Raw genomic sequence first — 71,822 nt, 5'->3', positions numbered from 1 at the left:
CGAGTGAGCCACCCAGGTGCCTGTTTCTGTACCTTTAAACCGTTCTGACTGGTCTTCGTCTTGGGAGCTGGGCAGCCTTGCTCCCTTGGTGGCTCTCGCTCCCTACTCTTTTGCAGGGATGGCTGGGTTTTGAGAGAGGTTTAGGGGGCACCTTCTATCCACAGCCTCGGGGCTTCCATCTCCAGACCCACTACTCCTCGCTGGATGAAATGACAGCATTGGACTTTCTTCACTTTGGTGACATGCTCTAGGGACCCAGTTCCTGGGTGACATTCTATGGACCCACCCACCTGAGAAATATTCACTGAGCACATTCTATGTACCGGATATCACTGTAGGTACTGAGGACACAATTGTGATCAAAGCAGACAAAATCCTTGACCCCAAAGAGGTCATATCACAGTAGAGAGGCAGGAGGCAGACAATAGAACATTAAGAGCGATGCTGTATGTCAAGAGGAAGATAAGGCCACATGCTGTGGTAGGATTGAGGGCCGGGAGAGAGGGCTCTAGGGGGTGGTGGTGACACTGGTCAAGGGTGTCAGCAGAGAAGGACTCTCACGAGTCAGGGGACATTTGAGTTGAAATCGGGGCGAGGAGAAGACACAATCATGGGCAGGTGGGGTAAACGCAGGGCCCTGAGGGCAGGAGCAGCAAGTCCTGAGGGGTCTGGGCATGGCCTGTCTGGAAAGTCTGCTTGACGGGAGAATGGAGAAGGAGCTTGGAAAGGCGGGATGAGCAGAGGGCGGGCAAGGGGTCCTGCCCGGGTAAGAGGGCCCCACCCAGAGCCGCTGAGGACCCGCAGAGAGGTGGGAAGGGACAAGGAAGTCAAGAGAACACCACTCTTTCCTAAGAAAGGAGAGAGAGGGAGGAAGAAGGAGCGTGAAGGAAGCAGCAGCAGGACTAGCTAAGCAATGTTCGCGGCCCTTTGTTAAAACTTACCAAGAATTTCCAGACGGCACCAGCAAGAGCAGTGAGCCTCACTGGGCCCCTCTGAGTGTGGCCCGCGCGACAGAACAGGACGCGGCCTCTGCTGCCGGCCCCCTCCCGGGAAGATAAGGCGCAGGTCCTCCCTGCACCCCAGGGGGCTCACAGACAGGCCCCGAGCACAGGGTCAAGGTGGAGGATCACGTTTCTCTCTTTTCATGAAAATGTTGCAAATTGTACCATGTTGTCAAACCAACACAATCGCCATAGCTGATTCTGTGGCCCCTCCATAATCGTGGGACACTTCTGAGAGTTGTGCTGTTTTCTTTTTCCTTGGGGGGGTGGTGGTGGGTAGAGGGGGGGCCGGTACCCTTTCTCCTCCCTCCACCCGCACATGGCAGGCTGCAGGGCTGACCTCTGAGCAGGTGAAGCATTTTCCAGACAGGCGCAGTAGGCTGGAGCCAAGAATGTTTAAACCCAGGCACTATGTCAAATACCATTTATATCAAAACACCCCTCCTTAATCTTAGGCTAATTACCTTACAATTAACACTCGTCGTCTGACCTCAGTAAACCATGTATCCCCCCCTGAACATCGGAGTTCCTCATCTGTAAAACAGAGATAATTACACTTAGATTTCACAGGGGTGCTGTGAGGATTAAATCATATGAAAAGCTTTTTAAAGAGTATTAAGGTCTAAACAAATGCCAGTTAACGTGCCCGCAGATCCGCTCAGCAGCAGCTCACGGGGCGGGTGTGGGACCTCGGTTTGCCGGGAACGTTGAGGCCACCTGACTCCTGGGCTCTAGTGTATTCTTAACCATCAACTTCTGATCTTCAGTTTCTCAAGTAGCTTCCTTTCCTGGGGGGAGTCCCCTCGCCTTTCAGTCATGCTTGAGATCAAGATCAATAAGCCCGGCTTATGCGCCAGGTTCTTGCGAGTTAGGCTGGCTTCGTAATTTTTTTTTAAAGATTTTATTTATTTATTTGACAGAGAGAGGGAGAGAGATCACAAGTTGGCAGAGGGAAGGGGGGGAAGCAGGCTCTCTGCTGAGCAGAGAGCTCCGTGCGGGGCTCGATCCCAGGACCCTGAGATCATGACCTGAGCCGAAGGCAGAGGCTTAACCCACTGAGCCACCCAGGCACCCCGAGCTTCGTAATTTTAATAGTTCCTGGATGAACCGAGAAGAATCCACCTGGACATGAGGGTCAGGAGGAGACAGGTAATCATTCTTATTCATTTCTTAGTACACAGTGCACTTGGGTAATACTCTCATCAAAATGTGTTTGAAGGCAGATCCATTTACGACGAGTGAGCAACGCAACACTCCTGATGTCATGGGGTGAGGAACGCGGGATGGGGAACGCGGGAGGCCTCTGCAGTCCTCCTGCCTGTGCGGTGGCTGGTCCTTCTGCCTACAAGGACAGACACGAGGAGGGAAGTCACCTCCTCCAGGAGACCCCATCTCCAAGGGCTCTTTCCGCTCCACTCCCCGCCTCTCCCTCTGTCTACCGGGCTCAATTCTTCCCGGCACCTGCCCTCCTGATTCGTGTATCATGGGCTTCTTTGGGATTTCCGCCACCAAATGTGAGCTCCAAGACAGCTGTGACTGCTGTGTTTGCTGTGGTGTTTCTAGGCTTAGGGTTCAGAGCCTTTGGGCAGTGATGGCATCCAGCTAGAACATAAAAGATTCTTTCATTTTCACTGTATTTATTTATTTAAAAGATGTATTCATTTTTTAGAGAGAGAGAGAGAGAGGCAGTACAGGGTGGGGAGAGACGGATGGAGACTGGGAGAGAATCCAAGCAGACTCTGCACTGAGTGCAGAGCCCAACATGGGGCTCGATCTTATGACTCTGAGGTCAAGACCTGAGCCAAAACCAAGAGTTGGATGCTTAACCCACTGTGCCATCCAAGTGTCCCTCATTATATATATATATGTGTGTGTGTGTGTGTGTGTGTGTGTGTGTGTACATACACACACATTTGTATATGTAATATATATGTATATATAATACAATAAATATAAAAATATATTTATTTTAAAAAATACCACCCTGGGAGGCTCAGGGATTTAAGCAGCCAACTTAAATTCAAGAATGTAAGTTATTTTATTTTTATTATGATTTTGTGGGCGAGGGGCAGAAGGAGAAGGAGAGCGAGAATCTTAAGCAGGCTCCACACCCAGCGTGTGAGCCCAATGGGGGGCTTGATCTCACAACCCTGAGATCACGCCCTGAGCCAGAATCAAGAGTTGGACTTTTAACCGACTGGCACCCAGGTGCCCCAGGATATTTTAAGTTTTAATGACGAAATCCAAACTCAGAGGAAGAAGGGTGGGGCATGAAGGACTGAATGCAATTTGGAGGCTCACCTTGGGGTGAAGCTGCAGAGTTCGAGCCTTCATCGAGGCTACTGGCTTCTGTGTCTCAGGTCCCCCCTGCTGGGGCCCGGGATCTGACTGTGGCTGTTTGCTCGGTGACTTGATCATACACTGGGTTGCACTGACTACAGGTGAGACAGTGTCCAATCCCGGACCTAGAAATTTATGGAAATGACATGAGCTGGCCACGGCACATCGCTGCAGTGTTTTTACCCGTGAAACTTACTGCCAGGGCTTCTTCTACTGCCTCCCCGAGGTCCCCACATCAACCTGCATGCCAGCTTCAGAAGCGTAGGAAAGAGCCGGCGACGCATCAGTGCAGCCGGGCTCTGAAAATAGCAGCCGAAGCCACAAACCAGAGAACAGACCTTTGTGAACAGAGTGAAAGAAGCAGTTTGCCCTGGGCTCATCTTTTAAGCCACAGATAAAACTCCCCACTATTACTAAAATAACATAGTAAAGGTAGGAATCAGCTGGAGAAACGTAGAATGTCTTAATACATTAGCTTTTCCTTTCCTGATTAAGTTTCCAAGGCCCTAATATGCCTGCGGGAGCCCAAGAGAGTGAACTGACCAGAAGGCAGGTCATGGAATCCACGCAAAGCAGAGGTGTGGGGGCACCTGGGTGGCTCAGTGGGTTAAAGCCTCTGCCTTCGGCTCAGGTCATGATCCCAGGGTCCTGGGATCGAGCCCCACATGGGGCTCTCTGCTCAGCAGGGAGCCTGTTTCCTCCTCTCTCTCTCTCTGCCTGTCTCTCTGCCTACTTGTGATCTCTGTCTGTCCAATAAATAACTAAAAAAAAAAAAAAAAAAAAAAAAAAAAAAGCAGAGGTGTGGCCACGTCCACCGAGGCCGGGCTCAGGATGAAGCCTGCGGATGAGCAGACGAGGCCCCAGCGGTGAATGGGTTCGCAGAGCAAGAGCTGGCACTCTCCAGGCGCCTGACCCTGGGTGCCACCTTCACCAACGTGGCTTTACTCCCGTGGTTCCAGGGCACCAGTCTCAAATTAAACTGTTATTCATTTTTCCAAACACCATCAAATTTATCTCCTCAGCCGAATTACGACTACGTAGGCAGAGCAGCGGGTTTCAGAAACTTCTCCATTCGACCCGAATCTAAACCACAGAACTTCCTGAGCAGCTTCACACGTGGAGCTGCCTTCCCAGCCAGCGCAGCATTTTTCTTGCACCAAGAATATCAAGAGATCAGACCTGAAAAAACAAAGTACCAACTGGGGGTTGCCAGACGGGGAGGACGGAAGAAGTGAAGAAGGGGGATGGAAGGTACAGGCTTCCAGGCGTGGAATGAGTCAGGCACGCGGATGAAAGGCACAGCCTCGGGAACAGAGTCAATGCGACTAGAGGAGTGTTGTGTGCTCACATCGGGAGCTCCGCACAGCATAATGGCAGAGCTGTTGAATCACTATGTTATACATGTGAAACTGATGTAACGTTGCTTGTTGACTATATTTAAGAAAAAAAAATAAATACCAAGTGATACTTTTGAGAGTCAGACCTATTGTCTGGACGGTCTATGTGTTTTTGAGTGGCACCAAAGTCATACTCTAATCTTTTTTTTTTTTTTAAGACCTTATTTATTTATTTGACAGAGAGAGGAGACACAGTGAGAGAGGGAACACAAGCAGGGGGAGCAGGAGAGGGAGAAGCAGGCTTCCCGCTGAGCAGGGAGCCCGATGTGGGCCTTGATCCTGGGATCAGGACCTGAGCCGAAGGCAGCCGCTTAACGACTGAGCCACCCAGGTGCCCCGCCATACTCTCATCTTCCCCTGACCATATTTAATTTTCCTCTGACCATTACTAGCGATTCCGAGGCTAAAAAATTATGCCGAGTCCCTCACAGAGTTTAAGGTAGCTTGACAGATTAAAAAGTCAGAGAGGAAGGGAAGAGAGCTTAGCAGATGACAGAGAAGAAAAGAGAGCAGCAGGCAGGAAGAGGCTCATTTTTTTTTATACTTTAAGCCCAAAGCCCAAGCCCGGTGGCCCGGAGATGGAGTCAAACCTCTTCCTGTTACTTTGAAGTGCCTCAGAGATGCCAAAGGAAGGTTTTAGTGGATCATTTAATATATCTGTTCTTCCTCCCAAAAGATAAATGAAATACCATCCCGGTGACTCCGTCTTCCGTAGTTTTGAGTACATTCCGTGTGTTGGAAGAGATGGGACGCTCCCTCCCTCCCACCCTATAAAAGTCACGAATGGGGACGCCTGGGTGGCTCAGTTGGTTAAGCAGCTGCCTTCGGCTCAGGTCATGATCTCAGCGTCCTGGGATCGAGTCCCACATCGGGCTCCTTGCTCAGCGGGGAGCCTGCTTCTCCCTCTGCCTCTGCCTGCCACTCTGTCTGCCTGTGCTCGCTCACTCTCTCTCTCTAACAAATAAATAAATTAAAAAAAAAAAGTCACGAATGAAGCTAAACAAGGTGGGTGTTAGTGCAAGGGTGGAAGGGTGGTGTGCTTGGGGGCGGGGGTGTTGGACCTGGGGCAGGTGAGGAGAGTGTCTCCGAGAGGCAGGGAGCTGTGGCGATAGTGACTTGGAGTGGGGTGTCAGAGCCCGAGAGCCGATGCGGCCTCCATGTGTGAGTGGTGGCAAAGGGAGAACGTGACATATGAGGGCACTGGTCCAACATATTGAGGGTCCTGGGAGTTTGGGATTGTTGGATAAAGAAACTTCAAGTACAGAAAAGAATAACAACTAGAAGAAAGCTTGTGGTGTTGGATCTGCACCGAAGGCACTGATCTGAACGGATATATGTTTAAGTACAGAAATACAGACGCAAGTATGCGTGTGTGCACGTACATGCAAATATTCCCGAGCTCCGTCCACTGAGGGGCGTTGGGAACAGGAACACCCCAAAAGCCACGAGTACTCTTAGCTTGGTTTCTAAAGACCTTTCTGCACTAAAAGAAACCAGATCTCCTTGGGCGAAATGGCAGATTGAGACTGGGGCAGAGAAATGGGAAGATGAGCCTGGAACAATTTGTGCTTGAAGTGCTCAAAGAACAACGGGGAGTCATAAGGTCACAGAAGCTTTGAAGGGGCCCCCACTGGCCCAATCTGGGGTAACATGAGCACCAAAATAATGATAGTATATATAATGATCATTAAATAAAACAGAAATCTGAGTCCAAGAATAAAGAAAGCTTTCCTAGTAGCAACTTGGAATAAAACCTGGCATGCTTGAGGTTGCTGGGGGAGAGGGCATGGGGGAGGGGATGGCTCTTTTCATTTGCCTTCCTTTGGCTGCCTACACACACTTCAGTCCCTTCTGGATAGTCTGTGCACCCTTCTCATTCTCCTGCTGACGTGTCCTCTCCCCTGGCTTAGGCCAGAGGCATGGATGTGCAGCAGGTTTCTTCAGTCATCAACTAGGACATTCCTACCAGTAGGGAAAACCACTACCCACAGAATCAGTCCTGGTAGACTATTTGGCCATAAGGGTGTGGCTATCATCATGGTGACAGAAGCCAGGAGGAGTCTTCGAGACATCGAGACCTTCTACAACACCTCTGTTGAGGAGATGCCCCTCAATATTGCTGACGTCTGGGGCACCTGGGTGGCTCAGTGGGTTAAAGCCTCTGCCTTCGGCTCAGGTCATGATCCCAGGGTCCTGGGATCGAGCCCCGCATCGGGCTCTCCGCTGAGCGGGGAGCCTGCTTTCCCCCTCTCTCTCTGCCTGCTTGTGATCTCTGCCTGTCAAATAAATAAGTAAAATCTTTAAAAAAAAAAAATTGTTGACATCATCTGAGGGGCTGTCCTGCTCTGCTACCCAGGGTTCAGTCTGGGGGGCTGAAGAGGGACTGGAGCAGGGAGGAAAGGGAGCCAAGGGATGAACATCTTGTCATTTTTTTTTTTTTTCTTTGAATAAGTGTGATTTTTTGATGCAGGGAAAAAAAAAGAAAATAAGAAGAAAAAAAGAGAAAGCTTTCCTTCTAGAATGCCAACCAATAAATCTACAAAGCATGACGAGATTAGGAGACACTCACAGGCTACCATTATAGTAGTAATTCAGCCAAGAAACTGCAACACAGATGCCAAACTAGGGGGCAAAGTTTGATGAGGAATGGGTTATCTACCCGATTTCAAAGCACACAAGAAGCTTCTAAGTAACTTTTCAGAGGAGAAACCCAGTAGATACCACCTCCATTAAGTGAACAAGGTTAACACCACCAGCAGGTTAATTCAAAATTATGTTACCCTGATAGGATGTAGTGGGAGGAGCACAGCACCACCGATATTCCTGCCAGAAATGCGTAACTGGAACCCAAACCATGAGAAAAGCATCAACAAACCCAAACTGAGGGACAGTCTGCAAAACAGCCTGTAATCTTCAAATGTCAAGGTCATTGAAACAAATGTGGATTATTCCAGACTATAGGAGACGGAGACAGGACTACTAAGTGCAACATTTTTCTGGTGATAGAAGGTATTATTGGGCTCATTGGGAAAATCTGTGGATGGTAGTGTCTTCAGGTTTATTTTTACTTTTTTTTTTTAAAGATTTTATTTATTTATTTGACAGACAGAGATCACAAGTAGGCAGAGAGGCAGGCAGAGAGAGAGGAGGAAGCAGGCTCCCCGCTGAGCAGAGAGCCCGATACGGGGCTCAATCCCAGGACCCCGAGATCATGACCTGAGCCGAAGGCAGAGGCTTCAACCCACTGAGCCACCCAGGCACCCCTATTTTTACTTCTGATGGATTTATTTGCTGATATAGAACATCTCCAGTTATGGGAATTATGCATTAAAATATGCAGGAGTGTTGGGACATCACCTTGCAACCTACTTAATCTTAAAAGATTCAGAAGAAAATGGCCTATTGTAATATTCTTGGTAATTGGTTACTTTTAAATTCGAAATTATCAGGGGTGTCTAGGTGGCTCAGTGAAGCATCCAACTCTTGATTTTGGTTCAGGTCATGACCTCATGGTTGTGAGATCGAGCCCCACCTCAGGCTCTGAGCTCAGTGGGGAGCTGGCTTGAGATTCTCTTTCTGCCCCCTCCCCAGCTCCCACACCCCCGCTTTCTCTCTCAATCCTTAAAGTTCTCTCAAAGCCTTTTGTGTCAAACATTTAAGGGCACAATAAAAAAAAAAAAGACAATTGGCTAAAAGTCAAGATTCTTTTAATTTTTTTATAAAGAGGTTATAAGGGAAACAGTGCTTAAAATTCCACAGAACTAAGGTTAAGTGGAGACCATGACCAAATACATACACAACAAGGACTCGTTTTGACGCTCTTTAAAGCAGTGTTTTTAAGTCAGGTAAATATCCAAAGAAAGATGGTTCTTGATGTGCTTCTCGTTGAATGAAACTTTTATTGACCTTTGTATGTATCAACTGCCTAGCCTACGTATTTGAACTCTGAAATAATTTAATGGGACTCACAGTCAAGTGACATGTTATTGATAATACATAATAATGTCTTGATTTATTATATTCATATATAATAAATTCTTGATGCCTTTAAGTTCATCATTTCCATGACCATTTTAGTTATGATAAATTACAAAATGGCAAGGAAGATTCTGAGGGAGCCTCTGGGTGGCTCAGTAGGTCAAACATCCGACTCTTGATCTCAACTGAGGTCTTAATCTTAGGGTCGTGAGTTCAAGCCCGGTGATGGGCTCCATGCCAAGCACGGAGCCTACTTAAAAAAATAGAACAAGAAAAAAATCCCACAAAACCTTAAGGAAAGTATATAGAAAAGGGCTTCACAAATAAGGGCAATTATTAGGATCTTGATTAAAAAAAAAAGATTTGTTTGAGGTTCAGGGTTCAAGTCTGAATCCTTGAACTTTGTAAGATCAATGAGACACCGTTTGTGAATGTTCTTTCTTAAAAAACCGCCGATGAACTCAGTATCCTGTCAGGAATGGGTGGCTCTGGGCCAGCACCAGACAGAAGAGGCTTGCGGTATTTGCACTGAATCCAAACCCGGTACATTGTCAGCTGCTTCCCTCGGTTCACTTGCAACCGGCGATCCACCAGGTTCTGAACCTTTTCCAGTCCAGCGGCAGTGAAAAGCGTGTCCAGTTCCTCTGGTTTGGAAAGAGATGTTTATGTATTTCCCGCTGAAGAAAAAACATTGTCTACCACTTCCTATGTTTAATGGGGCTCCGTGAGACCATTTTTATTTATATTTTTCAAGTGGCTTGAGCTGGGCTGTTTATTTGTAAGCGCAGTAGCAGCTTGGAAACAGCAATCTCGCATTTAAATGCGGGAACCCGAACCATCTGGGAAGGGCAGCTTGATATCCAGAGGGAGAGCTGAAGAGTCAGCTCAGGGGAGGAATGTTCCAGAAGGGCTTTATGGACACCTTAATATGACATGCAAAAATCTACACAAATGTAATAACAAAGCCACTTTTTTAGGGGAGAGGTTCCGCCACTTTCACCGAGGCTCAAAAAAGCAACACAATAAAGGGTCCCGGAATGGCAGTGGGCACGGGAGGCAGGGCCGGCCGCCGAGGAGAGCCATTCTGGGCTACAGCTGGAGCCGGGGAGCACAGGCCTGGCTCCGGGCACCTATAGGATGACCCAGTCTGCAGGGTGACACCAGTTGTACTGAAGTCTTGCAAAATGGGACAGCTCTCCTGTTTGGGACAGAGTGACAGGGAGGAAGAGGAGACAGCAGAAGAGCCCTGTGGAGGGCGGAAGGCTCCTGGAAGCAGTGAGCGGGACCCGGGCAGCTGAGTGTAGGGGGATGAAGGGCAAGAAAAGGCTGCCAAAGGCAGGAGGGGCCCCCCAGTCTCCCCTCTGAAGGTGAACGGAGCAATGTCCAAGCTGGTATCTGGGGGACACTGGCACACGTAAAGAGGAGCGTTTTTGTACCTTGTGTGAAGAAGTAAACTCTGGTGCCGTCCCCTCTCACATAGAAACTTTCGGACAGACACTGACCTGCGAAGCGAGGTGATAAAAATCAGAGAAACTTTCCAGCGCTTCTTTGAATCTCACTGCCAATCCCATGTGCAGCACTGACACCGATTTCTTGGGCAGAGAACAGAAGGCTTTCCTCGTGACGCTGGGCACCTGCGGGCTCGTGCTGTGGACAAGGGCAGCCCTGGGGGCACTCAAACCCCAGTGCTCCGTCCCGCGGGCCTCAGCCTTCTCGTCTACAGCTGGTTCATGCTGCAAATGTTTTGCCCCCCCCCCCCCCCGCATTCAATAAATACCACAGACTCTTCGTAAAACAAAATAAAAATCAGTCGATCAGTCAAAGCCACAGACTGTAGCTAGACTGACGGGGAGGAAACCTGAGCCACCACGACCGTTCCCCACGTCTCTCCACGCGCCCACACACACGCACGGGTACGGCCCGCGTGCCCTCCCCTCGGCCAGCACGGCCTCTGACCTAACGTCAGCTTACCAGCCTGCTAGATAATCCTACACCTCTGGAACGTCACTATAATCTCACTTGCTTGGCTTATTCCTCCCGAGCCATTCTTGTACACATGAGCCAGTTGGAGATAGTCACCCCGCACGCTGCTTTTCACGTCTGGGAAGGCAGGATGGAGGACCACCCCCACCCCCAGGACCACTGGTGTGGGGTCCACCTCACTCAGCAGGTGTGATGCCCCCCTTCCGCAGAGGCATTCACTTTGTTTCGAAGACTTTGCCTAAACCCACATTACGTGCTAGTTCTTGAGTAATTCCCGAAAGGACTGTTAGACTGAGCAGGTAACACCAGTGTGCTTAAAAAAACAAAACCCAAACACCATTTAACAACTTGTTATTTCTACCAGTAATGGAGAAGTGTATCTCCTTCTTTGAAATGGCCAGCAGTAGGTTTAAGAAGTGGTTATCTCACTCTTAAGTTTTGTTACCTTTGTTTCTGGCCACTTGGATCTGCCCTTCGGTGAATCAACTCTAAAATTTTCCTTCCTGTTGTTTTGGGTGGGAGGCCGATCTTCTCCTTATCAATATGCCAAGAGGCCCTTGAAGAGCAGAGGTAATAACTAAGACTTCATCTGTTCTAGACACCAAAATGTTTTGTCTTTCAATTTATGAATGGCATCTTTGGCCATGCCACGTTTAAAATTACTTATGTAATCAAATCTTTTCCCCAAGGTAGCTATTCTGAAAGTAGCTGTCTTGGTTAAGGGATCCCCCCAATACCTAGAAGGCTCCAGTCTTCAAAAACAGACCACTCTCATTGTGTATTAGGTGGCTTTATAAACAGAGCTCTAATTCTAGAGTTTCTATGCGATTTCACTGACTTACAGGTCTAGTCTGATGGCAAAACTGTTGCTTTGGTTATGGCAGTAAAATACCTTTTTTAAACCGAAGCTGCGCCATGTCGTAGCGGCCATAGTCTCGCAGAAGCATCATCCCTCCGGGCTTCAGCAGCCTGCTCAGCCGGCCGATAGCCTTCTGCATCCTGCAGGCCAACAGAGAATGAAGACCAGGTCTCCTCAAGGACAGCATTCCTCTTCCTTGCAGCATGCCTGGAAGAGCCAGCGGACTTCCTAACCCCGACACACACAAACCCCGACATTTCCGCTCCCCACTTCGGTGACAATGGCAGCACGCACCCCGCTTCTCAGGTGCCTTCTGCTGTCCGCTCACGGACATGGCTTTGACCCACTCCCTTCGATATGCAGAGGCCTAAGGATAACCTGCTTCTGCTGGAGGGCTCCAACTTCCTTACTCTGTGTCTGGTTCACTTCCTATTCCTCCTGGGACGGCCTCATGGGGAAGCCAACCCTGCCCTGTGCTCCCGGGGCTCTCAGGGCACAGCCCTAAGAACCCACGGTGAGGACTGCTGGTGAGCTGACTCATCCGTCCGCCCCCAGGGCCTGAGCGCTCCGGAGGCACAGACTGCACCTTTCCATTTGTTAAATGAAGACAAAACCTCAAGCGCTCACAGTTTACACGGTGAGTCAGTAGGCGAACGGGTGCCACAGGCAGAGCACTCTACCTTCTGACTGCACCATCCACACGCAGGCCCAGTGCCGGTTTCGGCTGTACCAACCTCCAAGTATCAATGCTACAAAGCCCACTTAAATATTGAATCAAGAGTTTTAACTTTAATGTTGTGTTTTAGTCCATGTCAGCTTTTAAGTCTGTAGCATTTAAACTTCTACCGATATTTTAGCTATCGAACTCTACCCCCAATGTGGGACTTGAACTCACGACCCTGAGATCAAGAGCTGCATGGTCTACCAACTGCGACAGCCAGGCGCCCCGAGACCTCTGCAGTTACGAACATTTAGAACCACACCTGGCCTTTTGGGCTGTCCTGCACCTGCCTATATGTACGCTCACAATATCCCTGTTAGGTCAGATGACTCAGTGCTCGCCTCAAGGAAATGTGGGACAGAGACAATCCCTCATTCCTCTGGGTCTCCGGCTGACGCTGCTTCCTGAGGACAGTATCTCATCAGGACAGCTGGCTCCCCCACGTCCAGGAAGCTCTAACAGTATCCTGCAGGGTTCAGGAACTGACTTTCGTTTCACCTGAACTTGATCTTACGGAATTCCCCTATACTGCGGTTTTCCAAAGAGCTTAAACATAAAGGAACCCCCGAGTAAGGCTTCACTCTAAGTTCTATGTTAATAAGCCTGCTTTACCGAAAGCATCTGAAAAGCCCAACAAGGGGAAGCTGGCTGATTCAGTCCGTAGTGTGTGTGGCTCTTGATCGTAGGGTTGTGGGTTTGAGTCCCACGCTGGGTGTAGAGATTACTTAAAAATAACATGTTATAGGTTTATTTACTTATTTTTTTGAAGATTTTAGTTATTTATTTGAGAGAGAGAGAGAGTGAGCGAGACATCACAGGAGCGGGAGGCAGAGGGAGCAGCAGACTCCCCACTGAGCAGGGAGCCCACTGCGGGACTTGATCCCAGGACCCCGAGATCATGACCCGAGCCTAGGGCAGACACTTAGCCACCCGAGCCACCCAGGTGCCCTTTAAAAATAACATCCTAAAGAAAAATAAAAAGGCCAACGAGGGGATGGTATCTAACAGCTGCGGCACACAGCGTTCTGAAACAGCATGCTGACGCTATCAGCAGGTGTCCCCACACCCCCACTGGCGACTGCTCTCCCATCCCCGGATGTTCAACCTCAGCACTGAAAAGAAGAACCAACCGCTGCAGCCAGCAGGCAGAGGTTCACAGGCAAACAGGTTCAGGAAAAGGGGTGAAGCACTTGCATCGCTCTGACAGAGTCGCTTTTCCAGGCCCATCGGATCATCCTGCTTACAGGGTCCAACTCTGGTATCAAGGTCCCTGACCCAAGCTTCGTTTTTGTTATACTACTGGTTAAGGGACCCAAAACTTACTTGTCTGGAACGACCGCTGAGAGAACAAATATGAGGATGATGACATCGAGGCTATCCCCGGGCACTGGGTAAGTCGCGTCTTCATCACACAGATCGTGAACAAAGGCAAAGCACCGACAAGGATCGTATGCTGAATTTGTCTGCACAGTTGGAAGACCACAGGTTAGAAAATGTTCACACACACACACACACGAAAATGTTCCCCCAGCCCAGAGGAAAGCTTATCTTGCTTTAAGTGTAACTGCGGCTACTGCCTGCTGAGGGTTATTGCCCTAATCATGAAGGCGCGCATCCTGACTCAAAGGCTAAGAATGCCCAACAATTCCAGGGAGAAGCCCGTGGAATCCAAGTGGCATTTTCATTTTATTTATTTATTTTTAAAGATTTTATTTATTTATTTGACAGACAGAAATCACAAGTAGGCAGAGAGGCAGGTGGTGGGGGGGAAGTAGGCTTCCTGCTGAGCAGAGAGCCCACTGCGGGGCTTGATCCCAGGACACTGGGATCATGACCTGAGCTGAAGACAGAGGCTTTAACCCACTGGGCCACCCAGGCGCCCCATTCATTTTATTTATTTTTTTAAGCTTTTTTTAAAAAAAAGATTTTATTTGAGGGAGAGAGCAGAGCGAGTGAGAGAGCATGGGGTGAGGCAGAGGGAGAAGCAGACTCTGAACTGGTACTTTTTTTTTTTTAAGATTTTACTCATTTATTTGGGAGAGTGCACGTGAGAGGGAGAGAGCATGAGCCGGGGAGAGGGGTAGAGGGAGAAGAACCAGACTCCCCGCTGAGCAGGGAACCTGATGTGGGGGCTCAGTCCCAGGACCCTGGGATCATGACCTGAGCTGAAGGCAGATGCTTAACCCACTGAGCCACCCAGGTGCCGCCCCCCCCAAAACTGGTACTTTTAAAATGGAATGTTTTAGGGGCACCTGGCTGGTTCAATTGATAGAACATGTGACTCTTGATCTTAGGGTTGTGAGTTCAAGTCCCATGTTGAGGGTAGAGCTTACTCAATTAAAAAAAAATAAATGAATGAATGAATGAATGGGGGGAGGTGCCTGGGTTGCTCGGTTAGTTAAGCATCTGACTCTTGATTTCAACTCAGGTCATGATCTCAGGGTTGTGAGATGGAGCCCTGTGTTGGGGTCCGTGCTGGGTGTGGAGCCTGCTGAGGATTCTTTCTCTTCTGCCTCCCCCACACCCACTCTCACACACTTGCAGTCTCTTAAAAAAAAAAAAAGTTCTTGATTATTCTGCTTTTATTTTATTTTTTTAAAAAGATTTTATTTATTTGACAGGGAGAGACATAGTGAGACAGTGGACACAAGCAGGGGGAGTGGGAGAGGGAGAAGCAGGCTCCTGCTGAGCAGGGAGCCTGATGTAGGGCTTGATCCCAGAACCCTGGGATCATGACCTGAACCGAAGGCAGATGCTTAACGACTGAGCCACCCAGGCGCCCCTATTCTACTTTTATTCTTTATTCTTACTCTGATGCACAAAAATTAGATTTGAGGACTGCAAAGTGCTCAAGGAGGTAAATGGCCACAAGGAAAAAGAAAAATCTCATCAGGAGAGAGAGAAAATACACTGACACTGAAACATTTAAAAGCATGATTTAAAACAACTTCCAACCCAACTATAGCATATTACACAGATCACAGAATTCTCTAGGAAAACCTATTACATGTGGAAAATTTAACTTTATATTTTGTCCTAAAATTAACAAAAGACAAAAATAAATAAAATTAACTAAAGAGAAGTCTCAATATTCAACTGGTCTAGATCCATAAAAGTAACTTATTCCAGAAAGACACGGAGTTACCAACTCTGGAGCTCGTGTGCTAGGAGCAGTAGACATGATTGTAACAGACTTATTTTAGGGTAATTTCTCTTTCCGTATCTCTCTTCTCCAAAAATGTGACTTCGCTTCTCACTGGCCACAGCTAATTCAAACAGGGCAAGTAGATTACCAGCTTGGCCAGGTCAACCAGACTCTTTCTGGGGACTTTGGAATCAGGACGAGCTGTTCTGGTGAGGTTCTGAGAATGCCTGAATGAGGTGGATGTGTAAGGGGCAGGTATGTCGGGATCATGTGAAAAACCTATTACGGAAAGCTGGTCTGTAAAGAGGAAAACAAAGGACAAATGGGCCGTGGACTATGTGAGATGCGAAACCATGAGCTTGAGGGAGTTACTGTGACAGGGAGAGGAGGGAGTGGTAACATGTCACCAGCTAGTCAACCTGCCTTGGTATCTGCCACCTCTTCAGGGCTTAGTGACAGCCCTGGCTACATTTTATGCCCTTGGGTTCTATGACCTTCTCTTTCATTGATTGAGTTGGTCTAGGTGTTTCTGTGACTTGTAACTCAAAGAACCCTGACTAGAAACAATCTTCTCATTTTAATACTTAAAACCTACGTTTACAGAGGTCAGGACACCTGCCTGAGGCTCCACAGCGGCCAGTGACACCTTCCAGGTTCACGCTTGGTTCTTTCCTCTACTCCCAGCTGTAAGTCTTTTACTTTCAAACCACATAAGAATAATAAAAATTTGCTAGAGACCTTGATTTTTAAGAAACCCTTTCCTCTTTAATCAGAGACAGTTACAGACAGAAACTATTGCACTTACCCGGACCAGTTCTATGGCTGTGGAAGAAAAATCACAACAGTAAACAAAGAGTCCCGGATCACTGAAATGGGCAGAAAAAACAGAACAATTAAGACTAGAAACTGAATTATTTCTGTTTTCTCTCCTATGTAGCAAAGTTAAAATATCAAAGGCATCAGATACTAGCAGTCAAACAGGTTTGGAAGCTCACCGATTTTCCTGATGACAAAGATAACTTAGAAATTGACACCTCCTGTCACCCATGGTTCCCAGTAACCACTATTACCAGCCTGCTGCAGTAAGTTTTGAGAAACAACACACCCCTTTCTCCTCTTTGCTGTCCTATAGTTAAACTTTACAACACACTTACTTGTTGGTTTGTAAAATCGGAAAGACTGTGTTTCCCACACCACAACCAACCTGCAGACAGAAATGAACTTTTAGTTACAGGACTTTCCAAAGAATTAATTCCCTAGTGCTAGATAAATAATCAACAATAGATAATCTTGCTTAATTGTATTAGTAGGAAAGGTACAGTGACCACAGTTGAACAGCACCCATGACAATCCCTGACCTTGACCTCAGGAAGTTTAAAAGAGGTAGCCATAAAAGACAAAAGCATGGGCTCTTGATAGCAGAAGGGAGCTGATGTGGAAAAAAGGGCATGGATTGCTTTTACTTTTTGAGTTTTAGCAAATGGTCCTATAGATGAAATATTTTTTTTCTTATTAATACAGTATTTATTTGTCTTCTCTGTCAAACCCTGAGCCAACCACTTGCCCCAGGCTGCCTGGGAGGTATAGGAAAAGGAACATACAGGGCAGACGAGACACAGAAAAAAGACCTATGGGAGGTAGAGACAGCTCCTCCCCATGATGGAAGAGGAGAAAGGCCACCATCAGAAGAGCTGCTGCTTCAGAGACGGGGCATTCCTGGCATGACCAGAGATGAGGTTCCCAAACAGTCCCAATTCCAGCCCCGGAGCCAGTCCCCCTGACCGTGGCAGCCCCAGCCCCAATGAACTTGGCTACTGTGTCGACGTCCCTTGAAATGGCATTGGTTTGGAACCTGCAGCTAGTAGAGAGGTCAGGGGACGTGGGGCTGCCAAGCTGCTAGGGTCTCATCTGTCAGAGTCTCTGGGGCATTCAGCACCGCTGCAGTGATCGGCTCAACAGCCGAGAGGTACACCTGACCAAGGAGGGGGTGGAGACGAACTCTGCACAGGTGTACATTTTCCAGGAGAGCCGCTCTCAGCGCAGAGAAGACGGAGAGGGCAGATAAAATATTTTCTTACCGAATGGCACTATATCATTATCGGAAACATGTTTCTCAGACTTAGCAGAAAAATTCATGAAAAGGGGATCATGGATCACAGTGTCCTAATAACAGTGACCATTTGGGATTGGATGCCTGACCCTTGGTTTCAGCTCAGGTCATGATCTTGGGGTCATGGGATCGAGCCCTGCATCAGGCTCTCTGTTCAGTGCAGAGTCTACTAGAAATTATCTCCCTTTCCCTATCCCTCTGCTTCTCCCCTGCTTTCACGCATGACCTCTTTCTAAAATAAATGAATGAAATCTTTAAAAACAAAACCCAAAAACCCCCCAAACCCAGAAAAGACAGCACCCATTTACTAAGGCCTTACTATACGCCAGGCACTATTGTTAGCCATTTTACATCAACATCTTAATATATGTAATTCTCATAACTGCTGTGAGGCAGACAGAGGGAGAAGGCCCCTTCTGCTTGGGGAGGAGAAGGGATTAGGAACAAGGTCAGAGCTAGAGTACTCAACCCCAAGGCTAATCAGCCTCTGGTGGAGTGCAGAGTCACCACTTACAAATCTGCATTACAGTACCTACCCAGACACGTTTCCAGGTCTAGCCTGGCCTCAGCACCAACATGCACACTAAGAAGACAAGAATTCTCCTCTGCCTGAGAAGCAGGCACCATCCCAACCGACCCCCTCCCCTGCCCAGGACTCCTCCAGTGGCCGGTAGAGCAAGATACGACAATGTTCGGATGCAAGAGGAGGTTCCCAGGCAGCACCTCAGGTGATCTGCCTTTGTCTGCCACAACACCCAGCTATCTGGACTGAATCCCGGGCATGTCATTAGTTCCAAAGTGGAGGTGTTTCTAGGCCAACCTAAGGGTCAGTGCTAGTCCGCTTCTTCAGGAAGAATCACTTTTGGGGTCTGCCTCTCCAGGCTAAGCACGTGTACAAGAGAACAGCCTCATTAACCCCACTACCAGGACAACAGAAGGGGGTTACCTCAAGTATTCTTTTTTTTTTTTTTTTAAAGATTTATTTATTATTTGAGAGAGAGAGGGAGAGAGAGAGAGCGCGTGCGCGTGCGTGCGTGAGAGAGAGATCACAAGCAGGTGGCGGGGGGGTGTGTGAAGCAGGCTCCCCCCCCCGTTGAGCAACGAGCCTGATGCAGGGCTTGATCCCAGGACCCTGACATCATGACCTGAGCCCAAGGCAGAGGCTTAACCCACTGAGCCACCCAGGCGCCCCTACCTCAAGTATTCTGTAGGTGGCTGAGGACCCAGGGAACTCATCAGCACGGATTTCCAGGTGACTGAGTTCCCGAGTCACATCTTCTTCCAAAGGAGGCATCTGCGTTTTATGTCCAAGGCTATCTGAAGAACACGTGTGCTGTTCTTCTGTTTTTAAACCAGGTCCCTCCTCTTTGCTCCTACCTTCAGGTACTTCACTCCTCTTGTTCTCTGAGAGCCAATCATTCAAATCATTGTGGTTTGGGTTAGGTGCCAACTCTGGGAATTCAGTGAAAAGCCAATGTCTATCCTTGAAAAACCCGTTTTCGTGGATTTTGTAGAACTCGTTCCAGTATTTGTGGGCATTGACTTCATAATCAACTGTAAATGTTAAAGAAAGAATTTAAAAACCCATCTCTTGGTATTTTATGTCCCCTTAATGTCAAATGTCATTCTGCTTCACCGAGTGTCATTTTATATTAAAAGTATCCTCAAGTGGCGCCATAAACTCAGAGCTGGAAACCTTGTAGTCCTAACCACCGACCCTACCTGAATTCCCTCTGCGTCTTGTCCTTCTAGGGAGGAACTTCTATCAGGGAACTTTCTACCAATTCTTTACCTACATCACTGGGTGACTCTTAGCTATTAGAAAATTCTAACATTAAGGAAAAAAAATTCTGACAATTAATAAAAAAAAAAAAAAACTACCTCTGGTCAGAAAGCCCTTCTATTTCTTTTGGCCACACAGAACAATCCTTTTGTATTTAAGGGCAATTATTTGCCCCCTCTAAATCCTCTCTTTTACAGGCGAAGTGTTCCAGGTTCTTCAGTCATTCCCCATGTGAACGCAAGTGTTAATGACACATACAGCTCTTCTTTACATATACTCCTCTGTCTGTGGTTTTTATGGAATGTGGAGCTAAGAAATGAATTCGATACTACTAAAAGATCCTAAAAACGGGAACAAGGCTAACAGGAAAGGAGAAATGCTGAGAAGAGGGAAAAATATCTTCAGATGATTATAGAGTTTTGATGAGAGAGGAGAGGAGAGACTTAAGAAAGGTAGACTGTTTCCACTGTAGTTTCAGGTGATCAAGGCAGTGGCAAGTCCTAGACTTCAGTTTTCTTTTTGCAATACAGGGCCTTGACGAGAGTAGTAGAAACGAAAAAAAAAAAAAAAAAACAAACAGAAATAAACCTAAGAAATCGGATTTTAGTTTCTCCACTCCTACTACTATCTAACTGCTTACCTCTGGGTAAGGCACTTAATGTCCTGTGGTCCAAGTTTCTTTAACTGTAAAAAGAGGACATTGGACTACATGATTTTCAAAATCCCTTTCAACTCTAACTTACTTTGATCTATCTAGTTTCTGTCAAACTATGTAAGGTGAATATTTTATAACTGGAATCTTCTAATTGCTGTAGTGAACTGTGGGATACTACTCTCCCAATCTCCCAATTTCAAGTCCTACTTGCAATTGTCTTTTAGGACATAGGCTCAACCAGGCCTAGTTTTAGTATCTAGAGATATTTTGCAATGAAATCACCCGCCTCTCCAGAAGGGGTCTCTTTTTTCTTTGGCCACACTTACCTACACTCCTCTTCACCCAGTTTTCCTTGGCAGAAGCCCTAAAACCTCACAGCCATCATACCCGTCATTAGCTCCCTCCCCGAATAACATTGAGAATCTGATCGCTAGAATCTAGCTTCAATCACATTTCCTCAGCCAAAGTGTAATCATATAGACGAAGCAGAGCCTCTAAGTCGATCGTGTGACCACACGGTTGCGCTCCGATAGTCATATTAATATGGGTCTAGTCGACCAGCTAAAAATTAATCGGTAGAAAATCAAGATATAGTTACTCCCTCTCAAATAAAGCCAAAACCAAAAGTCCCTCTTCGCCCTAACAAGATTTCAGGGTGAAACTCTTGCGTCCTCACCCATCCCCTCCCCTCCCGTTCTACCCCCGAGTTCGGGATCAGTCTTGGCGGTCTAGGTTCCCCAGTCTCTCGGGGAGAGCGCGTCTAGCAGTACGCTGGCTGCTGCTACCACTGAGGGCCCACCTAAGCGCACCTTGCTTCTCCTGGCACACCCGCGGGGTACTGTTCTCCTGGACTTTCCTCTCCGCTGCGGCGGCCTGCTCTTCTGACCACTCTACATTGTCCCTGGGAAAAATCAAACGGGCAGCTTAGGGGCCTCACGTTCCAGCTGCGGGCAGGATAAGTCTCTGGCCATGCAGCGCCTCTCCCGTGGAAGGACAGCGCCTCGAGCAGGGCAGCGGGACTCGTGGTCCGCGATCAGGGGATTTTCAGAGCACACGGGGATGCGGGACAGAGGGCGAGCCGCAGATCGGACGAGGGGTAGGGCGGTTACCAGGCATTATGGTGGAAAACGCGCGCCGGATCGCTCAGGAATCTGCTCCCAAACTGTTGCCGCTTTTCGCCGATCGCAGCCCGAGGGCACTCAGGGTAGGAGTCCGCCATGACACCGGAGCCGGATATGCCTGCCCCTCAGACACGCGAAAACTTCCTGCGGGGCCACGCCCCCTCCGGAAGTCGCGGGATCTGGGCGGGAAAAGAGCAAGGAGGGGCGGGGCAGCTCTGAACTCCTGGGTCTAGGTTGGAGCTGGAGCTCCGCCCTGTGGGGGGCGGGGTCTGAGTTGGGAGGTGTTCTCCCGGGAAGGGGCGCTCGCCCACAGATTTCCTCTGAGCTGGCTTTCTCCCTTCCCGGCAAAGGGGCTGGAGGCGGTGCAGGCCCGTAAGGAAGTGGGAGACAGGGATCCCTGGGTGGCTCAGTCGGCTAAGCGTCTGTCTTTGGCTCAGGTCATGATCCCAGGGTCCTGGGATTGAGTCCCACATGAGGCTCCCTGCTCAGTGGGGAGCCTGCTTCTCCCTCTGCTCCCCCCGTGCTTGTGCTGGTGCGCCGTCTCTCATAAATAAAATCTAAAAAAAAAAAAGGGGGGGAAGCATTGCACTTGAGCCTCCTGTCTATGCTGGGGTCCTCTAACAGGTTTCCCAGTTTCTCTCAAGTTTTAGGACGGGAAATATCTTGAATCACTTTGACAATTAAGGGTGCCTAAGTTCCATAGGTCCATTTAGACCCGATGGCGGAAGAATTTAAGAAAAATAGCAAGCCGGTTGAGGAAACAGGACAGTTTTCCAGCTTCTGTAGTCAGCTTTTCATACTGTGAAAAGCTATGGAAAAGAATAAAAGAATGGAATGAATTCTGAGGACATGAGGTTAATTTATATAATTACATAATTTTTTTTTTTTTAAGATTTTATTTATTAATTTGTCAGAGAGAGAAAGGGAGAGAGAGCAAGCGAGCACAGGTAGAGGCAGAGGGAGAAGCAGGCTCCCCGCCAAGCAAGGAGCCCGATGTGGGACTCGATCCCAGGACGCTGGGATCATGACCCGAGCCGAAGGCAGCTGCTTAACCAACTGAGCCACCCAGGCGTCCCTATAATTACATAATTTTAAAACTATTTTCTAAAAGGCCATTTAAGAGAAAGTGAGAGAGAAAGAGGGAGGAGCAGAGGGAGAGAGAGAAGCTGGCTCCCTGCCAAGCAGGGAGCCCAATGAGGGGCTGGATCCCATAACTCTGAGATCATGATGCTTAACGGACTGAACCACACAGGGGCCCCTATAATTATATAATTTATAACCACCTACTTTTTGGAATTATCCATACCCAAGCTTGTTCACACAATCAGGACTGTAACATAATACAGTTTGTCATACTAATAATTTTCAGCCTTACATCTGTTTCAATAATCATTATAAACTGATTCTGGAAAGAATCTATAAGAAAGTAACCTGTTGATACAAAGTTAGTTGAGAAGAGTTCCAGGGGAGTAAGGACTACCATTTGGAGTAAGTTAAGGAAAGGGTTAATTAGCAATACTAGACAGCCCACTGGTAACGAGTGATGATTTACTTAATTGCACATTCTTTCTGAAGGGAGCTATGAGAGATTGTGTATCTTTCTCAGAAAAGAAATGGGAACAAGCCCTAAACCCTCCTAATCACAAAGAAAAATATGTGAGTGAATCGAAAAGATAAGATAGTAAAGAACTTGTGCCTTATTTGAAAACATGTTTGCCATTCTCCTTGTCTTTTGAAACATTTTGAACAAAACCCTCCTTTCCAGAGAACAAGTACAAGGATTTTTATCTTTTCTCAAGGCCAGTTGTTTGATAGAGTGCTTGGTTTTATTTATTCTTGGCATCTTGTTCTCTCTTTCACATGCTTTTTTTCTCCCTACACCCAAAACTGTTAATGTTCTTAGTCAGCAGTCCTACCACATATTTTCTTGCATGGGGCTCACTGTCTGTTTTCCCTCGAAGTCATTTATTATATTAATTTCAATAATTAGTCATTTAAATTGTCAATCAACTTGGGCCCTTTTGTTGAAATGTGATAAAAGTATCCTAAACTTAATTTTTATACAATTGTTTTTGGTTGACCTGTACAAATCACTTTTCTTCATCCTTTGAAGCACCTAAAATCATTTTTCTGAAGAAATTTGGAAGACATGCGTGGGCATCTTTTGTGGTATCAGACTATATACCCACTTCAGCAATACTTTTCCGGGGACCTATGGGTCCCTCTGGTGGTGAGTCGCAAGAGCTCTTCTAGCTGGGTGGCCTGACTTCAAAGCCTGGAAAGGTTAACGGCTCTCAGTCTGGATTATTGTCTTGGGTATCAACCTGGGACAGGAGTAGTTAATTATTTCATGCCTTTCTTTCAGTTCCAATCAGTGGAAATTCTGGTCTGTTTAAGCGTGTTCTCTGGGACACGCTTGGGGGAAGGGTGTCCTAATTTGTTCTCCTTAAAGTTTCATGGAACATGCAGGAACCCTCTTAGGGAATTGAATATACTGGTTTAACAACTTTAAACAAACTTTGTGGGTTTTTTTCTTACTGCAAAATAAATATGTGTTTATTGTAGAACATTTAGACAAAAGAAAAAAAAACTATCCCATTCCATCCTTAATCCATTAAACACTTTGATTTATATTCTTCCAGTCTTTTATTCTAATTGATTTATACAAGTAACTTTTGAGTTAAAATAGTTTCAGAAATGCGTTATGCCCTTTTTTTTCACAGCTTCATTGAGGTTTAGTTTACGTACAATTAAATTCATCTATCTTAATTAAGTGTTTGGTTTGATACATTTTCATAAAAATCTGTATTTGTGCAACTACCATCATTATTAGGTTTTAGAACAACCCCATAAAGTTTTCTCATGGCTCTGAGCAGTTGTAGCCTATTTTATAACATGAAAATAGTTTGTGAATATCATTCTTCTGCTTGAATGTTCTTTTCTTTTTTTTTTTTTTTTTTTGGAGGTTCTTTTCTAACATTGTTTTAATGACCTTGGTATTGTATTATAGAGCTGTACATGATTTGCTGGACATTCAGGCTACGTTAAGTTTCTTACTATTAAAAATCCAACATGATAATGATCTTTATAAATCATTTTTAAATCATTTGTATGTTCATGATTACTTCTTTAGGAATAATTTCTAGAAGTGGAAGTACTGAGTCAGTGGTTATAATTAGCTGCATTACTCAGCTGTGAGGTCAGGGCATTTTCTTTGTTCATTCACTGTTATACACCCAAGTCCTAGAACAGGGGCCAGCTCACAGTATGCAACTCAACAAATAGTTGTTGAAGGAATGTCTGGATACCTGTTGCTATACTGTATTTCATCCACAAGATGCCAGTTTCTACTATCAACCACAGTGTGGGACAGACTGATAGACCGTATACATTGCAGATTTTCCAGGACAGATAGACTTAAAAATATTCTGTCCTGTTATCCCATTGATCCAAGAAAATATTTCAGGAATTTTAATATTTTGTCAACCAAATTATATCTCTTAGATTGCCTATTACAGTCATAGTCATACCAAAAAAAAGTGTGAAACCATAAATCTTGTTTTTTGGGTAGGAAACAGTGGTCACTTGTTTATAAGATTCTTTTAAAAATATTTTATTTATTTATTTTAAAAATATGTATTTATTTGACAGGGAGAGAGAGAGAGAGAGAGAGAATATAAGCAGGGGGAGGGCAGGCAGAGAGAGAAGCAGGCTCCCTGCTGTGCAAGGAGCTCTATGTGGGACTCAATCCCAGGACCCTGAGATCATGACTCAGCTTAAGGCAGACGCTTAACCGACTGAGTCACCCAGGCATCTCGAGATCTTATTTATTTGAGAGAGACAGAGCGAGTGAGAGAGAGCATGAGCAGGGGAAAGGGCAGAGGGAGAGAAAGAAGCGGACTCCCCGCTGATCAGGGAACCTGACATGGAGCTCAATTCCAGAACCCCGGGATCGCAACCTGAGCTGAAGGCAGACACTTAACTGACGGAGCCACCCAAATGTCCCAGGGTTCTCTTTATCAACATCATAATATTGTAAAGAATGTCAAATATATTTAGACAGTTTTGAATATTCAAGGTTAACACAAATTTACTTCAAGTGCGTTTCATGAAATAGTTTCAGGAGCCTTCACTACCTTCTTGCCCTTTTTTTTTTTTTTTTTAAAGATTTTGTTTATTTGACAGACAGAGATCACAAGTAGTCAGAGAGGCAGGCAGAGAGAGAGAGAGGGAAGCAGGCTCCCTGCTGAGCAGAGAGCCCGATTCGGGGCTCGATCCCAGGACCCTGGGATCATGACCTGAGCTGAAGGCAGAGGCTTTAACCCACTGAGCCACCCAGGCACCCCTATCTTCTTGCTTTTTTCTGGCATGGTATGATTTTATATTATAAGCCACTGTCTCCATCAATATGGAACATGTCTTTTCCTTTTTCTAACAGGAAAAAAAAGTAATGGATGATAATCCCTAAACAGGATTAAAATAGTAAATTTTAAGCATATTTTTCTACAATACAAAAGTACAAACTTGTAATAGTTATACATGTGCATCTTTACTAAATACACTAAAGAATGACAGCAACCACGGTAGTGGGTGAGATCGACTATTTTTAGCGGGATCCAAGAGATCAGCCTAATGACTTGTGACAAAGGAGCCTTAGGAACACCCAAATTTAATCAAGATTCCCTGGGAGATGGTGATACTGCTCCCTGGAACTGAAAGATCATTGTCATCTGCTGCCTGTGGCCTCTTTTACAAATAATCAAGAACCTAGTGTCACTATGGTCACATAAACTCAGATGTTTATTACTGGGAGAGCCCTTAGGGGCTCACAGGGGCAGCCCTGTGTTGAGGTAAGTGCCTGCGTTCTGCTTTCCTCCGTCTGTCCAGGCAGTTTGGAGCCAGGTGGGGGCAGCAGAGCGCAGCTGTTTGCTGGGGAGATAACCGCATGACCTCTGTTTACTTGTTAAGATAAGGAAAGGGAAACCACATTATGACTTAAATTTTTTTACTGGTCAGAATTCAAAAGATGTCAACATTTCCAGCTGCTAAGAATGTACTAGACAAAAGCAAGAAACCATAATTTTGATATCTATGAAAAAGTAGTTTGCAATGAGCTGTTTAGAAAATGTAGAAATTTCATTGTCGGAACCCTCTGGAACCTTTCCGTTTTCTTTTCCTTCCTGTCTCTATGTCACATTCACTGATATCCGAGGAAGAAGAGGACACAGAGTTGTGGAAGGTGTTCCTATTCATGTAGGCATCATATAACCTTAAATCCTTCGGCGAAAGTAATTCTTGGCAAACATTCCAGGACCATGTATAGGTAGAAAAGGTGTCATAAAAGGCCTCATTTTTAGTGTCTATTCCAATCAGATCTCCTCGGATTTTCCGCCAGAGGTTTAGCATGTCTTTCCGGTGCTCAAGGGCAATTCCCAAGTTATAGGCCTCTGTAGCCCTCTTCACCTGCAGTGAGAGAGCAGACATTTGCAGTAGTTACGTGAACATATCTTTGATTTATGAACCACAATTGTAGATATCCCAAGAGTTACATTCCCAGGCTAGTTGAAAATCACTGAATTTATACATTGGGTGGAACCTCTGAAGGACGTGGGAGTTAGGAGTTGACGGACAATCAAAATGTATGATTTGGGAATAATGAGATAAGATATTTTATGACAGTATTAAAAACACAATAAACTAAACCAAGGAAGAAAGGGGGGATGGAGATAGTCTTTATATATAAAAGGAGGGTCAAGAATGGCACTCAATTCCGCCCAGGGCAGGGAGCAAGAAGATACTGAGAAGTTCAAGGATTTGGCCAGATTGAGGGAGCAGTGGTGATGGGAAGGTGTTCCAGGGAAAGGAGACAGCATAAACAAAGGGATAGACGTCATATACCTCTGGAGTTGGTGGGAGGCACAAGCATGCTGGTTTTGCTAAAGTGTCAAGTTTTGAAAGTGAGCGGGAAGGAATGATGCAGGTAAGGCAGGCAAGACATTGTCTGCTGTAATGGCCCTTTGACTTGATCTCAGCGAGGCTGACAGAGCCCTTTTCTTGGTGGAAATCATGCTGTAGTAAGCCAGTGTTTCTGACGGAAGTGAGACAAATCTCAATGTGGAGCAGAAAATATAGTTAAGAAATCCTGCTCTTGTCGAGAGGGGAAGATTCATTTGTAAGCAGGACAGGGATGTCGCTTTATTTTCATGGTAGATCATTAGCAGCTGTGTGGAGAAGGGGTGGAGGGGAGCAGCTGCGAGGCAGGGATGGGGGTTGGAGGGTGTTGTCCAGGCAAGACCGAGTTAAGGCAGCAGTGGTAGGATGAAGGGGAGGAATTTGAAAAATCTTCGGGAGAACGCGAATAACCACGTTTGGTCGCAGGTGGATGTAAGGAGTGAGGACAATTTATAAATTAGGATGATTCCTGGCCTTCTAGTTTCACTGACAGGGTAGGTAGTGGTATCAACACCTGATGTCACCAAGAACCCCCAAGCGAAGCCGAGTCTGATGCAGATGATGAGTTTGCTTTGGACATGCAGAGTTTGGTATGCTGAGACAGTGAGGTAAAAATGCTCGTCAGGCAGTGAGAGAAGTCGAAAGTACTGGAGAGAAGTCTAGGCCAGTGACAACTTTAAGGCTTATCAGTATACAGGTGGCAGCGGAAACAAGGAGGGTCGACTGAGATCGTTCGAAAAATACCTGCCCCAGCTTTTCCTCATTTAACGCAGAGATCCCCAATGTTTGCCTGCTCCTTTGTGGCATGCAGTACTAGCCTCCTGTAGCTTCATGCCCCCATATCCCCTTACCCCTACACACGTGGCCTTCTCTCTCACCCTCGCTCCAAGCTCATGTTTTTTTTCCCCCCGTGGTATCCCCTAATCCCAAAACTTTGTGAATAACATATAAATATTTATGAAATATTTATTTTATTTTAAATATTTACTAAATATAGACTAAATAATATGTAAATATTTACTAAACAAATGAACAGATGAATGCCTATAATGGGAAGAGCAGTAGTATGGGACTAGAACACAAAGAAATATCAAGACTAAAGGGATGAACATTCAGGAAAGAGAAGTGAGAGGAAGGCACACAGAGCTATGAGATGCAGTGTTGTAAAGGCCAAGGAAGTAGAAAATGTCAAGGAGAGCTTGATAACTAGTGTCAAAGGCAAGAGGGAGGCAGCATGAAATACACATACCCCAGTCCGTCTCTGAGAAGCACAAAAGTTGCTAGGGCACAAAAGCAGACAGGCGGCATGGAGTTATGGCTAAAAGTGTGGATTCCAGAGCCAAGCTGCTCATGCTTATAATTCTGGCTCTATGACTTCCTCTGTTACTTCTGCCTTTAGACAAGTCAACCTCTCTGTGCATGTCTATAAAATGACAATGATAACAGCACCTACCCGGAAGGAGACTGCTGTGATCGGTAAATGAATCAGCGCCTGTAGAGTACTTGTAGAGTACTTCTAGAGCACTCTGCCTGGCCCCTAAGAAGTGCACTCAGACTCTCCTTCTTTTAGCTGCTATAACCAGTTTTCACGCATCATGTATCTCTTAGCACACCACACTCACTGTGGCTGCTGGTTTACTGCCTTAACTATTCCCAGCATGACACAAGGGTCCCAGAAACGATGCTGGGTGTCGTTCCCTGGGTGATTTGCAGGATGAATGGTAACAGTTAACATTTGACTCCATTGGATCATAGAGCAAGAAGCATCATTACGATGGGTAAAAACAAGAGATGGTTTTGTCTTATTTTAAAGACACAGAGTGGAAAAAATATCTTTGGTCTGGGTGGTTGTGATATTGAAGAGGGAAACATTCTAGTCGACGCGTTCTGGGAAGACAGGCAACAGTGAATACTCACATGCTGTTTAATAGCGGCTGCATCGGTCACGGTCCAGTTCTGCTTCTTCTTGAGTAGCTGGTCAATGGTGAGGATGTCATTTGGGTAGCCTGAGACTGGGTCGAAAGGCTTTATATTTGCTGCCTTTATGCACATTTAAAAAAACAAAGGTTGGTGATATATTTTGGGTTAAATTATATAACAAAGACATAAGACACAGAAATATGTCATACTAGGAAGGGGTTTCTATGTGATTTATAAGGTTATTGCTAAGTCACTTGTCTGTTGTTTGGGGGCACCTGGTACAGCACCGTGTGTAACTGAGCATTCAGCACATTCTCTTTCTTAATGATGAAGCCTACTCAGAAGTACTGACTGGAAGACGGTTTATGTGTGGAATGGATATGGAGGGTAGAGAGGAGCCAACTCCAGCCTCCCCAAATTTCCCAAGCCATCACCAAGCACTGAAAAGTGAAGAAGGTGCCCTGCACAGAGTACAACCTGTATTGCTTCCAAACTTGCCCTGGGGAACCAGCTGTCCATTTTTCCCTGTTCCTGGGCTGCTGAACAATGCTGGTGGAAATCATGTAAATATGTGGATTGCTTTCTTGGAAAATGTGTAGTTCCCAGTTTCATCTGGGCCCTTAGTACTGCTTGACCCTACTTTTCTTCACTGAATGCTGTTAATTCTGTTACAGATCTCACAGCTGTCCTCTTAGTGCCTGCTGGAAAACCGGATCTGCACACTCCCTCGGCTAATGATCATCTCTCCAGGACTAGCTAACATGAATTCTTTTCGATCTTCTCTCCACCTTAGGGTTTTTCTCCATTGTGTAGCCTGGTTTTTCCTCTTTGCCTCCTCTCTGTGAGAGTTTTTCCTGATTTCCAAGGCCAAAGTCTCACCCCTGAATCTTTATTAATTCCCTTCCTGGACCATTTCCCTTCGATTTTCCTTGTTCCATTGCTGGCTTCATGGGTGTGTGACTTGTGCAATCCCACAGGACCATGTGCTTAGAGGGGCCCTGAATTTGGTTTATTGCTTTGCTGTTGCAGTCGTTAAATTCTTAGTAATTTTTGGACAAAGGGCCCTATATTTCCATTTTGCCCTTGGCTCCACAAATTACATAGCCAGTCCTGCCTCTCCCCTATGTCTTCAGTTTCTCTCTTTTCCTTTCCTTTTACTTTCAAACTTTCTTTTTTTTAAAATTTATTTTAGGGGCACCTGGGTGGCTCAGTGGGTTAAAGCCTCTGCCTTCAGCTCAGGTCATGATCCCCGGGTCCTGGGATCGAGCCCTGTGTTGGGTTCTCTGCTCAGCGCGAAGCCTGCTTCCTCCTCTCTCTCTGCCTGCCTCTCTGCCTACTTGTGATGTCAGTCAAATAAATAAATAAAATCTTTAAAAAAATCATTTTTTTTATTATGTTATGTTAGTCACCATACAGACAACATTAGTTTTTGATGTAGTGTTCCATAATTCATTGTGTATAACACCCAGTGCTCCATGCAATACGTGCCCTCCTTAATACCCATCATCGGGCTCACCCATCTCTCCACCCCCTACGTTCAAACTTTCTGTGTCATATTTTAGGTGTATCATCTTTAAAGAACAGATATCTGAAAATTATTAAAAATCAGTCTCAGTACCCTTTTTTTAGACTTGTAAGATGATCCGTTGTCTATTTTTTCTTAATACTTTTTAATTAAACTAGTATGTTTTAATCTTTTATTGTGATTATTGATATATTTAGATTTTTCTGCTTATTTTGTTTTGCACTTTCTATTATTTGTGTTTTCTTTTTTCTTGTTCTTCCCCCTTCTATTTGAAAGTTATTCATTATAATGATTATTCATTAAATCATTCATGATTAATTTTAATGATTATCCTCACACTTTTTTTTTAAAAAATTTATTTATTTATTTGACAGACAGAGATCACAAGTAGGCAGAGAGGCAGGCAGAGAGAGAGGGAGAAGCAGGCTCCCCGCCGAGCAGAGAGCCCGACACGGGGCTCGATCCCAGGACCCCAGGACCACGACCAGAGCCGAAGGCAGAGGCCTTAACCCACTGAGCCACCCAGGTGCCCCTATCCTCACAGTTTTAACACTCATTATAAATTTAACAAAATAGAGAAAGCTTTAATTCTGAGTACCACCCTCTTCATCTCCTGTATCGCTGTGGTAAATAGTATTTTAGTTCGTGTTGACTAGTACCCCCCAAACCAGTGATTCTTCTTTTCTTTTTTTTATAAAAGATCTATTTATTTGAGAGAGAGAGAAAGAGAGAGCGAGAGAGCGTGTGTGCGCATGCGCAAGTGTGCCCACCCAGGAGTGTGGGGTGGTGTGGGGCAGATGGAGAGGGAGCAGACTCCCTGCTGGTGGGGAGCCATGTGTGTGGATCCATCTCAGGACTCTGAGATCATGACCTGAGCCCAAATCAAGAGTTGGATGCTTAACCTCCTGGGCCACCCAGGTGACCTTTAAATTTAAATTTAAATAGCCTCTGTGGCTACCATCATTGGAAGACTCAGGTTTAGATGGTGTAGAACCCTGAGTGTTACAGGAGAGATTTTGGCTTTTACTTTGAGTGATGTGAAAACCCGATGGCAAGTTTTGAGCTGATTTTAGCAGAGCCACTTTGGTTGCTGTGTTGAGAACAGACTGCAGAGGACGAAGACAGAACCGACCACTCAGGATGCTACTGACACACTCTCTGCTGGCTGATATGATTAGAGAAAATCTTGCTCTCAATAAATAAAGACTTTGTATTATAATTTCCTTTCATCCAAAGCATACTGAGTCTCCTATGGGCCAGGTTCTGTTCTAGGTGATAGGGATCCCTCAGTGAAAGAAATATACGTAACTTATAATCCTACATAACCTTATATTCTGGTTGGAGAGACTGACAGTAAACAGATACAGATCACAGGTGGAGGAGGGCTTAGTGCTGGGAAATAAATTTAAAGGGGAATAAAGTTCCCCTTATTTCCAACTTGTCAGTGATATCTGCTTGTGGGTATGACTTCATCTGGAGAGATAAATTCGAAGTCTGAAGTTAAGGTCATATGTGACTGTGATACTCCTCTAGAGTCTTTGTTTTTTTTTAAAGTTTTTATTCAAATTCTGGTTAGTTAACATACGATGTTCAGTACCTGCATACAACACCTGGTGCTCATCACAACGTGTCCTTAATCCCCATCACCTATTTAACCCATCCTCCTACCCAGCCTGCTTCTGGTTACCATCTGTTTGTTCTCTATAATTAAGAGTCTGTCTCTTGCTTCTCTTTGTTTCCTCTTCCCTTGTTTGTTTTGTTTCTTAAATTCCACATATAAGTGAAATCATAAGGTATTTGTCTTTCTCTGACTGACTTATTTCCCTTAGCATAATATTCTCTAGCTCTGTCCACATGGTTGCAAATGGCAAGATTTCATTATTTATGCACCTTGGAATATTGTTCAGTCATAAAAAAGATACACACACACACACACACACACCACCTCTTCTGTATCTATTTATGTATCAATGGACATTTGGGCCGTTCTCATAATGTGGCTATTGTAGATAATGCTGCTAAACATTGGAGTGCATGTATCCCTTTGAATTAGTATTTTTGTATTCTTTGGGTAAATACCTCATAGTGCAACAGCTGGGTCGTAGAGTAGTTCTATTTCTAACTTTTTGAGGACCCTCCATACTGTTTCTCTAGATTGGCTGTACCAGTTTGCATTCCCATCAGCAGTACAAGAGGGTTCCCCTTTCTCTACATCCTTGCCAGCACCTGTTTTCCCCTAAAATCTTTAAAAATTTTTTATTTTACTGTGGTAAGAACACTTAATGTGAGATCTATGCTTTTAACACATTTTTTTGGTATACAATACGTTTTGTTAACTACAGGCACAGTGTTGTACAGCATATCTCTAGAATTACTCATCTTGCATAACTGAGACTGTAAGCCTGTTGATATTAGCAGCTCCCTGTTACCCCCTGCTCCCAGCCTCAGGGACTATTAAACTCTATGCCTGGAGGGCCTTCTAAGAGGTTTCATAGTGATGTGAACACCACATAGATTTCTGGAACCCAGAGATGCCTCAGTGGTCTCCAGTCAGTCTCCTGTCTCCCTCTTTTATTTTATTTTATTTTTTTATGATTTTATTTATTTGACAGAGAGAGAGAGAGAGAGAGAGAGAGAGAGAATGAGCACAAGTAGGGGGAGCAGTCGAGGGAGAAGCAGACTCCCCACGGAGCAGGGAGCCCGATGCAGGGCTTGATCCCAAGATCCTGGGATCATGACCCGAGCTGAAGGCAGATGCTTAACCCACTGAGCCACCCAGGTGCCCCTCCAGTGAAATCTTGATGTTGTTTTTCAGGCTGGGAGGCCTGTCATAAACCAGGAATAAGGCCAGAGTTTCCTCAGAGAATATCCAGAAACCAAGGCATGGCTGCCTGAGACCTTAACACTCAGAGGTTGAAGGAGGTCGGAAGGTGTAGCCAGGACTGTACGTAGGCTTCTAGTCCAAGAGCAGGATGGCCACTCCATCACAGATTGCTCCACTGAGTTGTGGACCTGTTCCTCTCATCCCATGGTGTCTGGCCCAACCACAATCTACAGCCAGTTGAGGGAACCCAAAATGGAGCTTCTGGCCGATAGGTTGAAGGGAGAGCAGGTGTAGGTAGGATCTGAGGGCCTTTTTATTGTTATTCTTATACTCCCCACCTCTAACTCCAAGCCTAGGGTTGTATTTTTCAGTAAGTTTAGCTATTTGCTGAATTTAAATGATGTATTTATACCTGGCCTTAAATTTAGGAACATGGCTATTGAATCTGGTTTGAAATGTAATGACTGAAAATGTTTGTCATAAAAAAAATATTAGTTCTAGGGGCGCCTGGGTGGCTTAGTGGGCTAAAGCCTCTGCCTTCGGCTCAGGTCATAATCCCAGGGTCCTGGGATCGAGTCCTGCATTGGGCTCCTGGCTCAGTAGGGAGCCTGCTTCTCTCTCTGCCTCTGCCTCTGCCTGCCGCTCTGCATGCCACTCTGCTTGTGTGCTCTCTCTCTCTCTCTCCCCCACTGCCACTGACAAATAAATAAATAAAATCTTTAAAAAAAAATATTAGTTCTGGGGGTGCCCAGGTGGCTTAGATGGTTAAACATCTGCTTTCAGCTCAGGTCATGATTGAGCCCCACAATGGGCTCCCAGCTCAGCAGGGAGCCTGCTTCTCTCTCTCCCTCTGCCTCTCTCCCTGCTTGTGTTTTCTCTCTTTCAAATGAATAAATAAAATCTTTAAAACAAATTAGTTCCGTTAAGCTAGAACTTGAAAACCTAAGTATTTAAATTAACTAATGTGACATAACCAAAATCTTACCTGTGCCTTCCAGTCTCTTTTATGGAAAAAATAGTTCTCAAAGAAATCCAGAGGCTCCCTTCTCCTTAGCATTTCTAATTTCTGTATGTCTTTGAATGGCTTTCCCATCACCACCCCATCCACATTAGGAAACAATGGAAAGATGGGTATTTTGGAATACGGGCTATCTGAAGGAGGACTGTACCCTTAAAAGATAAAAACAAAAATGGTATTATGAACAATGTAAGAAGAAATTCACGTAAAGACATACATGTGGTGCCTCTTTTGCTCTTTGTCTAGTCTTCTCAGTGGCCGTGACCCCTCTTTTCACTCTCCTCACCCCCTCCCCATCCATAGATCCTAGGCTTCATCCAATCTCTAGGCTTCACCTGTATCAGGAGGATACAGGTGAAGATGTAGATTTGCTTTCAAATGATGCCTTTGTGACAGAGGCCAGTCACTCAGAATAGGCTGTGGTCCGGCTTCTTTAGCGCGTTGCCTCTAGTATTTATTTCTGACTAGTGATATACAAACAAGTCCTTTACAATAATGGGGAGGGGATAAATGGTTCTTACTCTTGATCTCGTCAAGAAATTTAAGTAAATCCTTTTCTTTCATTATTGTGATCCGGGCAGCATTAGCAAAGGCAGCTGTGCTTGAGGCTGGAGGTGTGTAGATGTCTGGCTTCAATCTCCTTTTCTCATAACCCACAGTGTAGGGACTCCACGGCATTCCCAATGTGGTATCCTGGAATTTTCTTCGGAAATAGCTAAAAAAAGAAAAAAAAAGTAATCCAATAATGAATAGAAAGTGCTATATAATCCTACTGAAAAAGTGCCTAAGTATTGGACAAAAAGAAAAAATTCCAGTTGCAAGTTATATGCTGAACATACTAATTCTTTTAAAAAAGATCTTATTTATTTATTTATTTGAGAGTGAGAGAGAGAGAGTGAGCAAGCGAGCATGAGCAGGGGGGAGGATCAGAAGGAGAAGCTGACTACTGGCTGAGCAGGGAGCCCAATGTGGGGCTTGATCCCTGGGACTCTAGGATTATGACCTGAGATGCAAGCAGACACTTAACCAACTGAACCAATCAGGCATGCCTCCCCCCCCTTATGATTTCTTAACTACCATCTTAACTACTGTAAGGACCTATTTTATGTTTATATTTTGTCAAGAGGCTTTCATTGAGGTTAAACAAAACCTTGTTGTTTAGCCCTTGAACTGTCCTTGCTTCCTTCCCCCAGGGGATTCACTTAAAGGCGGGTCCCGGAAACCAGCTCCAGGTAACAATGCCCAGATACAAAGGTGGGTCAGGCCAGGTGGAGACATCCGATCAGTGGGGGGTTGCATACTGTCTCTCTAGCTACCAAGGAGTATGGGTCCCGCCCTTTGGGAACACTTTTTGGCGCCAATCCTAGTCAAGGTATAATAGGCTGGTTCAAATGTCTAATAGAATAAATTGTAATTCAATTGGTCACCTAGCATCACTGTGGAGTTTCCTGTGTGTGTTACAATCTCATTGGTCATCTGTGCATGGCCAGGCCCAACCGCATGGCCTTTACCCTTAAAAGCTAGACTGTGAAACAGAGAAGGGTCGCCCTCTCTTGCAAGAGGTGTGGCCCTGAACGTTCGGTTAGATTCTTGATGCTTGGCGCGAAATAAAGCTTTGCTTGACCTTCACTTTGTATCAGTCTCGCTCCTTTAATCACGGACCCATTATTGGGGCATAAGACTACCAAATCTAACTCTACCTTTTCAGTCCTGAATTCCCTTGGCCTCACTTTAGCATTTAATCCTGGCGGAAGTCTGTCCTGGTTTGGATTTCTCTGTGGCCCTGGCTTCTCTGACTTCACACTATCCTGGTTCCCTTCTTGATGACTAATGTTTCCTTTGTTGACCCCTCTTTTTCTTTCCATTCCGCAAGGGAATTCCTTATGGTTCTGTCCTCAGTCCTCTGCTTCTTTGTGCCCCCTCCCCAGCCTGGGGGTAGAGAGAAGTGCACCTTCACAAGGCAGGTTTAGGAGGTCAAATAGGTGGGATTTCATGATTAGTTAGATGTGGGGAGTGACCGAGCAGTGGCAGCAGAGGACGCTGGGTCTTCGGCAGTTGGATAAACACAGTGAGATGGTGGACCATTCACTGCGATTTGGAGCCCAAGTGGAAGAACTAGTGGATGAAGGAGGACAATTAGGTTTTGACATTTTGAGTTTGAGGTACCTATGGGACTACCCAGTAGGCAGATGGAAACTCTAGAGGGGGATCTGGGCTAGGTATACAGCCTGATTTTCCCCATGCCTTGTTCTCCTTGCCTGTCAGTGGGATGTTGGAAACTATCTCACAGTGTTGAAGTAGTGATTAAATAAGATCATTCAACAGAGAGTTACTGAGTTTAAGTTTTTTTTTTTCTTCCTAGACACTAGGGATATAATAGTGAATAAAACAGACAAAAATAATCCCTGCTCTCTTGGATCTTTCATTCTAGCGTGAGAAAACACATTACAAGCAAAATAAGTAAGTAAATTACACACTATATTAGAAGGTGATAGTATGGAAAAATAGAGAAGGGGAGACGGGGAATGGTAGGAGGGCTGAATTTTAGATAGGGTGGCCAGAGAAGGCCAGAGAAGGCCCTACTGAGATGACAACATTTGACAAAGACCCGGGGGTGGTTTTAAAAGGATCATCTGGTGCTGTAGGCGTCAAGGCTTCAGCTAGGCAGAGGGAGTGTTGAGAATAGACTGTGGAGTGGGTAAGTCATGGGGGTGGGAGTCAAAAGGTGCAAGCAGGGAGACCAGTTAGGAGACAGTAATCCAGGAAAAAGCTAATGCATGTAAAGTGCACATTCACAACTCTGCACGTAACGCTCAAAAAATGCTGTAGTCAACCACGGGAATACCTATCAAATTCTACCATATCAAGCTCGAGACTGGCTTTCTTGGGAACTAAATGAATGACCTTTGACACTCATTGGACAGTTAATTATGTGATATACTTGGTGTCCTTTCACTTTTGTATATTTAGTATTTTATATTTACTTATAGCTTTTTCTCTCAATTTATATTTTAATTTCCTTAAATGCAAATGCTACATATTAAACACTTGGTCTCCTTAGAAACCAGGTATATGAAAAGTAATAACATAATCGTCATCGTAATAAAAACACCAACATCGGCTAAGATTTCCCGAGAGGCAATCTAGGGGGTGGATAAGAGATGGGTTTTGGAATAAGACTGTTGTGCTAAAATCTAGGCACCATTGCCTCTTGGGCAAGTTACTTAAGTACTTGTACTGCAGGTTTTTCATCTGTAAAATGAGGATAATAGTGCCCATTAAGGAGGTGAGGATTAGAGCAGATAATATGTTTGTTCTATGACTATGCTAGCTACTTCTGCATAATAATAATATTTACTGAGCTCCAGGAATATTTATTGGACCCCTTCACCTGTATTATCACATATCCCCACAACTGCCCTATAAAGTAGGTATTATTATTATCTTAAGGTAGGTATTAATATTGTTGTTCCCATTTTTTGGTCCCATTTTATAGGTGAGGAAACCAAGGCTGAGAAGTTAAGCAGTGTGTCAAATTTGTGTACCAACAGCAGGCATTTAATAAATGCCTTTGAAATGGAATGAAGAATAGAATTTTGTGTACCCACGGTTCCACATCTGACAAATATAGGATAGCACAGAGAGATTATCCACTGAGGATTCTGAAAACATTCTGTATTTTTAAGTCTAAAAGGGGAAGCAGAATGCTTTGAAAGAAGATGAGCCAAGGATATTCACATTATCCTTGAATAATAGCAATTATATTGAATAATAGCAATACTCAATATCTATAATACAATGATATAAATAGTTTGAGGAAATTTATCTTCCGTGGTATTTGCTGGAATAAAGCACGCTTGGGTGTGAGAATGTTTCTTCATCCTCCAGTCTCGAGTCCAGTTCGGGCTCAGCTCCAGTCCACGGCTGCTTTGGGAGGTCTAAAATTGCTCTACGTCATCACAGAGTCAAAAGATCTCTTGGAAGCCCCTGGCAGTTGAATGGGAGTGTCTTCCAAACTAGATTTCCAAGCCCACCCAAAGTCATCCCTGGAAAAGTCTTACTCTTCTGGGATTCTCTAGCCTAGGGTAAGAGTCTGAACTTCCTTGGCTATCTTAGGCCCTCAGTGGGCCCTGAGGCGGTCTGAGGTCAGTCTCGCAATTTCAGAGTTAGCACATTGGTATGAAGGAATAAGGTCCCTTGTGGCATGTGAGCTTTGCCACAGACCCTTCAGAGGTGACTGCCTTTAAATATCCTCATAAGTGCTTCTGAGAAGGCTGATTTTACCCTTCTTTGCCACTTACCTTACTATTTCCATTATAGCCCTTCTGGGTAAAGCTGAAGTCTCTACAAGCTTTGATAGGATTTCAAACAACAGGATCCCTGGGTTGCCGGCTAAATCTAAACATTTCTCCTTTTCTGGAACTATAAGGGGAAAAAAATTTCAAAGTGGCTTCTGAAAAAAAATCTGTCAAAAAAAGTAATAAGCTGACAGTCTTTTTAGTCTATTTACAATATTAATACCGAGCCAGGTACTAGAGAATTATAGAAAAACATTCAAAATTTGTTCTATTTGGTAGAAAGGTCATTTTGTTTACTGAACAGACACAATAATCACTAAAAAATGCTTTTAGTTCTATGACTTCTAAGTAAATATTGACTTGTAAGTTAATACATTTAACATAAACATGATTTATGTATTAAGGACTATTGTCCCGTTCTTCTGGGTAAAGGAATTGCTGATAAATGAGCCTCAGGCTTGCAGGCAAACCCTTATTACTACAATAGTACTACTTGAAGCAGTAGCTTCTGTCTCTTCTAAGGGCAGTTCACAACCTATGAATGAATGTATTTTCGAAAGCATACACAGTGTTTGGAATCTGGAATGTATTTACCCCAGAAAACATGATACAAATTGCGGTTAGTTTTTCCAAGGTAGACTGTTCAACTCCTAAACAAACCATCAGAGGACTAATAACAGTATGTCAAGGACACATCCTTCTGTGAGATCATGCTCTCTAGCCTCCAGCCGACTCTCCTGTTGTCACACTGAGGGCAGACTTCCTCAGGGTGAGGAAGATATTTTTTAGGAATAGTGAATTATCGATGCCCCAAATTTTCAAGAGAGAGAACATCTTTCTTTTTCTAAAAAAATTTTTTTTTTCATATGTAAAGGGAGTACCTCCCAGAGTAGCACATGCACTAGGTAAGGAATATTATAAGAGGGGACCGAATTTTTCTACACTATTCCAAGTGTTCCGCATTGGAGACCAAAAAGCAGTGTCTCCTGCAGAAGGGCTTGATGTATTTAAGTTTAAATTCTAAAATTGTATCAATTTGCTTAGAAAATATTGTTTTGGAGCTCCTGCCAGTGTACACCTCCCTCACTTGTCCCTGCTCGGAGGCCTAGAGGAATAGTGGTTACTATACGGCGAATCTCAGCCACACAAGGGCCACGTTCAGCAAAATCTCTACTCACCCACAGCTTTCAGGAAGCGGTTCTTATCTGTTAGGACTTTTATGAAGTCTGAGAAATTCACCTTCCCGTCTTCTGCAACAGAAACCAAAGGCTCAGAACAAGGATATCAGATGCGTTTTAGTCATTACATTATATACTAAATAGAAAATGAAAACACACGGGACTGTCCAATACTTAAAAGTCAGACCGCACGTTAAGGCTGCAGATGCGCTCAGGGAAGCACTGGTCTTCTTGAAGTGGTTTTGGCACCGTTAGGCAAGTCACCCACAGCTGCCAAAAGCAATCATGGGGTACAAACACCAAACTAGGGGCCCCCAGCCCCTGCAGTCCTATCCACTCACACCTTTTTGAGAGACTTGCCATTTTTGCAAGGAATCCACTCCTGCTTTCCCACTCCCTTCTTACCTCTGATATTTCTATTATTCGAAAACCCCCAAATTGTACCTAGTCTCCTCTAACTAGGATAGTACTATTAGAGGCAGGTGTGCATGTTTTGAGGCAAGAACAGGAAAATTGGGCAGAGTTAGTGGCAACAAGTGACACCTTAATTAACCGGAGACACTGATTCACACATGGAACTTATGCTAATTGAATGGGGCACTGGTAGTTGGGTGGGGAGAGGTGAAGAGGAGATAATTTGCTGACTATATATTCCATATCAGCTCGGGTTATAATCATACGTATCAGCTCAGGTTATAATCACTAGGTCCATATATTCAAAGGAAATATCATCTAAAATTTTAAAAAATATCAACACAAATGCTGTGGCATTTAAAATTTAATATAGGTGGGCTCCATGGATCAAAGGAAGATTTGTACTAACGAACGTGATTCAAATGGAAACAATGGGCTTGGATTTTCTTGGTAACGTGTCATTTTTTGAAATTGTCAGTGCCTTTGTATCTGTTATTTCAAGGCACCCTCCAAAGTGTACATCACGATAGGTAATCTGAATTTAATGTTGAAAATGTGATAATCATTTTTAGTTTCCACATAAGATTTTTCAAAGAATAGTCTACTTGGTAGCATTAGATTTTTTTTTGCATAAATTTGATTTTGTAACTTGTACACATACCTTACTGATATCCTTAAAGAGGAACACATATATGTACTTTTGATAATGAAGTTTATTTCTGTTTTTATAATCATTGAACGAAAAATATGTATTTGTAAAAAGCTTTTATGAGAAAAATAATTACAAGTTAAAGTACTCACGATCAATATCAGCACATCTTAATTCATTATAGACATCATGCTTGGTTAGATTCATTCCCAGCTTAGCTAAAGTGCACATCATTCCATGTAAATCAATACAGCCAGTTTTATCCTTGTTAAAGAAGTTGTAGGCATCTTGGAAGGCTGAGGAAATGTAATTAAGTCAGTTGGGCAGTTATTCAAGAATAAGTACATATTCTAATGGAACTAGGACTGACTATATAGTTGACTGGACATCATGTTCTGAAAAGGTATTGAGAGAAAAATGAGTACTTAATAGACATTTCATATAAAGGACAGTGTCCTTCCATGAGATTTGATTTGGAATAAACTACTTGGTGGAAAACAAAATACGTTGGTAAAATGGTCTTTGAAAGCTGTCCACACCTTAATTCCTGGAATCTGTGAATGTATTACTTCCATGACAAAAGGGACTTTGCTGATATAATAAGATAAATTACCCTGGATTACTGAGTGGGCCCAATCTAATCACAGGGTCCCCTGGGCGGCTAGAAGCAAGAGAGATGCGGCAGAAGGAGAGATCAGAGAGATTCAAAGCATGACAAGGACTCTGTTGTTGGTTTGAAGATGGAAGGGACAATGTGACATGGGACACAGATAGCCATCAGGGGCTGAGAGAGGCTCCTGGCTGGCAGCTAGTAAGGAAGTGGGACTTCAGCCCTAGAACCACAAGGAATTAGGTTCCATCAAGAACCTGAATAAGCTTGGAAGCAGATTTTCCTTCAGAGTCTCTCTTTTTTTTAAAGACTTTATTTATTTGTCAGAGAAGAGAGAGAGAGAGAGAGAAAGAGAGAGAGAGAGAGAGAGAGAGAAAGGGCACAAGCAGAGGGAGGGGCAGGCAGAGGGAGAAGCAGGCTCCCTGCTGAGCAAGAAGCCCAATGTAGGACTCAATCCCAGGACTCTGGGAACATGATCTAAGCTGAAGACAGATGCTTAACCAACTGAGCCACCCAAGCATCCACCTTCAGAGCCTCTTGATAAGAAGCCAGGCTGGCCAGTTCCTTCATTTTGATCTTGGAAGACTGGGAGAACTAGAAACTAGTCAAGCCCACCTGGATTTCTGGTCCACAGAACTGTGAGATAATAAATTTGTGTTGTTTTAAGCTGCTAAGTTGGTGGCAATTTGTTATGGCAGCAACAGAAAACTGATGCACTACAATGAACCCAAATTATATGCAGGTGAATGTTTTGAATAGACTCAATGTTTTTTTCTAAGACATAGGCAGGGTATTAACTGGAGCCCAAATTAGACCTGTATTTTCTTTTTTTTTTTTTAAGATTTTATTTATTTTTATTTGACAGAGATCACAAGTAGGTAGAGAGGTAGGCAGGAGAGAGTTGGGGTGGGGGTGGGGGGAAGCAGGCTCCTGCTGAGCAGAGAGCCCAATATGGGGCTCCATCCCAGGACCCCAAGATCATGACCTGAGCTGAAGGCAGAGGCTTTAACCCCCTGAGCCACCCAGGCACCCCTAGACATGTATTTCCTAAAATTTGGGAATGAAGAAATACACCCAGAACAAAGTATATCTCAAAGGGCACCAGAAGAAAACCCATTTCGTGTCAACATTCGAATGTTAGCATCTGGATGTGTGAGAGTGATTCGCTCTATAGAGATTTAATGATAGCCTTATGAGTGTGTGAATGGGTAATAACTTTCTCCCTTGGTTGAAGACAGGCTTCTCTAGGGCTGGAGTCATCTCTGACTTGTTTCTAATTTCCCCCCAGTATTTCTAGCATGTTAGGGTATGCCTTCTATGTGCCAGGTGCTGCTCCAAGTGCTAGGATACATTAGTGCAGACAGAGATCTCTGCCCTTGTATGGATGTAATGAATAGGGAAATTGGATAGCATGTTAGAAGGTTAGAAGATGTAAGTGTTCTGCAAAAAAGACGAAGTAATGGAGTTGAGGGCGTGGTTGGGAGTTCTAGGGTTTGAGGGATAGGCTGCTGTATTACATAACTGAGATTGGAGCAAAAACTTGATGGGGGTGAGGGAGTGGATTTCTTGGAGAGGAGAGGACCAGACAGAGGGAAGAGCTAGAGCAAAGGCACTAAGGGGAATGGGCCTGGCATGTTCCAGGAACAGCAAAGAGGGTAATGTGGCTGGAGCAGAGTGAGCAGCAGAAGAAGAGTAAGAGAGGTCAGAAAGGTAATGTGTGTGTGTATGTGCATGCGCGTGCATGGTAATGTTTAACAATTTAAATTCTATTTTACTTTTGCAAAATTTATTATTTGTTTTTAAAAGGTTTTAAAAGAGAATGAGCACAGAGCACAAGTGGGGGAGGGGAGCAGAGTGAGAAGCAGACTCCACACTGAGCAGCCCGATGCGGGGCTCGATCCCAGGACCCCAAGATCAAGACCTGAGCCAAAGGTAGCCACTTAACTGACTGAGCCACCCAGGGGCCCCTTAAATTTTATTTTAGATTGGTTTTGGATATAGTTGCAAAGATAGCCCAGAGAATTCGCAGGTCCCTCATCCAGTTTCCCCTAATAGTAGCACCTTACATTACTGTGGTACGTTTACTGCATTTAAGAAGCCAACATTGGTGTAGTGCGATTAACTCAACTGTAGACATTGATCAGGCTTCATCAGTTTTTCCCTAAGGCCCTTTTTCTTTTCCAGGATCCCATCTAGGATGCCATATTATATTTATTTATTTAAGATTTTATTTATTTATTTGAGAGAGAATGAGTGAGTGAGAACATGAGAGAGGAGAAGGTCAGAGGGAGAAGCAGACTCCCCAAGGAGCTAGGACCCCGATGCGGGACTCGATCCTGGAAGTCCAGGATCATGACCTGAGCCGAAAGCAGTCAGTCGCTCAACCAACTGAGCCACCCAGGCACCCGCCATATTACATTTAGTTGTCACATCTTTTTAGCCTCTTTTCTGTAACAGTTTCTCAGACTTTTCTTGTTTTGGGTGACCTTGACAGTTTTGAGGAATATTATTCAGGTATTTTGTGGAAGTCCTTCAATCTGGGGTTTTCTCATGTTTTTTCTCATGGTTAGCCTGAGATGATGGATTTTTGGAAAGAAGGTGACCAAAGTGAAGTATCACTCTCATCATCATATCAAGGCTACGTATTGCCAAAGTGTCTTATCACACCGATGATGTTTATCTTGATTACCTGGCTGAGGGAGTCTTTGTCAGGGTTTTCCACTGTAAAGTAACTACCCTCCTTTCCATATTTTACTCTTTGGAAACAAGTCACTAAGGAAGTCCAGACTTAAGGGACAGAGGACTGGGTACAGGGGGATTTACATTCCACCTCCTGGAGGAGGTAATATCTCCATGCATTATTTGGAATTCTCTTGTAAGAGAGATTTGTCTCTTCTTCATTAAAAAATTCAGTCATTTATTTCTGTCACTACGGATTTGCAGGTATTTATTTTGTACTTCGAGTTATAACCCAATACTATCTTATTTATTGTATTTTTGTTGCCCAAATTGCTCCAGCTTTCACCATTGTGAAGGCTTTGAGGTTGGCTTCTGCATCCCTTTGAAAGGCTCCTGCTGTGTCCTATTGTTTTTTGAGCACTCCCTTCCTTTCTGTCACTGTAAGATGTCCCAGGTTTATCTTGTTATCCCTGCCTGGGTCCTCAAATTGGCCATTTATCCAAGCAACTCTGCTTCTTTCACAGGAGGCTGGCATTAGAAGTCCAGATCTGGGGGCTGGGTCTGCGTGTTGTTGTGGGGGTGTCACACCTTCTAAGTCCTCTCAGCAGACAGAGCTAGGAAGTACGTGCGTGAATACTAATGCACGTATACACACACACATTTACTTCTTGATGCATCCATCTGTATCCATATGAAGCTAGACCTGAGTTCACATGAGTTCACAGTAATGTCTCAAATGCAAGCCAGTACCAGTGGTTCACTTTGGCCTTCTCCCCTTGTTTATCTGTTAACTGCCCACTCCAGCAGTGGGAAACTTGGCTCCCAGCATCCACCATCCATCTACTGAGTTATTCATCCTAGTAGACATGTGCAACAGTTTTAGAATTGTTATGCTGTCCTCCTAATGAGAAACAACTGTACTGGCTAGAGTACGTGGTTTATGTATAGACCCTTTTGTGTTCAGTCTTAAGAGTTTCTAGTCAAAACACCATTTTTGAAGTTCCTGAGGTCAGCCCCTTCCCTTACTCGCACACGACTTATGATTTAACAAGATCACTCTGGCTTTTGTTAGAAAAACAGACTTTTGTAAGGGTTTGGGTAGAAGAATGGAGATTAGTGTCGGGGGCTGTTGTGGGTGAGCAGCAATGTGCCTCAGACCACGGTTGTAGCACAGGTGGTAGGAATTGGCTGCTTCTAGATATATTTTAAAGGTAGAGCCAATGAGATTTCCTGATGGACTGACAGGTAGGTTGAGTCAGAAGAGTCAAGGATGTCTCCAAGATTTCTTCTAGAGTAGCGAAAGGAGATGCCGAAGGCTGTGGGTAGAGCATGTTCTAAGAGTAAGAGGCTGTGGGAAGAGCCACTGTTTAGTGGGTGTGGTGGTTCAGTTTGGGAAGATGAAAATGTCTGGTGGTGGATGTGGTGATGGCTGTAGAACTTGTGAATATATTTAATGCACTGACCTGTACATATATACTTGAAAATGGTTAAAATTGTATTTTTTTAAAAAAATATTTTATTTCTTTATTTGAGAGAGACAGAGAGAGAGCATGAGCATGGAGAGAGGCAGGCAAAGGGAGAAGCAGATTCCCTGATGAGCAGAGAGCCCAATGTGGGACTTGATCCCAGGACCCTGGGATGATGACCTGAGCCGAAGGCAGATACTTAACTGACTGAGCCACTCAGGTGTCCCTAAAATTGTAATTTTAATGTTACATGTATTTTATCACAATAAAATGAGTATGAGGAGCCCATCAGGAGTTCTGTTTTGGACACGTTGATTTTGGGTGTCTATTAGACATACAATTGGAGGTGTCGAGGAGGCAATCAAATATGAGCTTGGAGCTGGGGAGAAAGGTGTGGGCTAGACATATACATTTGAGATTTGTTAGCATATAGTGTTTAAAACCTGTTCCTTCCTCAGAAACCACAGGAAAGGCTCTTGCCCACTTCCCCCTACTTGCCTCCTGACTGACTATGGTGCTGTGTGGCCCTTCCTGCTGTCCTTTGCCTCTTATTTCTAGAGATCTATGAACATAAAATACTACTTCTTCTTTGACAGTCATTTCTATGTCTGTATGTCTGATAATACCTGATTAAAATAGATCCTGGGTCGGGGGGTGCCGGGGTAGCTTGGTGGGTTGAGCGTCTGACTCTTGGTTTTGGTTCAAGTCTCAGGGTGGTGGGATTAAGCCCTGTGTCAGTCTCTGTGCTCAGCATGGAGTCTGCTTGAGATTCTCTCCCTCTGCGTACCCCCTTCCCTCTTAAATAAAATAAATACAATCTTAAAAAAAATAGATCCTGGGAACCCTTAATACAAGCACCAATGGGGGCACCTGGGTGGCTCAGTGGGTTAAGCCTCTGCCTTCCGCTCAGGTCATGATTTCAGGGTCCTGGGATCCAGCCCCGCGTTGGGCTCTCTGCTCAGCAGGGAGCCTGCTTCCTTCTCTCTCTCTGTCTACTTGTGATCTCTCTCTCTGTCAAATAAATAAATAAAATAAAAGTCTTAAAAAAATACAAGCACCAATGTATATGAATGTACGTTAGGAACCTTACACTTTTAGAAGGCTGTAAACTTATTATTAAGGCATTTAACTCAGTTTAACAATGAAAAATGTAATTCTGATTTTGATAATCTTTTGTGTTTTTCAAGCCAGCTTTCTCAGCAATATAGGTGATCCTTAAATTTCTGTTTTGTTTTCAGGTGGTTCCAAACTTGGAGGGATGATGCACTAGACTTCCAGAACCCAAACACAGCCATGCTTGACTTTCTCTCTTTCTTTTCTTTCCTTTTCTTTTTTCTTTTCTTTTCTTTTTTCTTTTTTTTTCTTTCCTTCCTTCCTTCCTTCTTCCTTCCTTCTTCTTTCTTTCTTTCCTTTTTTTCTGTTTCTTTTTTCCAGGGAGTCATGTTTTCCCTTTCCTTTGGGCCTTTGCAGATTCCACTCCTTCTGCCCAGAACACTTCTTTTGCACTATTTGCCTCCTGCTTATTATCCACCTTCTCTGGGACTCCCCTCTTACCCTCCTAAGATCAAGTCAGGTCTTTCTTTTATGCTCCTGAAATACTTTATACTTCCCCATCATAACTTGTGTTACACTGTGGTTTAAATGTTTCAGTCAAAAATTCATGGTTTAATGGCCTGACTTCCCTGAAGGATTCCTTATCAGGGCAGTGACCATGTCTGACTTGTTACTTGTTATGTTTCCCATGCTTGGTATACTGTGGGCTTTAAATAAATATTTGCTGTTTGGACTAATAAACTACAGCCAGTATAGCTATTTATACTGCCCCATTATTTCATTTCTATTTGACTTTGCATTTGTTCTTTTGTATGCTCGCGAGTTCTTATTTGAATAAAAATATTTGACCAGGATTATCCAAATTCTAGGAAGATGTCTGTTTGAAAGTAGTCTCTCTTCCTTCTCACAAATTAGACAGTGAATTAGAACTTTTGCTCTCAAAAAGCAGATAACTCTTGAAACTGCAGATCTCTCTTAGAAAAGAAAATGGTCAGATTTATCAAGGGGCATTAGTCGATGCTTTCATCTGAGGGCTTATTGTCATTACCTTGCATTTGTGAAGCATTCAGCTTCTTTTCTTTGCTTTGGCAGGGGAGAGACCCTGGTAAATCTTTATCCCTGAAAAAAAGACATGGAAAGATTCAATACATACATGAAACCTGCAAATATTAGTTCTATTCATCAGTTTTTGGCTGAATGGAATGACTGTAAGCATCACAATATATCCAGAGTCTCACTTCCTAAGGGACCTGTTACTGTCACCTGTCAATAGTTATAGGAGGGACAGTGAGGAAATGCTGGCCACTGAGGTCCACATCTGCCCTATACCTGCCCATTGCTTTTAAAATATCTGATTTTCTCCATTATACAAAAGAGGAAACTGAATCTCAGAGGGATTAAATAACTTGTCCCAAATTGCACAGATAACAGGTGAAAGTCATGGGATTCAAACTCAGGTTTATCTGACTCCAAAGCTCAAGGATATAAGCCCTACACTGTTCCTATTGCTAGAGATAGAAGTTGTTTCAAATTTTTAAGTGGTATAAATACTCTTACAGTGAACATCCTTATACTGAAAGCTTTGCAACGATAGTTATCTTATGACTTTAACTGCTAAACTATATTTTTACCGGCATATTAGATAGAGGTAGATATATCTACAACTACATCTATAACTTATATAGCATCTATATATGTATCAACTATCTATCATCTGCCTGTCTATCTATCTAGCTATCATCTGAGACAGAGAGCACTTCTGGAAAGTCTGGAACCCTGGGTGACTTTTCATTTTCTCAGAAAAAATCTGGAAAAAGAGAAAATGTATTAATACTTTGGGTATATTTTGTATAGATCTGCAGGAGGTTATTAGTTTAGGAACATAAAAATATATTATGCAAAACTGAGTTTGCTTATAATATGGTCATTTAAAAGTAGACTTAAGTAATCATGATTTTAGAAATTAATTAAAAAATATTTAGCTTTGATACTAAACGGAAAATTTTAACATGGAATCTCTGAGTTTTTGTTTTTACAAGAAGCAGTTAAAAAAGTGAAGCAGGAAGAAATACTAAACATGGTGCATTTAAAAAGTTATGGTTTATGAATTTAGTATCCTCTAGAGTATCGAGTAGGTTCAACTCATTTTCAAAGATGGACCTAGTAAAATTGAGGTGATAAGGTCTCAAAATGCACCATTCCTTTTTGACATGGAATTTTACCTAATTAGTCTTATTTTCTCTGCTTTTACTAACACTGATTTCTTCTTCTGATGTTTCTGTTCTAATCACCTATCCGAACTTCTGAAAACTCAAGTTGGCCCTTACTCAGATATGTTATTTTATATTTGCTGTATATCTAAATATAAACAAATTTCTTTTGCATGATATAAAAGTTGCAGTAGATGGAGAAATATGGAGTTCTCAAGAAGCAAGAGGAAAGTAGCACGCCAGGCAGTATGAAGTCTTTATTAGCTACATTAAAAAAAAGGATACTCTTGGCAGAATTTCAAATCGTATCTTGGCTCATACAATCTTTTTATTTTATAATGTTTCAAAGGTTTGAAGTACCTTAGATTTGGAATGAGCTCAGTCTAACCTCTCATCTCATGTAGGAATTCCCTCTATGTGTAGTATTGTCAAGTCTTTGCTTGACTACTTTCAATGACAAGGATGTCCCTAGAGAGACAGCTTGTAATGCAGGGTAAGGGAACAATGAGATCAAGGGATTTGGCAGCTGTAAGGTTTTCTTACCCACATCCCTCGAAAAAGGTCAGTAATCTATTCTTGTAGCAGTGGCATAGTCAAGGGCTCTAGGGGAAATACTCTCAAAGTCGCCCAGAAAATGGATGTTTTGAGAGAGGAGAGAGGCTTTTCTTCTTATGTTCTGATAAAATATAGATCAGGATCTTATTTTCAGTCATTAGTGGCTTTGGTTTATTGGAATTTGTAGTTATCAGGCTGAGCAAAAAGCTAGTATTAGTGTCACAGGCAAATCTCCATTCTCAATTTTAGCTCAAGGTTAGTCATGACTAACCCAGATTTTGTTTTACTGTCCGTATTTGAGCTATAGACCCTTTCTCTATACTGACTTGCTTAGGAGATTAGGTCTTCTTCCTGATCCTCTAACTTCATTCTCCTTTAAATTGGCACTCAAAATATCTTAATGTATTACTGACAACTTCTTAAACCCTCCAGGATATTCTGATCCCCTACACAAAAATTCCCTCTCATTTGGGGGAATAGGAAAGATAACTTTTTGTTTCTCCAATCTAAAAGGATACATATCCTTTTCTTTTCATAAAAAAACCCTTTATCTTCAATTCATATATTTGGTTTTATAACTCAATTTATTATAGGGTACGTGAAGAGCGTTCTAACTTGTTTACTCATAGCCTTTATGGGTATTTAAAATATTTATCACCTTAATAATTCTTCACCTGAATCTATTCGAGGCACCTATGGCTCAGTCAGTTGGGTGTCTGACTCCTGATTTTGGCTCAGGTCATGATCTCAGGGTGATGAGATCAAGCTCCGAGTCGGGCTCTATGCTCAGAGCAGAATTGGCTTGAAATTCTCTTTCCTCTCCCTCTGCGCGCCTCCCCTTGCCCCCGCTCATGCATGCGTGTTCTCTCTCTCTCTAAACTGGTAAAAGATTTTATTTATTTGTCAGAAAGAGAGACACAGACTGAGAGAGAGAGAGAGAGATTGAGATGGAGATCACAAGCAGGGCGAGTGGCAGGCAGAGGGAGCAGTAGGCTCCCTGGTGAACAAGGAGCTCAACTCAAGACCTTAGGATCATGACCTGAGCTGAAGGTGGACGCTTAACTGACTTGAGCCACCAGGTGTCCCTAAATAAGTAAAATCTGAAGCAAAAAAAAAAAAAAATTCTTTACCTTAATCTATCACCTGAATACATTCATTACTTACCTCTTGCCACGGGAGCTGGGTACTTTTGTTAGAGGATTCAGCTTAAGTTTTGCTTTAATGTTAGAAACTGCCATGGGGCCAATAACTCTGTCTGGAATTCAGATACAAATAGGATCAAATCACAGATTAATTCTTCTATTTTCTTCTGCAACTTTCCTAGCTCAAGATCTAGAGTTTGAAGTCCAGAGCCTTGAGGAATGGTTATATGTGCAAATTCAAGTTAGAGGTGTGTGCAAAGTTGGAAGGCTGTGCAGAAGGACGGCTTCACTGCCCCAAGATCTCTAAGCAAAATGTCTTATCATTGTCTCCCCCCTTCAAATAATGTCATTCTGATCATATATAAAAATTAGTGATACCACGTGACATAGATAAAGCATCCTGGAAATATGTGCAAAAACTTATTTAAATAACTTTAAATAAAGACAAAATTTATTTTTGAAATCAGTAGGCCATTTCATGTTATAATCGACAGAGAGTAAAATGTTACAGCATCTTTAAAATATTTACCTGATTGTTTATGTCTTGGATACCTGCCTGGTAATAAATAGATTTTTCAGAATTTCCTTCTGGGAGGTCCGGCCCTGCCCTGTCAGTTCTTATGAACTCACTGTATGGGAACTCATTTGGTAGGAGCAGAGGTGGGATACAATGCCGTTTTGCCAGCCTAGACCTTCCTGGATGGACTTTTAACCACTAGAGCCTCCCTAGTCCTCCCTTTCCACTTCAGCAGCCTTATGGACTAGAAGATGGGTTGGTAAGGCTTCCCCCTTTTATTGTTGGTTTTACCTCTCCAACTGCAATTTTCAAAGTGTAGACTGTACTAGGTGGTTCACTGACAAGAATACTGGGTTGCCGATTTAGGAATGATAGACAAATACTATGAAACCACAAAGAAAAAGTCTTTGAAAGTGTGATTACAGTTTGGTCCATTTTCCTATGTCTTCACCTCAGAGCCTGGAAAGCCAGTTGTTTCTAAACAACTCAGTTACATGTGTTCAAAATCTGGAAACCTACCACAGAGCAGGGGACTCCGGAGAGGCTCAATAACTTAGGCACTTGAAAGGTGCTGTGAAATCATCCTCAGGGCGCAAAATAATCATTACTTTAAAAAGAAAACAACTACCTTCAATCTCTCATAGATCGGTTAAAAAAAAAGGACTCAGCATTGATTCCTACAAAATCCAGATATTTGCCCACTTTTAAGCCGCGCTACCTACCACTTCTGGGCTTCAGTCAGATCAAGAATCCAATAAAGGGTTTGTTCCATCATACAACTGTGACCTCATTCACTTCTCAGGCTCAGGCCTGGGTGAGAATGACCTATAAGCTCCTTCCAGCTCTAGAGCAACCATGTTTTCAATGTGGTCTGTCTAGCACCCTTGGGGGATGTGTGGGTGTGAGAACATTTTGACACTGGGGGGATTTCAGGAATGGGGAAGTTTTTTTTTTTTTTTTTTTGTTTTTTTTGTTTTTTTTTTTTTAAAGATTTTATTTATTTATTTGTCAGAGAGAGTGAGCACAGGCAGACAGAGAGGCAGGCAGAGGCAGAGGGAGAAGCAGGCTCCCTGCTGAGCAAGGAGCCCGATGTGGGACTCGATCCCAGGACGCTGGGATCATGACCTGAGCCGAAGGCAGCCGCTTAACCAACTGAGCCACCCAGGCGTCCCATCTTTTTAAATCTTTTTTTTTTTTTTTTTTTTTTAAAGATTAGTTTTTTTGTTTTTGTTTTAATTCTGTATTAACATATTTCTGTGTTAAACATTAGTGAGTTGGAAGTTGTTAAAATGAAAAATTTTACCAAATGCCTTAATTTCATTAATTGCTTAAGCCTAGGGAGAAGGACAAAAATACCCCAAACTCTCATAGGTTTGCAGACTATAGTAGTATTGGAAAGAGTGATTTAAAAAGAGCAATTAAAGAAAGATTAAGATTGCTTTAATTAGAAACTTTAATATTCAAGATCTCACAGGTTTCATGGCATTGTAAATCATCTAGGATAGGAGTTAGGCATGTCCTTAGTCTTCATCATGGCCAAGCATAGATGCCTTTGGCACCCAAGGTTTAGCTTGAGCTCCCCAAATTGCTTCAGGCCTCACTTAGTAGCTGCAGTTCTAGAGGCTTTCTATTCCTGCTCTCAGAGTTTGTTTACTGTGAGCATAGTTTGACATTTCCCTAGTCTTTCTGAACTTGGTGCATTGCCTCCTCTTCTGCTTTGGGATACAAAGGGAAAGAAAGTGATGGTTTGATTTACAGATTGATTAAACAAGTATTGAATAAGGGCCAACTATGTTAGGGTGTACCAAGATTAAAATGGGAATAATGGCAGCTCCTATTGGATGGGATGGTTGAGAAATAAGTTAATATTATTATTTTAATTATTAATACTTTAAATTGTGGTAAAAAACACTTAAAATTTATGATCTTAACCATTTTAAGCATGCAGTTTAGTACTGTTAAGTATATTCACATTGCATGCAACCAATCTCCAGAACTTTTTTATCCTGCAAAAGCAAGTCTCTAACCTTCATTAAACAACAGCTCACCATGTACCCCCTCCCTTAATCACTGGCAGCCATCATTCTATTTTGTATGAATCTGACTTTAGAGATCTCATAAAAGTGGAATCACAGAATATTTCTCTTTTTGTGACTGGCTTATTTCACTTAGCTAATGTCCTCAATGTTCATCCATGTTATAGCCTGTGTCAGAATTTCCTTCTTTTTTAAGCATGAATAATATTTGATTTTTTATCTATCCATTTGTCTGCCAATGGACACTTGAGTTGCTTTCACCTTTTGGCTACTGTGAATAATGTTGCTATGACACACTGGTATACAAATACCTCTTTGAGACCTTGCTTTCAATCTTTTGGATGTATACCCACAAGTGGAATTGCTGGATCACACAATAATTCTATTTTTAATTTTTTGAAGAAATGTTGTTTTCCATAGTGGCCACCATTTTACATTCCCACCAACAGTGCACAAGGGTTCTAATTTCTCCATATTCTCTTCTGGTTTTTTGATAGTAAAACAAATAAAAAAAAGTAGCCACCTTATTGGGTGTGAGGTGATATATCTCACTGTGATTTCAATTTATATTTCCCTAACGATTAGTAATGTTGAGTATCTCTCTCTTTTTTTTTTTTTTTAAAAAAAGATTTTATTTATTCATTTGACAGACAGAGATCACAAGTAGGCAGAGAGGCGGGCAGAGAGAGAGGGGGAAGCAGGCTCCCCTCTGAGCAGAGAGCCCGATGTGGGGCTCGATCCCAGGACCCCAGGACCACGACCTAGGCGGAAGGCAGAGGCTTTAACACACTGAGCCACCCAGGCGCCCCAGTGTCTCTCTTTTTTTAAAAAAGATTTATTTATTTATTTTAGAGAGAGAGCATTTGAGGAGGGGGAAGGGCAGAGGGATGAGGAGATAGAGATAGACAGACCCTGAGATCATGGGGAGATAGACCCTGAGATAGGGAGATAGACCCTGAGATCATGAACTGAGAAATCAAGAGCCAGTCACTCAACTGACTGAGCCACCCAGGCACCCCGAGTATCTTTTTATATGCTCACTGGCTCTTTGCATATTTTTTGTGGAAAACTGTCTATTCAGTTCTTTTGCCCACTTTTTTTCTATGTTCTTACTGTTGGGTTGTAGAAGTTCTTTATATATTCCAGATATTAAGCCCTTGTTATTTAAAATATTTGTAAATATTGTCTTCCATTCTGTAGGTTGCCTTTTCAGTCTGTTGATTGTGTTCTTTGATGCACAGTAGTTTTAGATTTTTATGTAGTCGAGTTTATTTATTTTTACTTTGTTGCCTGTGCTTTTGGTGTCATATCCAAGGGATCATTTCCAAACCCAAAGTCATGAAGCTTTTCTCTTATGTTTTCTTCTAAGAGTTTACTGTTTTAGGTCTTATATGTAGGGAGAAGTAGAACTGTAATGTGTAGCACTGAGGGAAGAGCAGTTTAGAGTGAAGGAAGACCAAAAGCATGTAGAATAATCAAAGATTAGGACATGAGGAACAGTGCAGACACAGTAGAGGACAGGATTACACAAAGTGAGATAGTGAAAACTAAAAAGATTAGGTATGATGGGTTGAGCTTGGTAAATAGAACAGAGAGTGCGAATTTGATCCTTATACAAGTTTCTTTTGGCTTACAGAGCATTTAAAAACTTGAATTTAATAAGTGAAAACATGGATAAATTAAAACTTACCAGTTTAGAACTTTGCATGAAAAACCCAAAGATCAGAACACAGGGCTCCCTTTGTGGTGTAGCAGTAACTGGTTGGAGCAGAACAACTGTCACTCTTTTAGCTGAAACCCTAAGATTCCTGATTGCCATAGTTCCCATCATTTTTTCTAGTTTTTTATATCAGCCATGTCACTCATTTAATCTGGTTTTTAAATTAAATTTTATTTTTTTAAGACACATGCACATCTTCATTGTTAAGCTAAGGCAATCTGGTCTTTATTAGCACTGGCTAGAATCCTGAAGATATTTGAGGAGGAATGTTGAATGAATATGGCTGTTTTCGATCGGAATTAATTCAACCATATTACTCTAATAGTTGTCTAGGCTCATATTCTCTTCTGACCTTATGAAGAATACAAAGGAAATGAATATCTGGTATAAGGCTTCCTCCTATGTAGTACTGTTTTGCTAAAGGAAAAAAGCTTCATGACAAAAGATTGTGTCTCAGCGTCATTTATAATTTTAAGTCCTGAAAACCCAATATCTAATGTCTAATTCATCTTGTGCAGTTAAAGATATATGAGCCTCAAGGAGAAAATAATCTCACAAATTCTGTTATTTACCAGATTGATGGAACTGAACTTTTCAGAATTTAAAAAAAAATGTAGCTACCTCCCTGTTAGAGATACTGTCCCAGTAGGCCAATTTCTTTACAGGAAGGTTCCTTCCTTTCTCTCCCTGGCTGTTTTGCTTTCACTGAGTGTAAGTACCTTGAGGTCGAAAGCTCAAGGTTGTATGACAGAATCATAGGAGGTGTTTGGTGAATGACTGGAGAAAGGCAAGATGTTCCTTCCTTTTTAGGCAGAGATATTGTGCTTCATCATTACTCCTACCTCCTTGGATTTTCTCAGCCTTTTATCATCTAGAAATCAACAGGGTATGTTAGCATGAAGGAACTATTTCCAACTTCAATTCTGGTAACCTGGGTAGGCAAAATTCTCTGGGATGGCCTAATCCTGATGAGCCCCAATACCTGTCTTGCTGCCTCCTGACTAATCTAGATTAATGAAAATGGAAATATTTGCAGAAATAGAAAAGCTTACTCTCCTTTATAAAATATCACTTTAATTATTACTCATTCTGACCAAGAGTTATAATTTAAAAATTTATGTACACCAACATGGTTTGTTTGTTTGTTGAGCAGCAACAGTGAAAATACATAGCAATAAACACCCCCACGCCATTCAAACAAGGCATGGAGTGTAAGGGTGTGAGGGGGATTATAAGAATCAACATATGTAGGCAATAGGAGGAAAATATAAAATAGGAGGAAAATATAAAATATATTCCTCCTTATTGGTTTATTCTCAAGAATCTATCCAAAGTACCAGAAAATTTCACCAGCGCCAACTTTATAGCAAGTTTTAATATTACTGAAAGCCATTAAATACTCTGATTATCTATTTATCTATCTATCAACTATCTATCTATCTATCTATCTATCTATCATCTATCTATCAGAATGACAGACAGAGTGAGCACAAGCAGAGGGAGAAGCAGGCTACAGGCAGAAGGAGAAGCAGGCTCCCTCTTGAGCAAGGAGCCAACTTGGGACTCATTACCAGGACCTTAGGATCATGACCTGAGGTGAAGGTAGCTGCCCAACCAGCTGAGCCACCCAGGCATCCCAATACACTGCTTTTTAAAAAAGATTTTATTTATTTGAGATAGAGAGCGAGGGGGCAAGATAGTATGAAAGGGGAGGCAGAGGGAGAGGGAGAAGTAGGCTCCCCGCTGAGCAGGGAGCCTGATGTGGGGTGATCTCAGGACCCTGGGAATCTGACCTGAGCCAAATGCAGAAGCTTAATGACTGAGCCACCCAGGTGCCCCTAAATACTCTGATTTTTTTCGTATCTCCTCTTCTTATAGTATTTGCATCCATATGGATTTGAATTCATTTCTTCACTAACTGAGCAACTATAACACCATGTATCTGGTTACCTATTCATTCATCTCTTTGTCTTAGGAAGTGGCAGTTCCATCCTTCCAGGCCTGTGCTCCATCCTCTTTTCCGGCTAAAACCCCTGGAATATGCTCCAATCCTCTTCTCTTATATCTGACATCTAATCCAGTCCATTCATTCTGTAAATATTTTTTTTTTTTTGTGCTTCTAGGCCCTGGGATATATCAAGGAATATACCTAGCAGGAAATGCTGTTGATTCCATCTTCAATATATATATGTAATCAGGTTACTTTCCACCATCTCCACCTCTACCGGCTGTTCTGGTCTAACTGGTCTCCCTGCTTCTGCTCTTGCCTTTTCCACTACCTGCCAAGTCTATCCTACACACAGAAGCCAGGATAATCTCAAAACTTAAGTCAGAGCATGTTGTCTCTGCTCAAATCCTCCAGTAGTTTTCTATGTCACTCAGGGTAAAAATCCAACCTTTACAATAGCCTTCAGGCTTTCGTGATCTGTTACTCGCTGCACCTGCCCCACCCTCTTACTGGAACACCTTATTGTACAACCCCGGAACTGCGTATTGCATAGACTATGTGACTGAATGTGATGGTCCTGTCCCCAGTTCTATGACCTTATCTCTTCCTACATTGCTTTTGCTCACTTTGTTCTAGCCAGAATGGCCAATTACCTTTTTCTCAAATACTGCAAGCACGCTCTTGTATAAAGACATTTACACTTGCTTTGCCCTCTGCACAGAGTGCGCTTGCCTCAAATTACGCATGGCTCACTCCCTTACCTCTTTAACCTTTTTGCTTAAATGTCCTTTATCAGTAAGGCTTTTCTTGTTTACCTTCCCTCACTTCCAGAATTCCTTATACCCCTTTTCTTTGCTTTATTTATTCATTAATTCATTTTTAAAAAATTCACATTTTAGGTAGTTAACTGTGCAATATTGGTTTCTGGCAAAGAATTTAGTGATTCATCACTTACATACAACACCCATTGCTCATCATAACAATGCCCTTCTCAATACCCATCACCCATCTAGCTCATCCCCCACCCACATCCCTTCAACAACCCTCAGGTTGTTCTCTACCATCACGAGTCTCAGGGCACCTGGGTGGCTTGGTCTATTGAGCATTTGACTCTTGGTTTCAGCTTGGATAATGGTCTTGGGGTGGTGAACCCCAAGTTGGGCTCTGCTTCAGCACAGAGTCTGCTTGAGATTTTTCCCCTCCCTCTTCCATCCCCTTTGTTCCTCCCCCTGCTTGTACTCTCTCTCTCTAAAAATAAATAAGATCTTTTATAAAAGTCCTTTCTGGCTTGTTTTCCTCTCTCTCTTTTTTTTTCTTTTCCCCCTTCCCAGATGTTCACCTGTTTTCTTTCTTCAATTTCACATATGAGGGCTGCCTGGGTGGCTCAGTCAGTTACAGTCTGCTTTTGGCTCAGGTCATGATCTCAGGGTCCTGGGATTGAGCCCCATGTCAGGCTCCCTGCTCAGTGGGAAGTCTGCTTCTCCTTCTGTCCTTTCCCCCGTGCTTGTGTTCTCTCTCTCTCAAATAAATAAATACAATATTAAAAAAATTTCACATATGAGTGAGATCATACAGTGTTTGTCTTTCTCTGACTGACTTATTTCACTTAGCATAATACACTCTTGGTCCATCCATGTCATTGCAAATGACAAGATTTCAGTGTTTTGATGGCTGAGTAATATTCCATTGTATATATTACCACATCTTCTTTGTCCATTCATAAGTTGATAGACATTTGGGCTCTCTTCAGAGTTAGGCTATTATTGATAATGCTGCTGTAAACATCGGGGTACACATACCCCTTCAAGTCACTATGTTTGTATCCTTTGGATAAATACCTAGTAGTGCAATTGCTGGATTGTAAAGTAGTTCTAATTTTAACTTTTTTGAGGAACCTCCATATGGTTCTTGAGTATTGACACATGTGAGGTGGTATCTCATCATGGTTTTGATTTGTATTTTCCTGATGATGAATGATGTTGAGCTTCTTTTCATGTGTCTGTTAGCCATCTGGATGTCTTCTTTGGAAATATATCTTTGCTTTATTTTAATCTCTGTAATCTCTGTCATACTATTATCTTATTTTTTGTTGTTGCATATATCTCTTCACTAGAGTGTAAGTTCCCTGAGAGTAGGGATTTTTGTCCTAAGCATGTAGAATAAAGCTTGACACATGGTAGACACTGATTGTGCATCCATTCATCCCTTCAGCGGATACTACTAACTGCTAGGAAAAGAAAACAAAAAATTGGAAGGGGAGGTGAACCATGAGAGACTATGGACTCTGAAAAACAACCTGAGGGTTTTGAAGGGGTGGGGGGTGGGAGGTTGGGGGAACTAGGTGGTGGGTATTAGGGAGGGCACAGATTGCGTGGAGCACTGGGTGTGGTGAAAAAACAATGAATACTGTTACGCTGAAAATAAATAAAAAAAAAAAGAAAAGAAAAGAAAAGAAAGACTTAAAAGATGGCACACCTACCCAAAAGTAGCTGACAGGGAAGTGTCAAATTTAGGTTCCCATAATTTATGAGTGAATAGTGGTGACATTCAAATTTAGGTTCCCATGATTTATGAGTGAGTAGTGGTGACAGAAGTCATCAAAATTAATAGGGTGGTATATATAAGAAATTAAAATATCCCAGGGTGGAGGCATGTATTATAATTTAGCTACACCAATAGTCATCTAGCCAGAACCAAATGGGATGAAGGGCTGATTTCACTTAATTTACTTATGGGCATATCCTAGGTAGCTTAGAACTGGTGGACTGGTGTGGTATTTATCTGTGGGGCTGATACTACTAGGACATAAGCTGAGTTCCACAGATAGGTACACTGGATATATGGAAGATGCTTTGGGGCTAGGACTTACATTGGGTTCAGCCTATTGTTTATTTTTTCTACCTACAGAGCTTGACAAATAAACAGGTGCAGATCTGGCATTCTTGTTTTTAAAAATATATATATAAAATATTATTTATTTATCAACTATTTATTAATAATTAATTAAATAGTATTTATATATTATATGTAAATATATAAATAAATGAATAAATAAATAAATAATAATATATTATATACATATAAACCAACAAGAATGCCAAATCTGCACCTATTTGTCAAGCTCTGTATATATATAATATATATATTATACATTTTGTATATATATATATATATCTGCTGAAAAAAAAGCAAGAATGCCAAATCTGCACCTGTTTGTCAAGCTCTGTAGGTATATAATATATATATTATATATATATACACATATATATATATGAAACAAGAATGCCAAAACTGCATCTATTTGTCAAGCTCTGTATATATATATTATATATATAATATAATATATATACATATATAATATATATAATATAATATATATACATATATTATATATATAATTTTTGTCAGTCCTATACTTAAAAAAATTAAAATATAATAAATATATGTTATATTTAAAATTAATATAATAATATAATAAAAAATTAAAATATAATTTGTATACCAGAAAACATGCTCTTTTAAAAGTGTGAGTTCAGTGGTTTTTAGTATATTTATAAACTTGTACAGGCATCACTACCATCTACTTCCAGAATAGTTTCATCACGTAGAAAGTAGCCCTGTACCACTAGCAGCTACTTCCCACACTCCCCTCTCACAGTAGTTGCCTGAAGGCAACCACTAATCTATCTTCTATCTCTATTGATTTGCCTTTATTGACATTTAATATAAACAGAATAATATTATATGTGGCCTTTTTGTCTGGCTTCTTTCACTTAGTGTAATGTTTGCAAGGTTCATCAGTGTTTTGGCATGTGTCCATACTTCATTCCTTTTTATGGCTGAACAATATTCCATTGTATGGATAGGTCACATTTTGTGTATCCATCCAGTTGATGGACATTTGGATTGTCTTCACTTTTGGACTATTATGGGTCATGTTTCTATAAACAATCTTGTACAAGTTCTTATGTGGACATATGTTTTCATTTCTCTTGGTTATATCCCATGGTGTAGAACTGCTGGGTCTTATGGTGACTATGTTTCACATTTTAGGGACTGCCAAATTATTCTCCATAGCAGCCGCACCATTTTACATTCCCACCAGCAATATATGAGGTTTCCCAATTTTTCCATGCCCTCATCAACGTTTGTTATTGTCTTTTTTTATTATAGTCATCCAAGTGGGTGTGAAGTGGTAGCTTGCAGTTTTGATTTGCTTTTCTTTAATGACTAATGATGTTGAACATCTTTTCATGTGCTTATTAGTCATTTTTATATCTTCTTTTGAGAAATATCTATTTAGATCTTTTGCCCATTTTAAAAGTTGGGTTATTTGTTTTTTTATTGTTGAGTTACAAGGGTTTTTTATATGTTTGGATAGTAGACCCTTATCAGATACATAATTTACAAATATTTTTCCTGTTCTGTGGGTTATCTTTTCATTTTCTTGATAGTGTCTTTTTAACTGCAAAAGTTAGAATTTTACAGCTGAGAAAGAACTAACAGATCATTAATCTAATTCACCTTTTTCATTTTATTGATAAGGACACTAAAGCACAATGAGTTGAATTAATCTCTTTAGTGGCAGAGTTAGGAACAGCTGCTTTGTGTTTCAAATAAGTTGCACCAAGTAAGTTACAAAGTAACTAGAGATAAAAACAATTCCATCACAAATAAATCCGTTAGAAGACAACATAAAATATTTGATAATCACCTGTGATGCAGTGTGGTATGGACTATAAAAGCAAAGGAACTCAGAAAAACAACCAGAGAGATAAGTGTACAGTTGCCTAGCAACAAGTAGATAGAGGGTAGTGACTGAGAAAACTATGAGGGAATATAACTATGAGATTGTAATACAGAAGTCAAAGTATTAAATACCTTCACGTCAGGTCTCACACTCACCTGTAGTATCATGTCCAGTTTTCATCAACTTATGCAGTGGCACCATCCCTTTTGCTTAAAGATAAAATTAAGAGTCAAAGTTATATACATTTCTGAAGTTTTGAAAAGTAGAATAGGAGCAAATTACAGTTTTCTTTTAATTTTTCCTCCTGTGAGTGGGAAAGTGAAAATATCAGTTATATGTGACATATCTCTTGTTTTTTCTTAGAGTTTTTATTTAAATTTCAGTTAATTAATATTCAGAGTAATATTAGTTTCAGGTGTACAATATAGTGATTCAACACTTCCATACAACACTGGCACTCATCACGATAAGTGCACTCTTTCATCCTCAGTTAGTGATATACCTCTTAATTCATATTGCCTCTTTTGGTGCCTTAAGGTATCAAACTCCAAAAAAATTGTCTTTGAAACAACAAATAGAGTCAACACTGAAGGAAAGAGTATTCGCTTATCATCTTTTAGGATGAAAAGAAGTGAAGCAACTTTGAAAAATTGTTGACTCAAGGAGGACAACTTGCTACCCATTTCATTTTCATTAGTGCTTTGGTTATAACCTGTTGACTAATTATGTGCCTTTTTGTGGTATAGTTATTTCTTTCTAGTGAATTCTCCTGTGAAGTGTGTACATATAATATTTGTTATAATATTGACTACGAAATCTATCTGTCTTGCCCTACTGTATCTTATGGCCAGAACAACAATGAAACAAGTACTTTAATAGTACAGATTCAATTCTTTTCTTTTCTTCCTCTCAAAATGTTGGGTAGTTTGGTTTTCTAGGCACAAGGCAATTAACTCAGGAGAAAAGTGCTGGGTATAATAGTTCAATGCTCTAAGTTTGGTTTAGTTTGGCCAGATAAGGCCAATAATGTTATTTTGATATCAAGAAAGGTCAGTTGCAGGTTATGGAAACATGGAAAGGTTTTGGTAGTACCTTTAGGCTGTGAAGCCTATACAGGGTAACATATCATGCAGAAAGCAGGACACACAAAATGGCTACATTTTCTTTATGCAAAGGGAGAGATCAATCCTAACATAAAACACATGATTTATAGGATTAAGAAGAACCTATCAAACACCTTTACTCCTCCCTTCTCTCTCATTATTCTCTTTTCTATTGCTTGGTTCTTCTCCCTGCCTAGACATTAGTTTGCTAGAGGGATCCTGTGCCATCCTGGGATGCTGCATGTGGCACCACTCTGGTTGGGAATGGGACTTGGAAGATTTCTGTTTCTGACAAGAGGCAGCCTTTATTTTTACACAGTAGATTTTTTCTAAATGTTTTTAGAGTTTCTCTATAGTCCTAATAAGTATGGTTTTAGAAATTCTCATATAAGTCAATCAGAGAAAGACAATTATCGTATGATCTCCCTGATATGAGGAAGTTGAGAGGCAACGTGGGGGGTTTGGGGGGATAGGAGAAGAATAAATGAAACAAGATGGGATGGGGAAGGAGACAAACCATGAGACTCTTAATCTCACAAAACAAACTGAGGATTTCTGGGGGGAGGGCAGTAGGGAGAGGGTGGTGGGGTTATGCACATTGGGGAAGGTATGTGCTATGAAGTGTGTAAACCTGGCGATTCACACACCTGTACCCCTGGGGCTAATAATACATTATATGTTAAAAAAATAAAAAATTATATATAAAAGAGAAATTTTCATACAGAATCCTACAACATACACCATTACAAGCCAGAGTGGAATTTTGAATGTTCACCATCAAATGACATGAAATGTTAGCAGGTCTTGAAGTTGTTCATATAGAAGTGTCATTTTTCATGTTATTATGTTTAGCTAACTGAAATTTATTCCTTAGAAAAATAGAAATGGTGAAATGGTGATTGGAGAAAAAAGATAACTTAAATATAAAAAATGCCATTGATGCCATTGTCTCAAAAACGAGTATGTCTAGTCATCAGAAATTTGAAAATGGGGACGCCTGGGTGGCTCAGTTGGTTAAGCAGCTGCCTTCGGCTCAGGTCATGATCCCAGCATCCTGGGATCGAGTCCCACATCGGGCTCCTTGCTCGGCAGGGAGCCTGCTTCTCCCTCTGCCTGCCACTCTGTCTGCTTGTGCTCACTCTCGCTCCTCTCTCTCTCTCTCTCTGACAAATAAATAAATAAATAAATCTTTAAAAAAAAAAAAGAAATTTGAAAATGAAAACTTAAATCATAGGTAGCACATGTTTGAATGTGCAAAAAATGTCAATACAGTATACAGTATTCAGAAATAAAATCTGTTCTCTTAGTACCTGTATCTATAAAGAAAACACAGTAAGTGGACATTGAGTAATATTTGGTGAATTTGTGGAATACACACGGATGTTGAAAGTTTCTAAAATTATGAAACACACTTTTCAATGTCTACATTTTCTTTAATGCGCTGTGGACTTCCCAGAATAACATACATTTTGGTGGCAGCAAGTGGAATGGCTTACATAGTGAAGAAAGCAAGTGGGAGAGCAGGGTGGGCATGTGAACTGTGTATGTTTGACAGAGACTAGAAAGAAAAGAGAAAAAGGCAATATTAGTAGGAAAACAAGTAGAAGCAGGAATGAGAGAAAAATAATCTATTAATAGAGATAGGAAGAAGAGAAGAAGAACAGAGAAGAAGAAATGGAAGGGGACAAAGAAGAAGGATGGAAAAGTAAGCAGACAGGACTGGGAAGCCATGCTTTTTTGGCTTTGTAGAAGGGTTTTTAACAATTGATTCTGATTTGGGTGACTCACTTACATGCCCTGGGGTTTTACATGGTGTTATGTAACTCTTTCAAATGGCTCAGATTGGGAGGGTTATTATGAGAATGACCTTGATATAGCTGCTTGGGTTAGTGAATCTTCCATTATCTGAAAGCAGGAGACTAGAACCTCTATTAGTCAACCCATAAGCATTTATTGAGCACGTACTATCTACTCAAAAACAGCCTTGCTGAGAGCAGAAACTTTGTCCTGTTTTCATCGCTGAACTTTACTTTTTATAGCGGGTGGGTACTCAATAAATCAAAAACATTGATCTTATACATGATCACAGGGGATTGCTTCAGTATCCATAAATTCAGCATCATGATTTTCAATGCTGGGGTTAAAAGCTACTAAGCAGACGTTTTCGAAAGTTTTCTGGCACCAGCGACAGAAGCAGCAATATATGGGATAGAATGGGACCTATTCAAAGAGATCTTTTTTCTTTTGCAAATAATAAAATACAACAGGACTCATTTGGAAATGTTAAGTGTGGGTGCCCAGAATTTAAATTTATCTTCTCTTATTAACATTCATTTTGTAGATACTTACATAAAGCACCTTAAATTATTCTTAAGTTCTTCTTTTTGAAACACGATCAGGCTTTCAGAGACACATCAATTAAAAAAAAATCATTCTTGTTGAAAAAATGCAGAGAGCAAATCAAAATTACTGGAGAATGAAGTACAGATTGAGGTTGTGTGTAGGGGTAAGAGGGCAGAAGACAAGTCTTAACTTGCCTCTCCTGATGGGTTTCACAGCATCATTTTCAAACCTCCCATTCATTCTTTTCTAAGTAAGTACAGACGGTGGCATTTGGCATTGGGAAACTTATTTTAGAAATAAATATGCTAAGAGGCCTGCAAACAGAAAGTTCTGAGGTTATGTGTTAAATTTCACAGGCATCCAAAAAGGAATTTTAGGTATTCAAACATACCTATCAATAGGTAAGATTTTAGCATTAATAGGAAAATGGAAAAGTAGTTTGAAAGTGGGGCTTTAATGCTGAATACACAAAAGTTGTGTGTGTACAAGGAAAAAAATTCGGGGTGAGAAAAACTATAGAATATCACCGGGTGATAGAATTAAGAATTACTAAAATTTCCCTTTTGCATTCTTTTGTTTTTTGGATATAGAAATTTTTTATAATGAACATGTATTACTTTAACAACCAAGAAAACACATGTAAAAGTAAACTCATAGCACCAGATTATCCATTTTTATAAGATGAATCATGAATTTCCACTCACGTTTAAACTTCTTTAGGCCCTCCATTATTGAATCCACTGTAACCTTCCCATTTCCTGTAAAACATTTGAATCAGACACAGAGGAAGTCACATAAAAACTCATAAAAACTGAGTAACATTCCATTGTATATATACCACATCTTTTTTTTTTTTAAAGATTTTATTTATTTATTTGACAGACAGAGATCACAAGTAGGCAGAGAGGCAGGCAGAGAAAGAGGGAGAAGCAGGCTCCCTGCTGAGCAGAGAGCCTGATGCGGGGCTTGATCCCAGGACCCAGGACCCTGGGCCGAAGGCAGAGGCTTTAACCCACTGAGCCACCCTGGCGCCCCAATATATACCACATCTTCTTTATCCATTCATCTGTAAACGGACATCTGGGCTTTTATTTTGGCTATTTGGGTATTGCTGCTTTAAACAGTGGGGTGCAGGTGCCCCTTTGGATCACTGTGTTTGCATCCTTTGGGTAAATACCCAGTAGTGCAATTGCTGGGTTGGAGGGTAGTTCTATTTTTAAACTTTTTCAGGAACCTCCATACTGTTTTCCAGGGCAGCTGTACCAGCTTGTATTCCCAACAGCAGTGTAAGAGGGTTCCCCACTTTGTCCACATCTGACATGGATAGAACTAGATAGAGGGTATTATGCTAATTGAAATAAGTCAGTCAGAGAAAGACAACTATCATATGATTTCACCATATGTGGAATTTAAGAAACAAGACAAAGAATCACAGGGGAAAGGAGGGAAAAGTGAAATAAGATGAATTCAGAGAGGAAGACAAACCATTTAAGAGACAACTCTAGGAAACAAACAGGGTTACTGGAGGGGTGGTGGGTGGTGGGATGGGGTAACTGGGTGATGGGCATTAACAAGGACATGTGATGTAATGAGCACTGGGTGTTGCATGGGCTGATGAATCACTAAACTCTACCTCTGAAACTAATAACATACTATATGTTAATTAACTAAATTTAAATAAAAAACTCATAAAACTGATAAAATTTGTGAAATTATTAAAATGACGTGGCAGACTGGAAATTCTCCTATGAGTTAGAACTACTAGAGAAACTGGTTTGCTGGAAATTGCATTCGTTTTTCCCTCAGGTGAGTATGATGGAAGAAAGGATAAATCTTTAGTGAGACAAATCTCTCTACTTCTTCAATACAGTTCCTCTTTTCTATGTTTCAAAGTATGAAACTCCAAAGATTACACGTAGAGAAGGGATATTACAAGAAGAACCAAGGCTGAAATCTGACATCATCTTTTCCAAACTCAGACAGATGACATTAAAAAAAATAGATATGAAGTGACTGTATTGGCTAATTGTTCAGAGTTGGAATAGGTAGAGAAGGACCTGCTCTGTGTTTTCTTCTAACAAGGATTTCTTGAGAACCAACATATTTGGGGTGGTAGACTTGTCACTCTTGAGGGTACAGAGTATGTTTCTCTGGCTGGAATGATCTTCCCATACTTGTAGGGTCTTCTCCAGAAAACCCCAGTCTTGGCTAAATGCTCCCTTAGCACCTTCTGCATACACATAGCACCTTTTTAAAGATGATGTAAATGTACTAGAATGACTGTGGTGATAGTTGCTTGTATCTGTCAGTACTAAAAACCATCCAGGGAACCTGGGTGGCTCAGTGGGTTAAAGCCTCTGCTTTCGGCTCAGGTCATGATCCCAGAGTCCTGGGATCGAGTCCCGCATCGGGCTCTCTGCTCAGCAGGGACCCTGCTTCCTCCTCTCTCTCTCTCTGCCTGCCTCTCTGCCTACTTGTGATCTCTGTCTGTCAAATAAATTAAAAAAAAAAAATCTTAAAAAAAATATTTAAAACCATCCAATTAACATAGTTAAATGGATAAATTGTTTGGTATGTGACCTCTATCTCAATAGGGCTGTTTAAAATGTTGATTGAAAAAAAAAGAAATAGAATGAGTTTTATAGCAAAATACCATTTAAGGAAATTAAATACCACACACATTGCATTTTTATTTATTTTTATTTTTTAATTTTAATTTTATTTATTTATTTATTTAAAGATTTTATTTATTTACTTGACAGACAGAGATCACAAGTAGGCAGAGAGGCAGGCAGAGAGAGAGGGAGAAGCAGGCTCCCCACTGAGCAGAGAGCCTGATGTGGGGCTCGATCCTAGGACCCCGGGACCACGACCTAGGCAGAAGGCAGAGGCTTTAACACACTGAGCCACTCAGGCACCCCGGTACATTTAAAAAAAAAAAAAGATTTTATTTATTTATTTGTCAGAGAGAGAGAGAGAGAGAGGGAGAGAGAGCTCAGAGTGGGGAGGGTCAGAAGGAGAAGTGGACTCCATGCTGAGTGGGGAGTCCGACTCGGGACTTGATTCCAGGACACTGGGATTATGACCTGAGATGAAGGCAAGGTGCTTAGCCGACTGAGCCACCCAGGCATCTCTAAATCTAGTACATGTTAACATACTTTTTAATGAAAAATATATATTAATTGAAAATGAAAAAATTAAGGTATTAAAATTAGGGGGAATGGTAGTGTTACTGACTGAACATTGGTGTCCCTCCAGATTCATATATTAAAATTCTGTCTCCAATGTGATGGTATTAAGAGGCAGGGTTTTGGGGAGGTGATTAGGATTGGATGAGATCCTGAAGACAGATCCTCATGAATGGGATTACTGACCCTATGGGTGAGGAGAGAGACTGCTGCTCCGTGCTCCCTGCCATGTGAGGAAATCACCAGAAGGTGACAATCTGTAGCCCAGGAGAGGCTTCTCACCAGAACTCAACCTTGCTGGCACCCTGATATCAGGACTTCTGGCCCCAGAACTGTGAGAAATAAATTTCTGTTGTTTAGAAGCCATCTAGTGTATGGTATTCTTGTTATAGCGGCCTAGGCAAAAATAGCATTGTTTTACATTTTTGCAAATCTCTTTAATGTCTGGCTTAATAGAAGACAGCTGGGATCCTCAATCTGTTTCTGCATTTAGTTTGCTGTGGTATGTTTTTTCAGTTGAAGAAAATCTGGCCTTATAGAGTTATGTAGTCAGAAAAGAAATATTTTATTATTTTACTTATTTTTTTTTGAGAGAGAGAGAATACGTCAGGTGGGGGGAGGGGCAGAGCGAGAGAGAGAATGTCAAGCAGGCTCCATGCCCAGTGTGAGCCTGACAAGGGGCTCAATCTCATGAGCCTGAGATCATGACCTGAGCCGAAATCAAGAGTCTGATGCTCAACTGTCTGAGTCACCTGTACTCACCCAGAAAAGAAATATTTTAATAGGTTTTTCAGATATATCATGTGTGAATATATCATGTAACTTATTAGAAAAATTACTGTACACTTGTGAGTGAATGAGAATGATAAAGGCAAATATTGTTTTAGTGATATTTTAAAAATAGTTTTAATCTCATGGTAATTTGAGAACTGCTGCCATAGAGAGCTGATAATGAAGCAACAATCAAGGAGTGATATCATCAAAAGAGGGAAGGAATTAAAACTGAGAAGACTGAGAAACAAACCCTCGATTGTTCCTATGTTCGGAAGATAGAATAAGTGAGGCCGGCAAAGGAAATTATTCGTGATTTTGGATTCTAAGGGCTATTTCTGTAGCCTCATAGGCTATGTGAGTGGGGAAGCCAACTGAAGGATTCAAAGAGAATGTGAAATAAGGAAGCAGAAGTGGCTCCTGTAGACAATTAAGAGGCAGACTGAGAAAGGAATAAGGGATGAATGATCATAATTAGGAGGCAGAAGAACCAGCTAAAGGTTAGTGTGTAAAAGGACTGGGGGACCATGTGCTTCTTCATAGGCAGAGGAGAGAGAAAGAGATGAAACTGAATGTATTGGAAAGGAATTATGGAAGAAATGATTTTTTGTAAAAATATTGAACCATTATGTTGTCATTATGTTGTACACCCAAAATAAAATATGTTACATGTCAATTATATCTCAATTTAAAAAATAATTTTTGACAAAGTGGGAGATGATCAAGTCAAGAGCAATGGATTTGGAGGTGTTGAAAGGAGACTTTTCTCCACTGGAAAGAGGAGAGGAAGAAAGTCTAGGTGAAGAAGAAGAAATGGTAAACTGGAGAGAACAGAAAGTGATGTTTGCCATGAATAGGTTCAAACTGATTGCTTTAAAACTGGGATTTGAGAAACATATTGGTTCAGTGTTTTACTTCCTATTTTCAGTTAGGCTTAGCAGAGAAAACCAAGCCTGCACTCCCTGCTTTACTCTTATATTCCTTGCATCTAGTATAGTGCCTGCACATATTCAATGATCAATAAATATTTGTTGGTTGAATCAATCAATATACAATCTTATACATTCAAGATCAGAATTCAAGCAACATCACTGAAGCATTATGGTAGAAATGTTACTCCCCAAATGCTCCCAGATCACCTTTTTTTTTTTTTTAAAGAAATCAGAACAACAAAGTTGTAGAAATAAAAAAAGACTAATCTAAAGTAGCTATAGAACAAAACAGTCCGCAGATAAGTCATGTAGCCAGATTCAATAAACAATAATAAAAATCTCAATAAGCAAACAAAAGAACAAGCATAAATGAAATCAGTTAACCCTTAACTACCCTGCTTCCTCTTGTGTACCTCTCCCTAATACTCATTTTTATTTTTAAATTTCAATTACCCTAATATTTTTCATTCTTATTTTTGGGCTGGAATCTCGCCCTCAAGCACAAATTAAATATTGCTTGTACTTGTGACTTAAGAAATGAAAGGCCCGGTACAATTGTAATGTATCATTTCTTCATCTTTGAAGACCTTCATGGGCAAGTGTGGTCCATACAGCGGGAGCACAGGCATCACTGGGAACTCGTTAGAAATGCAGAATTTTTCAGGCTCCAACCCAGACCCAAATCACAATCTGCATTTTAATAAATGCCCAGGTGACTCATATGCATATTCAAGTTTGAGAAGCATTGTTGTAGATGATAAAAAGACAAGGATCAGGCACCTGGATGGCTTAATCAGTTAAGTGTCTGCCTTTGGCTCAGATCATTATCCTGGAGTCCAGGATTGAGACCTGTATTGGGCTCGCCACTCAGCGGTTAGGATTAGTGGGGAGTCTGCTTCTCCCCTGACCCTCCCCGCTCTCATGCTTTCTCTCTTTCAAATAAGTAAATTAAATCTTAAAAAAAAAAGATAAGGATCATTTCTGAGGATCTTATATACAGGATAACAAAGCAACAGTTCTAGAAAGAAAAGAGAATTTTTAAAAACCTCACCATTAACAGTCAAATGAGACATGAGCTCCTTCATGTCTTCTTCTGTGAGCTCGATCCCCTCACTTCCTAGAAATTTATCTAAGTCCTGGATATCAATCACCTCTCCTTAGAAAAATTAAGAAATAAATTTTAGAAATATTATAGAAAAAATGCCATCTGTACTTATATATGATTGCCTACATAGGCCCAGAATTAACAGGAGGGTCAGAAAACAGTCCTGTGTCAGGGTGCCTTCTGGCACAGTTGGTTAAACATCCAACTCTTGGTTTTGGCTCAGGTCCTGATCTCAGGGTCCTGAGATAGAGCCCTGTGTCAGGCTCTGTGTTCAGTGCAGAGTCTGCACCTGGAGCCTGCTTGAGATTCTTTCCTCCTTTCCCTGCCCACTCACCCAGCTCTCTCTCATATGAATAAATAAATCTTAAAAAGAAAAGAAAAGAAAAGAAAAGAAAAGAAAAGAAAAGAAAAGAAAAGATGGGTGCCTGGGTGGTTCAGTGGATTAAGCCTCTGCTTTTGGCTTAGGTCATGATCTCAGGGTCCTGGGATCGAGCCCTACATCGGGCTCTCTGCTGGGCAGGGAGCCTGCTTCCCCCTCTCTCTTTCTGCCTGTTTCTCTGCCTACTTGTGATCTCCCTCTCTGTCAAATAAATCAATAAAATCTAAAAAAAAGAAAACGAAAAAGAAAAAGAAAAGTTTTCTGTCTTTAATTCTGGTGGCTACAAAAAACAAAGTATACCATGGGTTAGGAACTGACTGGGATTTATTATAAAATCCATAGCAAATTAAGCTGCATACAGGGATTTGGTTTTATTTTTATTCTTCCTCCTACCCTACTTGAAAAATTCAGGGTTTTTCTATAGACCAGCTTTTTTTTTTTTTT

The 71,822-nt window shown here is 42.2% G+C and overlaps 2 protein-coding genes across 5 annotated transcripts; both read right to left on the bottom strand.

Moving 5' to 3' along the window:
* Window positions 1–8,427: 8,427 nt before the first annotated feature.
* On the bottom strand, window positions 8,428–21,203 carry METTL2A (methyltransferase 2A, tRNA N3-cytidine). 3 transcript variants are annotated; one of them, XM_080826588.1, is made up of 9 exons: window positions 21,082–21,203; window positions 20,782–20,873; window positions 18,730–19,088; window positions 16,579–16,628; window positions 16,230–16,290; window positions 13,603–13,742; window positions 11,592–11,698; window positions 10,153–10,218; window positions 8,428–9,360 (listed from the first exon to the last, which is right to left on the bottom strand). In XM_080826588.1, the coding sequence occupies exons 1-9, from the start codon at window positions 21,189–21,191 to the stop codon at window positions 9,158–9,160; spliced, it is 1,188 nt and encodes a 395-aa protein (XP_080682714.1). In that variant the 5' UTR covers window positions 21,192–21,203; the 3' UTR covers window positions 8,428–9,157. The 3 variants fall into 3 exon arrangements, 2 of the variants coding, with proteins under 2 accessions (XP_080682714.1, XP_080682715.1); XR_013968177.1 differs by having other exon boundaries at window positions 8,430–9,360; window positions 11,592–11,765; XM_080826589.1 differs by lacking the exon at window positions 20,782–20,873.
* Window positions 21,204–26,229: 5,026 nt separating this feature from the next.
* Window positions 26,230–71,042, bottom strand: EFCAB3 (EF-hand calcium binding domain 3; the record flags this gene model as incomplete). Of its 2 annotated transcripts, XM_080826545.1 has the most annotated exons (12): window positions 26,230–26,556; window positions 28,963–29,085; window positions 34,300–34,484; window positions 34,854–35,047; window positions 38,634–38,754; window positions 39,809–39,880; window positions 41,024–41,167; window positions 47,728–47,798; window positions 50,609–50,699; window positions 61,713–61,766; window positions 65,708–65,761; window positions 70,946–70,979. In XM_080826545.1, the coding sequence occupies 12 exons, from the start codon at window positions 70,977–70,979 to the stop codon at window positions 26,230–26,232; spliced, it is 1,470 nt and encodes a 489-aa protein (XP_080682671.1). The 2 variants fall into 2 exon arrangements, with proteins under 2 accessions (XP_080682671.1, XP_080682672.1); XM_080826546.1 differs by lacking the exons at window positions 61,713–61,766; window positions 65,708–65,761 and having other exon boundaries at window positions 70,946–71,042.
* Window positions 71,043–71,822: the final 780 nt, after the last annotated feature.

Source organism: Martes martes (assembly GCF_963455335.1).
Source record: "Martes martes genome assembly, chromosome: 16".
Taxonomy (NCBI): domain Eukaryota; kingdom Metazoa; phylum Chordata; class Mammalia; order Carnivora; family Mustelidae; genus Martes; species Martes martes.
Note: the sequence above shows the minus strand (reverse complement) of the source record. Positions and strands in the feature narration are given on the sequence as shown.

Bases quoted from the DNA above. Each gene is read 5' to 3' on its own strand.
- METTL2A (XM_080826588.1), bottom strand. From the start codon at position 21,191: ATGGCGGACTCCTACCCTGAGTGCCCTCGGGCTGCGATCGGCGAAAAG. The intron at 16,629-18,729 runs GTAGGGGCGCCT...TTCTGTCTGCAG, and splicing joins CCACCTACAGAATACTTGAG to GTTGGTTGTGGTGTGGGAAA. The intron at 10,219-11,591 runs GTATTTTACTGC...CTCGCTTCGCAG, and splicing joins GCAGCTTCGGTTTAAAAAAG to GTCAGTGTCTGTCCGAAAGT.